The following is a 65,517-nucleotide window of genomic DNA, read 5'->3' on the forward strand; positions in this document are numbered from 1 at the left end:
TTATTAATTGAATTATTTTATGTATTTATATATTATTTTAAATGTGACCTTCTGCATTAGGAGTACTTTTACCATTATTAGTTTAAGTATATTTTAATTGTAATAATTCTGTACTTTTTTTTTAGTAAGATTGCGACTACAGAGTATTTTTTACTTTAGCGCTACTTTTACGATTAGAAAAGATCAACCTAAGATTCACACGAAACAAATCAGACTTAAAATACTTGATAATAATAAATGACAAAAGGTGAATATTTTTTTTGGTAATTTTTATTCAAACAATATTTTGATTTCATACGGTGAGGATAATAATGTTACAACCAGTTGTTTGTTTGTAAAACACCTTGGTGTATCTTACAGGTTGGTAATAAACAGATAGAAAGAAAAACATAGAAAACTGAAACATTTGTGAAGAGAAAAGAGACTCTGGGTTCAGGTGAGGATGTCGTGAGCTTGTTGCTCCACCAGCATCGCCATGTTCTTCACGTCTCCGCACCAGAAGTCCAGACGCTCCTTCATTCCTTTAATCTGAGACAGGACACAGCAGGGGAGTGTTAGACACAGCGGGAAGAGGCTTAACTTTTATTATTCTACCTTTTTATTAGGGCTCACACAGAAACACACACTGCTGAAGCCCTGTTGGTTTTTCTCCTCATTGTTCTTCCTTTCTGGAATATTTCTCTACTAAAATTGTTCTAACAGCAAAAACCTTTAGAGTTGTTCCGATTCCGGTACCAGTATCGGAAATATTTATAAAATATTTATATTTTATATTCATACTTATACTTTATTTATCTGACATTCCAGAGTAAAATCACTGAGCTAGTGCAAGGAAATGTTGTTCAATGTGCATTTTTCATGTATAACTGAATGACAATAAAGTCTGTCTAAGTTATTTAGCTTTTTGTTTATTCTAATTTTACAATGATGAGTTACTTAATGTACATGTACAAGTACTGTGTTTCTGAATACATTTAGCACTTTTTGCTTCAGTTGCAGCGTATAGTTATAGCGTAACACAAAGTTTGAATGCTCTCATACTCTGGCCTTTACGGTGAACATTGGCATTTCAAAAGCACAGAGTAAATACATAACCCAATTAACCTAATTTTCAATATGTATTAAGTTCTTCTTCGCTGCTCTTAAAACAGTGGTGCTGTGCTGCAACCTGCAACTGCTGTTTTAGAGGGACGAGGAGGAATTGATTTCGTAACACAGACACAACAGACACACACGTGTGTCAGAGCAGGTTGACGTGAGGTTTGGAGCTAAGCTAAGTAGCACTATCATGTCAGCGGTGTGGCAATATTTCACACTGGAATCTCCCACCAGTAAGACATGTAACGTGTGCAAAGATCAAATCTCATGGGATGGCACGAGTGTTGCTTATTTTAGATTTATTTATTTAAGTTGCTGTTGGAGTACTGTTTTTTTTATACTGTACCTTAATTTAACAATATTGTGGCTGCACTTTAGTTTAAATATATTCCTAGATTTATTTATTTAAGTTGCTGTTGCACTACTGTTTTGTCTACGGTTTTATGTGAAATTAAATGGCTTGAATCTGCTGTATTTATTCATGTTTTACAAAGGGTTTAACCTGAGCCAGGCCTTACCACAATGATAATCATATCACAGTCATGTAGGTGTAGGATAATGTTTTTTTATAACATACTGGTATCGGACCAGTACTCGGTATCAGCCAATACCCACAGCACAAGTATCGGAATCGGTATCGGGAGGGAAAAAATGGTATCGGAACATCTCTAAAACCTTCAGACTAAAAATCACCAAAACAGGCAGGACATAAAATTACTCATTGACCTCAAGGTGGCGCTGTAACAATCAAGCTTACATTTTTGCAATTATCTCAAAAACAACTTGTCTTTGAGTCATGTCAAGTCAATTTTATTTATAATATATAAATTGGTGAAATAACACGGCCAATATCAATAGAAAAACACTGGCTCTGGGAACTTTTTTCACCATCTCAGACCATTTTTAAATCAAATGATGAATTAATTAGTTGAGAAAATAATAATTTCAATCAATAATAACAAATAGCTTGGTAATTGCTGCCTCGTTATAATTTGGTGGCACTATTGGCTGATAAAAATATTAGACCACCCTTATTGTCTTCAATTTCTTGTTCATTTTAATAATAATAATGATTAAAAAAATATATATCTCATAAGGGTTTAATTTAAGAGCTGATATCTAGAGATTTTTCATGGTTTTCTTGATAATAACCAAAATCATTATCAAGAAAATCCATGGGAAATGTCTAGATATCAGCTCTTAAATTAAACCCTTATGATATATTTTTGTTGTGATCATTGTATTTGTCCAAACAAATGTACCTTTAGTTGTAACAGGCATTAAAATGAACAAGAAATTAGAGAAAACAAGGGTGGTCTAATCATTTTTTCCATGACTGTAAATGTCACATGAACCACAGGAGTAAAAAAAACCCCACATCAAACAAACATTGAGTAGTATCAGGATTCAGGTCTGGCTGATAAAAATCAGCTCCAGAACTAATAAAGTCTGTTGTAATGTAAATAAAACAGAATGAGGACCAACCTGCTGCAGGTCCAGGACTCTGGGCTGCACCCAGGTCATCTGCACCTTCTGGTCCACCTCGTCGATGTTCCCTTTGATCAGGCCGACAGACAGAGCCTTCATCACCAGCAGCTCCACCTGCAGGAGACGTTCCGTCAATAAACACATTTCCACTGACAAATAAAATGCGGATCTGCTCTGTGCCGGCATTTAAACTGAGAAACTGTCTGGTGATCCAAGTCTGCTGCGCTAATCAGGTTTTATTGACATTTTATTGACGTGCTGATTAAAAGTCCTCGTCATCCCACTGACCTCATTAACAGGGATTTTGGCGCTTTGAGCGATCTCTGTGAAGGTGAGCTGTCTGTGGTTCGCAGGACGAGTGAAAGTCATCTGGAAGAGAAAGGAGACATTTTTAGTGATTTAATATTCCTGTTTCTTAACCTTCACAATGACATCATCCCTGTCGCAAACTAGGTGTGAGAAAAATATTAAAACAAAAAATATAATACATAAAAAACACACAGTCAGTCACCGAGTTCAACAGAAAAAGGAATTCTAAGCATAAAACAGTCTTGACCTCTGCCAGTAAATGCACAATTTGCAGCATTTCCATTAAATTGAAGAGTTTTTACTCTGGATTTTCACCATTTTTAATACTGTGCAGGGTGACATTTAGTCTCAAAGCTCCCGTTCTGAGTCTCACCTCCATCACACAGAGCAGCTGGATCTTCTGCATCAGTTTAGCTTCATGAGCTGCCAGGTCCGGCTGCAGACAAGAGAGAAAAAAAAAAATCAGTTATCATGTATGAGTAACAGTCCTGTGACGCAATTCCTAATATTACCCATTTGTTATTTGTTAAGATTTGTCCAACTTGGCTCATTTTTCTAAAGTAACAACTCTGATTAAAAGGTCAGAAGGTTGTACAAATCCTCCAGTGCTGAGGTTTAAACTCTGTGTACTTCCGACAAGGAATTCCATTCATATGTATTTTTAATATTAAATATTGATTTGAGGAAATAAGCATGAAATTTAAGGTTGAAATAATAATTAATGTGATCATGAATAGTTCAAGTATTGCCTGGTTATTTCCCCCCGATCTTATTATTTTACTAATTAAGTTTACAAAAACACTTTCTGCTGCTACAATTCTTGTGCAATATAAAGATTCTATTTTTACAGTTTTATATTCATACTTATACTTTATTTATCTGACATTCCAGAGTAAAATCACTGAGCTAATGCAACAAAATGTTGTTCAATGTGCATTTTTCATGTATAACTGAATGACAATAAAGTCTGTCTAAGTTATTTAGCTTTTTGTTTATTCTAACTTTACAATGATTAGTTACTTAATATACATGTACAAGTACTGTGTTTCTGAATACATTTAGCATTATTTGCTTCAGTTGTAACGTATAGAGTTACAGCATAACACAAAGTTTGAGTGCCCTCGTATTCTGGCCTTTATGGTAAACATTGGCATTTCAAAAGCACAGGGTAAATACATAATACATTTTGGAAATTAGGTTAATTGGGTTAAATTCAGAGGAATGATATAAAACGATACCTGTGTACCTATTACTCTGACTCCAGACCTTAAATCAAGCATGTATCAATTTGGAGAATTTTGCAAATTAAAGTCACATCTATTTATTTTCAAACCAATCAGATTTGAGTTGAGATTTTAAACATCTATGTTGGTGTGTTGTATAAATGTTAATCACCTGTTGGCCCCAGGCCGACTTGAAGCCCTGGAATTTCTCCACGTTTCCTCCATTGAAGGCGTAAAGTGTATCAATGAGCCACTGTTTGTCTGTGTTCCTCAGAGTCTCCAGCACAGGATGCATCAGCTGCAGAGACACAACAGCAGGCGTCAACAAGCTGCAGGTAAAAAAACACACTGATAAACAACAACATGATAACCACCCAGTTAAAACCCACCAGCTCTCCAAAGTTGTAAACTCCTTCTCCCAACAGTCCAGCCAGTCCCAGTGTGAACGCCCGCTCCTGCTTCTCTGTCTCTGTGGAGACAAAAACAACATTCAGTCATTCTGTTGCTGACATGCAACACGTTTTGTTTTCACATCAGGCTGAAATCGACTCTGAGGTGTTGTTCTCTGCTCACCTGGCAGGTCTTTGATGTCCACACAGCCGAGGTAGCGCAGAGCGTCCTTGTAGTAGGAGGCGTGGTTCCCGATGATGCGATAATATTTGCTGGAGAGGTCGTAAAACCGTCCGTGCACCGACGTCACGCCGGGCAAGTTATTCAACATTTCCTCGACATCTTCAATGAGTTTCTGAACGTGCAAAGACAAAGAGGGGATCAGAGCTTATATTGTCGATCATTCTTCTACTTTTAAAACAGCAATTTGACATCAGTATCAGTTAAAAACCTGTTGTAACTTGCTTTTACATCCATTTTTTAAGAGCAATAATATGTTGTAGCTGGTCGTTTAAGATAAGATTTGATTTATCCCACATTGGGGAAATTTGGTTGTCACAGCAGCTCAAGATACAGACCCATGGATGAAAAAACAGAATAAAGAATATAAAATAGGACCTTTACATACATTCTATATACATTTCTGCTATTTGGCATTTATTATAAGGGCCTCGGGGGCACCGAGCACTACTGGGGGGTATTCCAGAAAGCAGGTTCAACAACCTCTGAGTCTATCCCTGAACTCTGAGATGACTTACCCTGAGATGGGAAACTCTGGGTATCCGGTTCCAGAACAGCTGATCTGAGTTAGTTCAATCATCTCTGAGTATGTCAGCCTCGGGTTACGCGCGTGCACAACCACTATAAAAAGCCATCATCAATGGAGCCCCGATTCCACGAGTCACCATGACAACGGAAAAAAAACAAAGATCGACCTATTTCACCGCGGTAGAGTTGGAGATACTCATGCAGTCCTACGGCGAGTATGAGCACATATTTCGCCGAAAAAGTAACACGGCTGCAGCAGCGAAGGAGAGAGAGACTGCATGGGAGAAAATTGCTGCCCGAGTCAACGCGTAAGTTTGAATGTAACACTGACGTAACATTTAACCGTAAGATCGTAGCATTGCCTATAGTTATGATCATAAGTAGGAATTAAATCTAATTTTCATTTAGGTGCAATCCAACAGGAGAAAGGAGGACTTGGAGGCAGTTAAAAATGAAACATAAAAACATTATTCAAAAAGGTAAGACATATTTTGCTAGGCTATGATTGCACCTCACTTAGATTTTTATTTTATTTTTTTAAATTGACTTAGGCTATTAAACAAAGTAAATATTAATTCAGTGGCTACTTCAAATAGTAATTTAAACCCCTAACAAAATGTTGTTTTTCAACGTCCTCTCACTTAATACTCCACTTAGTAGATTAACACTTTATACACATCGAAACACATTTATATTTTATATCTATTGAAGTTATTTAAAATGTGACGCTGTAGCCTACACCAACGCTCATTAAAATACTAATTAAAAACAAACTTTCTGCTCAGCCAACAGAAAGAAGGCAGAGGCCCGAAAAACGGGTGGAGGGCCACCTCCACCACCTCTGACAGAGGCTGAAGAGCTGGCCCTCAGCCAAAACAGGGGTCGGCCTGTGGCTGAGGGCATCCCCGGGGGAAGCTCATCTGAGCCGGTCATCCCCCAGGACACAAGTGCCTACATCAGATGCAAGTATACACTTACATACATACTCTTTTTAAAAAACGTAGTGCTATGCATAGAGTTTGTTCCGATGTGAGTGCTCGTCCGCGGTGTGTGAGGTTGGTGATATATGGGCGGAGAAGGTTATTGAGATAAATGATACTGTTTGATGAAAAGCGGTAGCGTTCGAAAAGAAAATCCTCTGGAAATGATAAAACGTCTAACCTGGGTCGGAAGATTCTTTCGCGACGTAAAACATTTCTAATCAAAACGGCCTCGATGTCGATCGGATTTCTAAGAAAGGGGCAATCCATATCTAACCGCTTTCTTCGTGTGGGAGGAGACAGGTAGAAACTCTGGGGTTTTTATAGTAAACCTGCAGCGAGCAGGTTATGTTCACAGAGTACGTCACCGCACTAACGGACCCAGAGTTTAAGTTACCTCTCTTTCTGGAACGGATAACCTCAGAGTTTCCCTCATCTCAGGGTTAACAAGCTCAGAGTTTTCACATAACCCGCTTTCTGGAATACCCCTCTGTTATACTGTGGATTTTTTCTTATTCCTCTTCCGGGCGCAATTTCGTCCCGCTACTAGTCCTACAACTTAAAGAGTTGCAGGACAAATTATATATCAAAACGTGCGGTTTGATCGGGATCGGTGTGCTATTACTTTTCTCTACAGAATACATTCATTCATTGCAAACATTTTAAAAGCAGAGGAATTTATTATCAACTGGATAGGTTTGCTGCTTTTCTTTTAAGTAGCTGTGATCTTCAGCAAGTTATTTCAGTAAGAAAAAGGATTTACACACACACACACACACACACACACACACACACACACACACACAGGTGGATTCTCTCCCATTGTTCTGTTTAACAGTTGTTGATGTTTCACACGTGAATTTAACAAACACCTTGACATGTGAAATGTGCCGTCATGTGAATGACGTGTGAGGCTCATTTTGCATCAGCAGCTTTATAAAAAAATTTTTTTTTAAAAGAGCTGAGAGTTTGGAGGGTTTTTACCTTTGTGGCAGGAAGATCATTGATCTCCAGTTTAAGGGTCCCGATAGAAGTCTTGCAGAGAATGACGGCTTCATCACTGCTTTTCACCTGAACAAGAAAGAGAAGAATCAAATCTGATCAAAAATACAGTTAATAAGATCCCATAATTTACAGTTTATTTGTTATGAACTTACCTTTTCTTTGGTCTTCTCGAGAAAAGTGATGGCATCTTTAGGATCTGAAAACCAAAACATTTTAGTACATTTTGGTAAACTCAGAAAAAAAAAAAGTGTATTCTGCTGAGAAATCCTTCCCGCTGCATCATGCTGTTCTTACCTTTCATCTGTCTGGCAACATACAGTATAATCTCCATGAGGGACAGCGGGTTGATTCTGCAGAGGGAGCAAAAATAATAAATTAGCATCAAAACACACAGGCAGAAAGAGAATACTGAAGTGGCAGGTGTTACATTGTTCAACTGAGTGTTTGAGGAACTTTTATCTCACCTGTGTTCGAAGTCACTGATGAAATTGTCATAGAGCTTTACGGAGAAAAACAGGAACAGTTAGATCACAGAAAACATCAAAACGTTCAATGTTCATCTCTTGGAAACATTCTCTACAGTTGCTGCTAATAGTTTACTGATTCTGACATTATTTATTATTTTTTACATTTAAGGTTCCTCCTCAAGTTCTTGTTTTATTTAAATGGTGTTGATTTACCTGTATGAGGCCATCTCCTGTTTTGAAGCACGGATCTTTAACAAAGTCTGTCAGCCTCAGAGTCAACTGATGCCACAATCTGTCAAATAATTAAAAAAAAAAACAACGTGAACACATTATGAAGATAAACAAATGTCCTGAAAAGAACCAACTTAATACTACTAAATAAGTTTATGTTTATGTAAAAACATTTCATGGTTACAGTTTTGCAAATTCTCCTTTGAGAAATTGCAATAATGTTTTGAATTTTTTACAAATTAAACAATCATCATTTAACAGAGATCTTTAGTTAGTTTATAGCTCCACCTCAACGTGCTTTTACAGTAATATCCAGCTTTTACATTAATGCATGAGCAATAATAAACTCATAATATTATATATAATAGTTTTACAGGTGACATTTAATACCTTTAATGATCTAATAACATTTTCCTGTACAATACTCAAACGTTTTAACTCCTAGTTGGTACTATTACTGTATATTATAAGGGTGTTTGTATTTATCAGTACAGCTTATCTATATTTAACAATCTGAATTTGCCTGAAAATCCAGAAATACTTGGAGCAGTGTTACTAGCCATTACTGACTTTAAAGTTTGTTTCATTCGCAGAAGAAAATCAAATCCAAATAAACATTTTTCTTTAAACACAGCTAATCAATGATGGAAATTTGTATTTTACAGTGAAACCAACTCCTTTAATCTTCTTGATTACCAGTTTAACCTTCTAGGTGATGTCTACTAATAGAGCAGCAGTGAATTAAAGTTATTATAATGTTTCTCTAATGGTGCAGTGACTAAAGACTTAGTCATAGCATCCACGTTAGCAAACAGCGAAGAAAAACTTGTGATAAACTTTATCTTCTACTGGACAGATTTAATTATGTTGTGTTCAAAGCCTAACCTCATTAATTTACATGTACATTAGTGCCCCAAGTGTTTAAAAATTAAGATTAACAGTCAAGTTTCCGCTGTGATCTGAGAGTAGAAACTTGCGGCTAACATTAGCCGAGCCTCAGCTTGCGCTAGCTCCATGCATGACTCAGCGTGCATTTCCAATGAATGGGCGAGCTAACGGCAGCTAGCCTAGCGTTAGCAGAGCTTTGGCTGGTTGATTTTTCTTTACCTTTTGTTGTACAAATCCTCCAAAGTGTGCCACTCCGTCGCCATCTCCGGCGTGGAGCTGTTGCTCTGCTGCTGCTTGAGGAAACCGCTGACATCTTTCATGGTGGCGATCAAACTGTGAAGTTATTTTTCTGTTTTATTCGGACCGGTGAGTGTTGATGAACCTACAGCTAACGTCAAGAAGTAACCCGTTGTAATGTGCGAATGCGCAGCTGCGTGCCGCAAAGGATGAAGGGAAATGTAGGAGTAAGGAGTAGTAAAGCTTTATTGAGCAATTAATTTACAAACAAGGTAGGTTGAATAAAATATCAATATACTATTTTGTTTCAGAAAAAAGGAATTGAAAATATCAATTATTGCACAACGAATTACCGCCCAAAAATATAGTGCAATAATTCAGTGTGCACACACAGGCATAATATATTACATCTTTGATGCTGCTAATTGCCCATTTTAATTATTTATTCATATACTTGCAAATGGTAATAAATATCTCAAAAAACAGTACATTTATTACATCTTAGTGATTTTAGTTGAACAGATTACGTTTAGTTATCGCCTGTTTGATTCGCCTTTTGTTTTCAGTGGCGAGGCTACATCAGACATTACGGTACTCCGGCCGCGTCACACGGAGGTCGAAGGACGAAAACAAACAAACATGTCAGCGAGCAGCTAGTCGTTAGTTTCATATTTTATCTGATTGTAGCTGTATAAACGTGTGTTAACAGCTCCTGTCCGTGTTTATTTGAGTTTGAGTTATTGCGGACAGTTTATTTTGTGTGATGGCTTCTTTAACGAGCTGCTCATTAGCTTCACCTGTCAGACTCTGTTTGTTTCTGAGCTCCGGGACCAGCAGTTCGCTCTCTGCAAACGGTCAGTGGAGCTTCATGATGACAGGAGAAAAGGTGGTTTATGAGGAATTACCGTGATACATGTTTTTTTTTTATTGTTTTTTTAAGGTTTAGGTCAGAGGAGTTTGTGTCTAGGTGCAGCAGCAGCAGCAGCTTTGTGCAGGTACTGTTTGTGTATTTCACTTTCACAGTAAAACCACTTCCACAGGAAAAAGTAACATCACAATAATGTTAGTAAGCTCAGTCCAAAATAAAAATATAGAGATGTCATATATTTAGATTTTTGGGGGCTGTTTCTTACGAAAGAGAACAGTAAGGAGACCCAGTTAAAATGTATAAATAAATGTATACACAAATAAGTAATAAATAATGGATGATTAATGTATGATTAACTAAATAAAAGTTGATAGAGCTGATCAATATAATTATTCAGTTAAACACATTATAATTAAATAGGACATAAATGTATATCATGACTTCATTTCTAAATTGTCCTTTCCTTTATTCTTCCCTATATCTATTTTTACTGTAAAATAGTCAACTTTTCATGTCAGAAAAACAGAAACCCTTTTACAGCTTTTTTTTTTTTTCCAACACAAACCACTGCACACACTAGAGCACATGTGTCAAACTGATCCAGGAAAGGGCCTAGTGGGTGCAAGTTTTCATTCCAACCAAGCAGGAGCACACATGACTCCACCCATCTAATCACCTGGGCTGTCTTCACTCGTTTGATTTGTCTGGATGGAACAAAAACCTGCAGCCACTTGGCCCTTTCCTGGATCAGTTTGACACATGTGGTCTAAAGCACATGTGTCAAACTGATCCAGGAAAGGGCCAAGTGGCTGCAGGTTTTTGTTCCATCCTAGCAAGAGCACACCTGATACGACAAATCAAACGAGTGAAGACAGCCCAGGTGATTAGATGGGTGGAGTCGTGTGCTCCTGCTTGGTTGGAATGAAAACTTGCACCCACTAGGCCCTTTCCTGGATCAGTTTGACACCCCTGCACTAGAGCAACTGGAGCCAAAAGCTGTTTCTCCTACTTTTGAAAGTTTTTACTAAGAGCATGGTAGGAAAAAAATGCTAAAAGAATCTAGTTGTAGTCTTGTAAATAGTGACCCTGCAAGATTCACAGTCTGTCTAAAATCTCAGTGTAAGACTAGGCTGGGACTAAAAACACTTGTCTTTAGATGTGAGCAGGTGTGACACAATAGTTTTCCAAATATTTTTAAAGTCTTCTGATGTTTAGGTAGCATTAAGTGCAAATTCTCTTGTTATTGAGTATTTCCATTATATGCAGTATTATACATACCCTGCTTCACTACATATTAAATATTTTTTGACTGTTTTTATTCCGCTAAATCCTGACAGCTTTAGTTCAGAATCAGAATCAGAAATACTTTATTTATTCCTGGGGGGAAAATTGCTCTTTGTTCCAGTTGCTGCAGTATAACAGAAAGAACTACTTCTGTAAACATACACAGGTAAAAATTAAAAGGCAATCTACACTAAATTTACAACAATATAAATACAAATGCCAGTCTTAAGTAAATAAAGATATGTACAAATAGAAATATAGAATGTAAACGTTATATTTTACACATCGCAATTCCATCCCCTTCCAGTGCAAACAAAATAAGGACCATCAAATGTTTGGCAGTTTTGCTTGAAAGTTGACGTAAAAATTGTAAGAGTAATACGATAACCTCAAAACATTCACATTTGAGAAGATAAGATAAGACTTTATTTATCCTGCAGTGGGGAAATTTAGTGTCACAGCAGCTCAAGAATAAGAAACAGAATAAAGAATATAAAAAATAAGGCATACAAACATTACATACATACATTTCTATTTGGCATTTATTTATTATTAATATATTATTTTTTGTGTTTGTTTGTTTTCCTGAAAGTAAAACTGGAAAAAGATCAATTTGTCTTTAAAAAATGAATCCAATTGAGTTTTTTACTTTAATGCATATTTCTTTTCTTTCAATTAAGAGTTTCTTCAAATTTTAATCAAACATTTTGCATATCAAATTATGCACAAAACAAAAAGCCATCTAAATATCTGTAAAAGACTAAGTTAAGGGAATCTTGATCCTGTGTTAGTGGAGCACTGAACTGGATATAAATTCATTTGAAAATATATATTCTGCATTTCTGGTACAGTGCTGCACACTGTGTGTGTAGTACAGTTATGGGTATTAGTTATACTGTGCAAAAGAATATGAACAATTTTCTGTTTTTCTTGTTCGATGCTGCACACTGTGGGTAAAGCACGGGTGCATGCCTGTCTGGAAACTGAGGATAACAAGTAGTTTTCTACACACAAATGTAGATGCAATTATTTTGTGCATTCACTCATCATGAGGAAATGTTTAGTGGTTGCGCACCAATAAAAGATGATAATGAAAATATTTAAAATGCCTGCAACCTGAAACTCTGTGAGGTGCAATTTATTAGTACATTTCAAGCTTCATTGATATTTTTTTTATGTCTTCGGTTACTCTAGACACTGGATGTAGAGTAAAGGTGGAAGGTGTATAATTGAAACTAGAAGTTTACATACACTACAGTTGCTGGTCATATAATTAGAATATCATGAAAATGTTGATTTATTTCAGTAATTCCATTCAAAAAGTGAAACTTGTATAATGTATACATTCATTCCACACAGACTGATACATTTCAAGTGTTTATTTATTTTAATTTTGATGATTATAACTGACAACTAATGAAAATCCCAAATTCAGTATCTCAGAAAATTAGAATATTGTGAAAAGGTTCAATATTGAGGACACCTGGTGCCACATTCTAATCAGCTAATTAACCCAAAAGGCCTTTAAATGGTCTCTCAGTCTAGTTCTGTAGGCTACACAATCATGGGGAAGACTGCTGACTTGACAGTTGTCCAAAAGACGACCATTGACATCTTGCACAAGGAGGGCAAGACACCATGTGCCTTAAGTGCTGATCTTATTTGCAAATAATAAAAAAAGGAGGAGTCCTCAAGGTCAAAGCAGTCCTTCAAATCCTGATAGCTAAGCATGCCCTTGCCATCATACAGGTCTCCCAGAACATTAATACCTTTCAAAGACCATGGTTTGAAGTCTAGCGGCTTGTTTCCAATCAGTACATTCATGTTGTGCCACAAGGGGGCATCATTGTACTATTTATCTCTGTTGGATTAGAAACCAGGCCTTTAGTAGGGTGGTGCATTGAGTCGATTGACGCTTTCGATTCACACTGTTTTAATTTTAGAGCCAGAAGCCTACTGGGTTTACTCCCGTTACAGTAATAGTTTTGCCTCGTTCTGTGTATGATAAATTCCGCTCGTCTCCGTAGTAGATCATTCAGCTCTTGTTTAACGATCCGCAAGTCGTCACTGACTGCGTTGGAATAGTTCCTCTTAAGAGCCCTCTTCAGACATAAGCATTTCTCTTCTAATTCCTTGATCCTAAGATTCCTAACCTTTTTCATATGTGATGCATACGACGTAGTAAAATCACGTATAAAGCCCTTTGTTGCCATCCACACCAATCTAGTGTCCTCAACAGAGCCCACATTATTTTGAAGGACCGTGGACACTTTAGTTCTAAATTCAGAGACAAATAAAGTGTCATTTAGAAGAGAGGTGTTGAAACGCCATCTCTGAGACTTTTTGGATTTGAAACTGAGGTCGATGCTGGGAACTAAGGGGTTATGGTCAGCCAGTGTGGCTGGGAGAAATTTAATAGGTATTTGTCGTGTAATTTGCTGGTCCAAGTTGTAGGTCAAATAGCTCATAAATCAGTCTTTAAAGGAGTCCAATTGGAAAAAATTACTTCTCGGTCTTTAACAGTTATTCAAAAGCCCAGTTGGAAAACAGCTCAAAAAAACTCTCTAACAGGTCTCAAAAATCTTCAAGCAGGAGTCCAAGATGTTGTGACAACACTTTATTATCGATAAAAAGTGGAGAGAACAAATATAATCCACACAAGGTGCAGTCCATAAGCTCTCTAAACTCGAAATGACACTTACATGAGGTTTTATAGAGAATTTTCACACATATGTCCATCCCATCATAAATATTCATTATGAACTTAACACCAATAAAATTTGTTGATTCTTTAGATTTCTCCTCCTAGGGGCTGCTCCAAACGTCATTTTATTTATGATTTATTCAGTTAATATCCGCCCCCTAGGTGCAGGTGGCGTTACCTCATCTCCTTATCTTTGGAAAAGTACCTCTGATGAAAAATACATTTAACTAGACGACCCAAGTGGCTGCAAAATGAAGAATATGCAGCTGAAGAAAAGACACTTGTTTTGATCACTGTTAATGCTGCTTTCCAAGTGGTTGCAAAAAATGAAGAATATGCAGCTGAAGAAAAGACACTTGTTTTGATCACTGTTAATGCTGCTTTCCAAGTGGTTGCAAAAAATGAAGAATATGCAGCTGAAGAAAAGACACTTGTTTTGATCACTGTTAATGCTGCTTTCCAAGTGGTTGCAAAAAATGAAGAATATGCAGCTGAAGAAAAGACACTTGTTTTGATCACTGTTAATGCTGCTTTTTGCCCAGCTGGGAAACCTTGCTCTTATCAGCTCTCCTGGGCAACCACACTAATACTCATTTCTGGCGAGAGAACACAGATGTCTTTTTTGGCACAAACTTAACATTCTTATCTTGGCCTTATTTTACTTCTCCTGTCTTCCAGCAGCATTTTGATTATACATAACATCATATAGATCACTCAGGTTTACATTATTTAATTACAATTTGTCATACAAATAGCTACGTAGTCCCTCGAGAGAGCCTCACAAGGAGGTACTAGCTAGCTCCCACCACATTATTTACACTACATATTACGTAATCCTTCAAACCACGTGACAACAGAAAATAATCAATCCTTGAGAATGACTTATGATATGCAGAGAAACAAGTGTAATCACGAATGCTTGGATTTTGGGACCGCCAAACATCAAAAAGGTTCAAGCTGTCTATCATTGTATTCAGGGCCGTAGAGGCTGATTGCTGACTATGTGTAAATGAGCTTGTAGATCTGTCTAACTCCAGATTACAGACCGCATTCATGTCACCTCTGATAACTAATTCATATTCTGCAAGATTCAGTAATTCCTTAGTAAGGTCAGGATAGAAATGATCTTCAAAGACTGCTGGGGCATAGACAGATATAAATGCAACCTTCGTACTATAGATTGATGTACACACATATGCTACCCGCCCAGATTTATCATTACTAGTCCTGTCAATTTTCACAGGTAAATTCCTCCTGAACATAATCATCACTCCTTTCGAGCTAGACCCACTGCTGGAGGAGGAGACCACCATATATTGTTTATTTTGCATTCTCTGGGCATCTCCTTGTTTAAGGTGGGATTCCTGAATTAGCACTATATCGGCCTTTGCTCGCCGCATCAATTCTTGACATTTAACCCTCTTGACATTGACATTTAAGCCACGGACATTCAAACTCAGGATAGTTAATTTAACCATTATCAAAGATCACTGTGTTTACTTTCCAGCTGTACATTTCACTGCAAACCAAGTATCCAAACATACAGTCCAGTAAAAGGCCCACCCCCACCCAATTGCTGCCTTGCCCATATCCCAAAACATGTGTTTCTGTGTAACTTGACCACTGCATAACACAGCTCATTGAGACTCCAAAACTCAGGTGTATCCCACTTGTAAACATAACTGACCTGACAGGTATATAAACAGCTGAAACATATAAACTTAAATCCCATTGTTAACTGGCACAGGCTATGTCACATGTAAAAATAACTGAAATTGTCCCTCTGAAACATAAACATTAATGTATGGCAAGGTCAATGTTCTCTCATAGATACAATAACCAGTATAGCCTGAGAAAGGACTAACAACCCTCAGTGTTGAATTAGTATGTGACAGTTAGATGTCCTTAATAAACAAGACAGCTGTCACAGTGATACCTGGGCCATGAAAAAAATAAAAATAATAATTAAAAAAAAAAATAAATCCTCGCCTTACTTTCAGGTGCCAATACTTTCCTCCCGCACCATATCACCCTCCTGCTCCATCACCTCCCTGTGTCGTTGAGCTGCCACCCACGTTGTCGAGACCCCGTGTCGAGACCCTCTGAGAAACTCTTCCGCGTCCTCCGGGGTGGAGAAGCTGCGCTGCTCGCCGTCCAGGGTGATCTTTAGAGTGGCCGGATAAATCATGAAGGATGAGATGCCCTTTTCACGTAGAGACTTCTGTACACCCACAAATTCTTTCCGCCGTTGGCTCGTATGGGCACTGTAGTCAGCATAGAAACGCAGCGACTTGCCGTCGTCTTGTATAGGGGCGTTCTTCGTCACCTCCCGGGCGCCGTTCAGTATGGCGTTGCGGTCTCCGTGCCGAAGCAGCCTCAGTATCATGGTCTGCGGGATGTTCCCCTTCCCGCGTGGGCCGTAAATACGATGTGCTCTCTCTATCTCAATCATTTTATTGCCGAGCGAGGGTATCCACTTAGGAAGCATTTGCTGGAGAAAAGTGATAGCGTTGTCGCCCTCTCTGCCCATACTGATGCCTGTTATCCGAACATTGTTTCTCCGGTGGTGGTCCTCCAATAGGGCGAGCTTCTGTTGAAACTTCTCGATGCCGGTGGTGTTGTCTAACACCTGCCGTTTCATGGTCCGTGTGTTGGCTTGAACCCTTTCAACTTTGGACATCAGGCCTCGAACAGTGTCCATGTTGGTGTCCAAGTCCTTCTGAAGTTTCTTGACGGAATCGTAACACTTCCCACTGCGTTGGTAATAGCGCGGGTGACAACCATTTCCAGTTGGTCGCGCTGTCTGGCTAAAGCTAGCGAGATAGCTTCTTCCATGCTAGTATCGGTAGCCGCCGAGCCGTTAGCTTCTTGTTACTTACTCTTCGCCGGGGGGATTTTGGTCGGCGAGTTAAATAGTTTCTTTTGGCTTGACATCCTATATAGTTCTCACTACGAAGTATAAGACTGCCAAGGTCTTAAGTATCAAATTATCATTAAAAGTGAGGATATCACACGGGAGCTCTTGAGTCTTCCGACCATTGCGCTTGCCGGTCACGTGACCCCCCTTTTAGACATTTTTTTATTACTTTCTTCAAAGTCAGAACTTTACATACACTAACATTATTATTCCTTGAAACAATTTGGGAAAGCCCAGATGATGCGGTTATGTCTTTGGAAGCTTCTGATAGGTTCATTGACAACATTTGAGATAATTCGAGACACACCTGTGGATGTATTTTAAGGCACACCTGAAACACACTGCTTCTTTGTGTGACATCATTGGAAAGTTAAGAGAAATCAGCCAAGATAGCAGGAAGATAATTGTGGACTTGCACAAGTCTGGTTCATCCTTGGGTGCAATTCCCAGATGCTGAAGGTCCCACTTTCATCTGTTCAAACAATCATACGCAGTATAACCACCATGTGGTCTGACGAAACTAAAATGAACTGTTTGGCCATAATGACCATCGTTACGTTTGGAGGAAAAAGGGGTAAGGTGTGAAATAAACTGATAAACGGGTGGCAGCATCATGTTGTGGGCTTGTTTTGCTACAGGAGGGCCTGGTGCACTTCACTAAATAGATGGCATCATGAGGAAAGAACATTAAGTGAAATACTGAAGCAACATCTCAAGACATCAGCCAGGAAGTTAAAGCTTGGGCACAAATGGGTCTTCCAAATGGACAATGACCCGAAACATACTGCCAAACTGGTTACAAAGTGGCTTAAGGATAAAAAAGTCAGTGTTTTGCCATCACAAAGCCCTGATCTCAGTCCTATTGAAAAGTTATGGGCAGAGCTGAAAAGGCAAGCGAGGGGCCTCCAAACCTGTCTCAGTTCCATCAGTTCTGTCAGGAGGAATGGGCCAAAGTTCCTGCCAACTATTGTGAGAAGCTTGTGGAAAGATATCCAAAACGTCTGACCCAAGTCATGCAGTTTAAAGGCAATGGTACCAAATACTAATGAAATGACTTTCAAGAAAGTAATAAAAATATTGTATAACAAAAATCTCTAATTTTTTTTGCATTTAGCAAATATAAATAATTTTGGTAATCCTAATTGACCGAAAACAGGAAAAGTTTAATCTCATTTAATGACAGTGAGAAATAAAAGATCATGTGTCTTTTTATATAGTGTATGTAAACTTCTGGTTTCAACTATATATAGCTTTTAAAATGTATTTTACGCTGCTTTATTTCATTTGTATTTTTTGTCTGGTTTTGTTTTCCTTTTTATTGCCATAGAGTCACTTTCTTCACTTGTTTTTCTTGTTTTCCTTGACTCTTGAGCTGCTGTAACAATCTCTGTCGTGATGCAGAAAAACAAACGCTTAATCACAAACTGCTTCATCGCTGCTCTGTTTCTTCAGACAAACAGTCTCTCCCCGGTGGAACGGGACTCGAGGGTTTTTGTCCCATGGCGGTGGTGCAGGCGAGGAGCAGCAGACCCTGGAGGACGTGGCCAAGAAGCTGAGGGAGCAGCAGTACAGCAGGGTGGTGGTGATGGCTGGAGCTGGGATCAGCACGCCCAGCGGCATCCCAGACTTCAGGTAAACACAAACAGATGGTATTTATTTATTCTAGTGCAGTGGCTCTTAAAGTCCAGGGGTCACATAAATGGATTTATTAGTTTATTTTATTTAATCATTTAAATTTTTATTTTATCTGGATTTATATTTTTTTAATTCAGAAATCTTTATTTAGTTTTTCGTTTTCAACAGAGAAGGGCAATTCCTAACATAGGACCATATATATAAATAAATAAATCAACAAACAAACAAAGTAATTAAAAAAAAAGGAATTAAAAAACAAAATTAGAACTTTTTTATTTATTTTTTAACAGAGAAGATTATTCACAGACATAGTACCATTTAAAAAAACTAGACTTTTATAACACTACATTAAAATTAAAAGTGTTTTTAAGAATTTTCAGAACTCTAAGAAACTCGACTGAAATTAAAAAATGTAATTATTAGGGCCTCGGGGCAATCGCACCGAGCACTGGTCCCATACAGCAATAGCTGTAGGGACCAGTGCTCGGGGCGACTGTTATAGACTACTGTTATTCTGTGGATTTCTTCTTCAACCTCTTCCGGACGCAATTTCGTCCCGCTACTAGTCCTACAACTTGAAGAGTTGCAGGACAAATTATATATCAAAACGCGTGGTTTGATTGGGATTGGTGTGCTATTACTTTTCTTGACAGAATATGAATTTTTCGCGACGTGAGTCGCGAAAAACTGCCCAAAATTTTGCATTGAAATGAATGGGACGGCCCAAATTCCACTCTACAGAAATAATTTATACATAGAAACGTAGGAAAATTTGTCTTCTCCCTCAGAATCCTTTGGTAAAGCTGTCAGTTATAGTTTGGGCGTAGTTTGCACAGATGTGCCACCAACACGCACCAACAGCCTCATTGGCTCCCATATTAAAAACGCAGGAAGATTTCTGAGCTGTCTGAGATTTAACAGTTTTTTTAGATCGCTCTAACAAAGCTATTTTTTATTTTTCTTAAAAAAAAACATATGGAGACGTTCAGGAAGAATTCAGGACACTCAAAGTGAAGTCGGATCAATGATAGGTATTATGGTTTTGCCAAAAATGCTTTCTGTTCGAGGCCAGAAATTCCACTCTGTCCACCTCTATTAGGTGGGCAGGTGTCAGTTAATTCTGTTGATTGCTTTGATCTGATTGCCTTTGATCTTTGATGTGATTACAGTTATAGATACACACACACACACATGCGCGTAAGCACACACACTCCTCAAGATACACATGCTTCCAACACACACACGCACGCACACACATATACAAGTAATGTTATGTGATTTTATTCACACACACACACACACACACACATTTTGAGGTTGAAGGGCATAGGTTGCTGTATAAATAAATACTTGAAAAGGAATGCTTGTTGTAGGTGTGCTCCTTGTATATAATATAGTATCATAACATTACTAGTATTAATTGTTTGAAATCTCTGAATAATCTCATCATAGTGTACACACACCGGCAGTAGCCCCCGTGGCCCTTTCAGAATTTCCCCAGAGGAAATTTTCTAGTTTCAAATATACTCTCTGTCTTGTCAGGGAGAATAGATTGAGCCCCTGTGCTGTCCTATTTCTCTATAAATATCATGTGTATTCATCAGATTCTCCCCTCAGGTCTCCGGGCAGCGGTCTCTATGACAACCTGCAGCAGTACGACCTGCCGTACGCCGAGGCGATCTTCGAGATCAACTTCTTCCACCACAACCCGAAACCCTTCTTCGCCCTGGCCAAAGAGCTTTACCCCGGGAACTACCGGCCCAACCTGACGCACTACTTCGTCCGCCTGCTGCACCAGAAGAATCTGCTGCTGCGGATGTACACGCAAAACATCGATGGGCTGGAGAGACGTAAGGGTTTATATTCTGTCTTCTCACCAGAGGTAAAGAAACAAGTCCTGTTTAAGCTGCTGTTCTTGTTCCCTTGTTTGTAAGTGGCAGGGATTCCTCCTGACATGTTGGTGGAGGCGCACGGGACGTTTGCTATGGCGACCTGCACCGTCTGCAGGAGGACGTACGAGGGAGACGAGCTGAGAGTGAGTTACAAACCAAACATTTGTCCAACTTTTACCAGAATACAATTAAAATACAGTTATGTTGTCTCTTTTTTGCCATTCATTTTTTATTACATTTTTAAAAAATATATATATTTTTTTTTTTTCCAGAACTTGACCAACATAGAAGCTTAAAATAGATAAGTAAAATAAGAGAATTTTACTTTATTTTTCATTTGTAGCAGAAAATATAAATAGAATAAAAAATAAATAAATAGATATACATAAAGTAAGAGAGTAAGTATATGTTTTTAGAAATGTTTTTTCTATTTAAAATGTTTAATTTTTAACAGAACATGACATACAATACGACCTTCAGAATAAATAAATAAATAAATAAATAAATAAATCAATAATAAAATAATAAACAAAAAAGATCAAGCAAATAAATACTTTTTCTTTTTACTTAAAAAAAAAGCAAGAATCAGAACAGGACATTCCATGACATCAGACCATAAAAATAAAAAATATAAAAAAATTGGAACTTTTTTTAAATTTATTTTTTATTTTCAACAGAGCAGGATATTCCCTGATATAGTTCCTTAAATAAATAAATTCACAAATAAATAAATAAAATAGAATGATAATTTTAAAAGATTAACAAAAACTAATAAAACAATAATTAAAATAAGGCTTTCTGTTGTCTAAGACCTTTATCACTTTATCTTAACATTTCACTTTAGACTCTGGTGAGTTTAAATTATATTTTAATAATATAATTTTCATCTTGTTTCAGCCAGATGTGATGAGCGGGACGGTGCCGAAGTGTCCCACCTGTAAAGGCGTGGTGAAGCCTGACATCGTGTTTTTCGGGGAGGAGCTTCCTCGCCACTTCTTTAAATACCTCACAGACTTCCCGCTGGCCGACCTGCTGATCGTCATGGGAACCTCACTGGAGGTGAGTGCCACCAGCCTCAGACACGTCCTGTAACCCTTCAGCATCAGTTTATGATGCTTTAAAAGCTGCTGTTTGCCTCTACGTCCTGCAGGTGGAGCCATTCGCCAGCCTGGCGGGAGCCGTCCGCGGCTCTGTACCTCGGCTGCTCATCAACAGGGACTTGGTGGGTCCGTTCGCCTGGCGCCGCCGGCCACAGGATGTGGTGCAGCTGGGGGACGTGGTGGGTGGTGTGCAGGCCCTGGTGGACGCTCTCGGCTGGACGCAGGAGCTGAACACTCTGATGGAGGCTGAAGCTAAGAAAGTGAGTTTTAGTTACCAACTCCACATGTTTCTACAATTCTACAATGTCATTTAGCAGACACTTTTATCCAAAGCAACGTACATTTAAGAGTTATTACAACACAAGCAAAGATGACTTCTAGAAACAAGGCATGAGTAAGTGCTGTGGGTTAAGCTGAGTCTTATTAGGACCTACAGAGAACTGTTTTATGCCATAAAGAGCATGTTCATACCAGATTCCAAACTGACCCACATGTCACTCACTGAATAAATACCTAAATATTATATATCCATATTGCGGGAATTTAAACTATATTCCCTGCTTCAAATATACTGTTTGCTATTTGTGAAATGTCTGGTTGATTGTCTTTATAAATCTGAGAAACCTTAAACTAGCATTTCTTGACTAATCTATGACAAATGAATGGATCAGATTAACTAGGACATCACAAATGATTACTGAAAAGACCATATATGTATTTGAACAGTAGCTTACCCCACATCTCTTGGTAGTTGAAGGAAATTAGTTTGGGATCATCTTCAGGTTAAGATTTTCTGAATCTGCTCAGCTCTGAACTCTTCTACGTCAGAGTTCCCATGTTTCTCTAATGCATGTATTTAATGAAATAACCAGTATTGTAAATTTGAAGTTTGTAAACAACAACCTGAAAGACTTGAAATCTGAAGGAAACAGCTACAAGAACTTTATTTTGTGTTCAACCCTTCTGTTATTTTGCGGGTCAAATTCACCCATTTCAAAGTTAAAAAAAAAAAAAAAAACTTGTTAAAAATATTTTTTCATAAAAAAAAAAAAAAATGTAAAATATATATATTTTTAAATCAATGTCATGTAAAACCATTGTATTTTATATGTAGGACTTTCCAATGTACATTTTTACACAAAAGTTTTAGCATTTATTTATTATCAAAAACGAGTGAATTATCCTCATTGATCTGTGAGAGGTAAAGAACACCATTGCACTAAATATTGATTGAAATTGGTTAGAATTGGTTAGTGATGAAGTTATCAATTAAATATAAACAATGTTCATTGGGATTTTTTAGTTTCTGACACTTTTGGTTAAATAAAAATGCCCCGTGTCAAATTGACCCACTAACACTATTGCTGTTCCTGAGAAACAAACATAACAGGAGGGTTAATTTGGTGGCACTTGTGGACAAAAGAGTGCATTTCCATGAGCTCCAGACTCCCTTTGGAAAACCTCTAATTTTACTGCAGCAGGGACAGTCTGCCCTGTCTATTCCTGGTTCTGGTACTTCAGTGTCTCTCTTCCCTCCAGCAGCTCCAGCCAAATTAGCGTGGGCCTGGTGTATTGTCTGCATTAACTTCCAACAATACAACATATTTCCTGACATTGTACCTTCAAATAGAAGAGACTACCAGGCCCTGCTGCAGTAAAATTAGAGGTTTTCTAAAGGGAGTCTGGTGCTCATGGAAACAACCAACTTTTGTCCAAACGTGCCGCCAATTTAAAAAAAAAAAAAGTTTCCCCCTTAGACTAAAATGTCTTTCAGGTTGTTCTGGTTTTACAACTTAAACTTGACAATACTATTTAATGCAGTGAAAAATATAAAATGGTGTAGCTACATGTAAAGCAGCTCAGGTCGTTCAGTAATTTACAGTAGCCATGTTTCCACTGAGTACTTTTTGGAAAGCGGCCCACTAGTTAGTTCCCGTTGGCCTCTGTTTCCATACAGCTACTTTTGTAGCGGCTAACCAATGGAGTCAGAATGTGACAACAGACAGACGCGGCAAGCAGTGTTGCCAACGTAGACTTTGTCTCTATATTTAGCGACTATTCAGACCCCTCTAGAGACTCTTTTTCAAAAAAGCGACTTGCGACAAAGCTAGTCGCTTTTTCTGGTGTTATTGGAGACTTTTGGAGACTCGTTCCTACTCTTCTTAGTGAGTAGCGCCGTCCCAAAGCACTCACAAACAGCCCAGTCCTCCCGCAGCAGTCTCTCCCAGCTGCAGTCAGAGCAGGAGATGTTAACCTCTCAGCGTCCAGTCTGCAAATGAATCACGCATGCGCAAAGTCGACGCCTCAACCATATCCAATCACCATCGACTAGTTCATAGTGGCTCAAAAGTAGCTACCCGAGGCAGATTTTTTCTGAGCTAGTGAGTCCTTTTTAAAGTTTTTTCCACACTGATCCATTCACTAATGTTGTTGTGTTTACTTTTATCTGCAGGCTGCAATAAAGACAGAAGAGTGAAGGTTTCACTGTCACATCAGGCTGGAGGTTTGACTTTATTCACTCACTGTCACGAATCAGTGCAGGACTAAATCCAGACTTTTCTCACTGGGGTTCATGTGGTGATGGAATGGATGGATGGACATGAAATAATTTAAATCTGCTGAAAATTGATGCTTTAGTGGAATTACAGTAAAAAAAAATATATATATATATTAATATTAATTGAAAGGAAAATGCAGGAAAATATGATTTATTTTAAGCGTTTAAAGTTTCCAGGACTCTGAAGAAAACTCTGAACTGAAAGCAGCCGATCATTGTCTTGTTATCAGCTTTCACTTAATGAAAATAAGCTCAAGTTTCCTGCTGAATGTCTGCAGGATAAAACTTGTCATGACACATTGCAGATAAAACCTTTGAAAACAGGTCAAAAATATATAATTTTGTGTTTTTAAACCGCTGCTCTGTGTGTGTGTGTGTGTGTCAAAATAAACGACCGTGTGTGTTAATGGTGATAAAGGAACTACAGTGTGTTTCCCTGAAGAATAAATATCCAACTTTGATTCACACGCAGTACTTGTTTGATGATACTTTCACTTTAATTTTGTTGTTTTTTTCACTGGATTTGTTCAGACTGATCAAGTCGTACCTTCTCATGAAAATCAAATGTATTTCTAACCAGCAGAGGGAGCCAAAGGACCTTGACTGTGACGGACTCACCTGAAGTGGTTTAATAATCATATTCGGAGCTACAGCTGCAGTTATTAGTCAGTTAATTGATCAATGGAAACTAATCAGTGACTTTTTTGATAATAGGATAAAGTAGAAAATCACATACAGTGCTTAACAAATGTATCAGACCAGTGGTTTATGTCCTCGATTAACAGCATTAGTCATTACCAAAATAATGTTTTTATGTTACAGCAGTATATCGAAGCTCTTTAACCCAAATGATATTTTTAATGCTCAAATATAATTTTTATTGTTATCAATGAGTCAACAACTTTACTGTTGACTCATTGATATAAAAAAAAAAACTGTAAAAAATAGTAAAGCACATTATTATATCTTGGTTATGATGTCAAATTATTGTTATTTACTTTATTCCTGAACAGAAAAATGAACAGAAGCTATTTTTGTCAGACATGACATTAAACTGAATATCTCTTGTTAACAGTGTCGGAAAAACACTTATTTTTAACGTCTTTAAACAGCTTTATTCTGCTCCGTTCCATTCTGAGAAGAGGAGACCTTTGTGGAAAAACCTTCTTGAACACTGAATGAATCATAACTTGGATAAACTGACTGCAATGTCAGACAACAACTCCCATGATCCCACGGCACATTACGACATCACCCGCACTCTTTTGTTATTGTTTTAATTGAGAAATCCCTTGTGGCACAAGATTATATATTGTGCATTTAAGAAAAGCCTCTCTCCTCAACAGGACTTATGTCTCTGTTAGTTAGTGAAACAAAACATATGATAACAGAGGAGATGATAGCTGAATCCCAATGTCAAGGATCCTTCCTTGGAAGGCTCCTTCCTTGGAAGGAGCCTTACTAGTGCATAACTAGTCCAACAAACTGATGTTAATGAACGCGTCTGTAAAATTAGCACACTAAGCTAGCAACAATGTTGCTAGGAGCTTAACATACTACAGGGCTGCACACGTAACAGCTAGTGTCACTGAATCCCAAATCGGCCAGCTATTGGCTAGTCAGTCTATTAAAATTTAACATTAACTACTAATATAAATTGTCTTGTTATGTTTCCAGTTAATGAAGTGGTGTGTCTTATCTTTCAAACCATACAGAGTTTTAAGCCTTAGCTTTGTGTTTACCAGAGTCGGCAAAAGGACGCTAACACCGGTGCTTGACGGGCATAGCAACAGTAACCCAGGGAGGCGGAGCTTTTGCTAGCAGTCAATTAACCCTCAGGGCCTGTTCAAATTTTATGCACACTTGCACTGCTTTAGCGCATAAAATGCACTCTTTAAAAGCCAAAAATATATACATTATTATATTCTACTTTCATTGTACTGATTTTTTTTGCCTACATCTGACCTAATAATTGATATCAAACACTAATTTATTTTTAAATATTTTAACCCTTTAAATGCCATGTTTTTGTCATAATACCAAAGTTAAAAAAAGAAGAATTATTGCAGCTTGGAGTTTGTCAATAATTAGCACTGATTTTGTTGCATTATTATTATTTTTAGCAGTGTCAAATACTCACACTATTGTTTGTAAACAGTGTATACAAATAAAATGGAAATAACAAGATCAAATAAAAAAAAAAACAATCTTGCCAAAATTAATGCCAAATGCTAGCCTGGCTAACACCAGACTATTCTCAAATGAGGTCTAGTCTAGAGTCTAGAGCAATGGATTTCTCAGTAGAGGAGGTGTGGTTTACGATCCTCGATCCTACGAGCCGTTTATTGGACGCTTAGAATGTCTATCAAAAGCGTCTGTAGGTAGCTCTTAGCCAATCAGATCAGTTATACCAGATGACGTAGTAGAGCAACAGAAATAGATGTTTGTTGTGTGTGTGTCTGTGAGAGAGTGTTGTTTGCTGCTTTGCTCCTCCAGTTCTCGCTTTCTGCAAGATTATTCATTTTCACGCTTTATTCCCCCTCATGTCATTCAGCCACACACATCCACTGATTTTATGGGCAATAAACAAGCTGCTGTGGGCCTCTCGGCGGCTCCGCTGTCCGCGGTAGCGGGGCTATTAGCCGCTAGCGGCTATTAGCTATAAGCCGCTAGCAGCGCTAATAGCCGCTAGCGACGCTAATAGCCCCGCTACCATAACGCCGGTGATCTCAGCGGAGCCGCCGAGAGACCTTTCGCCTTTCAACTTTCGCTCTAAACTATTTAAAACACCATCTACAGCTAAAGAGAGTTTCGCGTCTGCAGCAGCCATGTTGGATCCGGAAAGCTTCCAAGTGCCGAGTAGTACGCATCATCGTCTCACCGTCCCTCCCCGCTCTGTGATTGGATCCCTAAAACAGGGCTAAGAAACTGCCGTGGTTTCCAGACCGCCTGGAGGTTCGAAATTAAATTTGAGCGCGCAAGGCAGTCTGGGTATACCCAGGCTAGCCAAATGCATGAACACAGCCAAAACTATTAACAAATGAAGAATGAAAAGCGCATAAAATGCGTTCAACCAGCCCTGAGGGTTAAGCTGAGAATGCATGCTTTTTTTCTTTCTGGTGTAAAATGATTAAAGATTAATTGGAGAAGTAGAATCCAGACAGTACATCCTCTGAAGACTCAGAAATGACAGATTTGTTGGCAGGTTTCTCATGTTTCATGTAAATTTTACAATGAGATCCATGTATCGGCTGTTTCTGTCAGTGTGCCTCTTCCAGGATGTTTTACACCAATCCACCGAGTGTGAGTTTCTCTTTTCCACTCAAGGTGCCTCGTGTTGTCTGGGGTTTTGTAGTCGTGCAGATAATTTTGGATTTGATCAAATTCAGCATGCACTTCAGTTCCTTTTTCACCCCGACTCTCACACCTCACTCCAATTTTCACCTCCCCTTGCCTCCCACTCCTCCTGCTGCTGCTGACGTCTCAGAAAAGGTCTTATTTTATCACTCCGTCATATCATCTATTCTGCACAGAAACTTTTCTCTTTCATGTTCGTCTCTTTATGCTTCTTAAAGGTTAAATCAAATCCTTCCCTCTGCTTTAATGTCATATATTTTTGACATAGGTTACAAAGTTTCGGTTAGAAAAAGTGACTAAAACTAAGCTTAAAATGTGGATATTTGTGTCAGAATCTCTTTATTCTAAAAGTGTAATCTAAAATAAAGTGTGTGCACTAACAAGATCCTGTTAAAAACATTAAATTATGTTCATCAGACGACAATTGATTGCTGAGACGAACATTCCTGTGACAAATATTCACTGAAAATCTGCTTACACAGAGCCAAGAGGAGAGGACAGGAGAGGCTGTTTACACAGAGCAGAGAGGAGAGGAGAGGACAGGAGAGGCTGTTTACACAGAGCAGGGAGGAGAGGACAGGAGAGGCTGTTTACACAGAGCAGAGAGGAGAGGACAGGAGAGGCTTGAAACATGACAATACTGAGAACTGTGAGACATGTGAGCACTAAGAAAAGTGTTTATATATGAGTTATGTTTTACACAAATTTTGCATTGTTCTTTTTTCTGGATATCTGTCAATTTTTCAGTGTCTTTTCAGCCATTAAATGTTCATCCAGTTTGATCTGGGTTGACCATGACATCCTTTGATCTCTGGATCCAATAATTGTTTAATTAAACCGTTCGATGCGTCAGCTTCTATCAAAGAGATGCCGTGAAAATCTTGTACAGAAGTTAATATTCTCCAAGAGATGAATCCTCCTGACTTTGGTGGTCTTTTAATTTTTTTCTTTAGTGTCAGCATGAGGTTGTGTTTTTTGGTGGATTGTCTCGACAACTATTGGATGGATTAATTTGAAAGTTTCTGCTTTGACTCATGAGATTTCAGCGTTTTACAGCTCTACAACAGTAGAAATACAGAAAGTGGGAGGAAAGAGCAGTTTTTTACCACAAATACGCCATTTGAGTGGAAATAATAAGACCCTGTTGTCCAATTTGTGTCTCAGTTGGGTTCCTATTCACATATGTTGGTCCTTTTGCAGCTCTATCTCAAAGTCTTTCTGGTACTTTTTAGTTTTCTCTCACAGAGACAGACACCCTGCACTACATGACTTCTTAAGTGCATGGGTGGATTCCTGAATAGGATGACTGGGCTCAGTCTAGGGGGTCAGGGGCCTCCGAGGGGGCATGTTGGGCGTTTTTGTGCTGTAGTATTTACTATTGCTATGCAGAGGAGTGTCTGTGTGGATCTGCTGCAGCAGGAATGTTTAAACATGAGTTAGACAGCCGAGCTTCATCTCCAGACGACACATAACAAATCACAACACAAAACCAAGAAAGAGACACAAAATGACAACAAAATGGGACACAAAATGATTACAAAAAGTTATTCAAAATGATAACAAAAAGTGAGTCAAAATTACTACAAAAAGGAAGTCAAAATGACTACAAATAGGAAGTCAAAATTACTACAAAAAGGAAGTCAAAATAACTACAAATAGGATGTCAAAATGACTACAAAAACGGAGGCAAAATTGCTACAAAAAGGAAGTCAAAATGACTACAAAGAAATATGAAAAATGACTACGAAAAGGGACACAAAAATATTACAAAAAGGGACACACAATTACTACAAAAAGGGGCACAAAATCAATCCAAAAAGGGACACAAAATGACGACACAGGACGATACAAAAGGGACACAGAGGGACACAAAATGATTTCAAACAGGCATGTAAAAGGACTGCAGAAAGAGACATAAAAGTGCTCCAAAAGGGACACACAATGATACAAAAAGAGACACAAAATGAATAGAAATGGACACAAAATGACTCCAAAGAAAGATGCAAAATTACTACAAAAAGGGACACAAAATGACAGAAAGGGGACACACAAATACTACAAAAAGGGACACAAACTGACTCCAAGGATGCAAAATTAACACAAAAAGGAACTCAAAATAACTACAAATAGGATGTCAAAATGACTACAAAAACGGAGGCAAAATTACTACAAAAAGGAAGTCAAAATGACTACAAAGAAATATGAAAAATGACTACGAAAAGGGACACAAAAATATTACGAAAAGGGACACACAATTACTACAAAAAGGGGCACAAAATCAATCCAAAAAGGGACACAAAATGACGACACAGGACGATGCAAAAGGGACACAGAGGGACACAAAATGATTTCAAACAGGCATGTAAAAGGACTGCAGAAAGAGACATAAAAGTGCTCCAAAAGGGACACACAATGATACAAAAAGAGACACAAAATGAATAGAAATGGACACAAAATGACTCCAAAGAAAGATGCAAAATTACTACAAAAAGGGACACAAAATGACAGAAACGGGACACACAAATACTACAAAAAGGGACACAAACTGACTCCAAGGATGCAAAATTAACACAAAAAGGAACTCAAAATGACTACAAAAAGGAGTCAAAATTACTACAAATATAAAATAAAATTACTGCAGAAAGAGACATAACAGTGCTCCAAAACAGAGACAGAATGACTACAAAGGGGAACTAAAAAACACTCCAGATAGAGGCACAAAATGAGTGCAAAAAGGACACGGACTACAAAATGAGACACAAAATTACCACAATATGCTTCTCATAATGACTACAAAAAGACACTACGACCAAAAAAATAATCTAAAATATTAAGAAGGGGGCCAAAAGTAACTCCAAAGAAAGATGCAAAATGACTACAAAAAGGGACACAAAATGAGTTAAATAGGTACGAAATTACTACAAAAAGGCATGTAGAATGAATGCAGATAGAGACACAAAATGACTACAAAAAGAGATGTAAAATCACTCTAGACAGACACACAAAATGAGTGCAAAACTAACATTGAATGAATATAGAAAGAGACACAACATGACTACAGAAAGTAGAAAAATCTGTACAAAAAGAGACACAGAATGAGCAGAAGTGGACCTGGTCTGTATGTCTCGCTCCTGTGTGTATCAGTGGTGTCTTCACACCGGTCCTCAGGGACTCTTTTTGAAAAAGGGATTTAGAAATTGGCAACAAACGGACTCAATAAAAGGTTCTTTAACACATGAAGTTACCACACATTAAACACTGAGCTGAGCTGATCAGATTCCAGCTGAAGGCCACAGGAACATTAAGAAAGATGACACAACTTTTATTAGAAAGGTTTCCACATAAAACGTGGATATGGCGACAATAGGCACAGTCAGTAACACACTCACACACACACACACACACACACACACACACACACACTTTCAGTTTCAGAACATAGAAACAGGTTTTATACAGAGCTCGTCACGAGGATATAATGAGTCTAATGTGACGTCATCAAGACACAATCTGGAAATGCTTCAATTAAATTACATTTTCTATCATATAAACTTAAAAGTTTCATTCAACATCATACAAACAGTTTATAAAGTTTTATCACTCAGTAAAAAATAAAATTACTTCTTCTGCAGCTTTTATAGCTGACTCAAATATTAGAGTATTTCATGTAAAGTAATTAATAGTTTTGGAGGACTATTGAGTCGATTATTCTGAGCTGAAGTTACTGTCACGTAGTGATTTATTTCTGCCACAGTGACAAAAAAATATTAAAACACTTTGTCTTTGCATCTAAACGAGCTCCTTACCATTTTATAACAGGATCTTTGTTAATGTTTAAGCACATAAATTACTATTTTTTTACTTCAAATTATTCAGTTTTTAGTTTCTTTATTTTTGGTATATCGAGAACACTTTGCTGTTATTACTCAAACGTCCAAGGAAAACTTTTTTTTAAATAACCACATTCTGAATGAAATGTGTTTTTTTCCTCCCTTGTTTTAACAATAAGTTAAGTTATTTTGTTAAAATGAGAGAAAGTGTGCATTGTAATACTAACCTTTTATTAAGGTTGCCTTAAGAGGTCAACGCACTGTAGCTTAAGAATGTAGAAAACATTTTTTTGCAAAGAAATTAAACGCTAAAGCGTTCATCAATTTGGCTGATATGCAATATAAAGAAACACTGCAAATACAGAAGCTTAAAGGGATAATTCGGACTACAGTAGATGGATGTTAGCATGTCCCTGGTTTGTAGAGGCAGACAGGAGTACTGACACAGAAGATAAACAACGTGCTGCTGCGGACGGGAGCAGCAGATGAACACAAAAAGCAATATCAGTTTAAATTTATGCTATATTTATACAGCAGTATTTTTAATGCTTTAATTTGCCTGTAGACAGCTCTGTTTAAGTTAAAAAGGGGGTTATCTATGTTCTTGTCAAAACCACCAGACCCCATTGACAAAAACAGTAATTTTACCGCACAGAACGCAGAGTTGCTGGTTTAACTGCTGCTTCAATCTGTTAGTTTGATGGTGTTATTTTGTGACTTTGTTTAATCTGAATTAACTTTAAAACATCAAACAAATAAACAAACAAACTGATGGAGGCAGCAGTAGACCAACAACTTGTGCATTGTGTGAGGTTGTGCAAGCAAAATTACTGTTTTTGTTAATGGAGTCTGTTTCCCATTGGAAAGGGCTGTCCGGCAGCAAAGTAAAGCTGTGAAAATATTCTCAACATAGTGTACACTTGAATTTATATTGATTATTTGAAGTGTCTAAAACACATTTATCTGTAGTCCTTTCTGCTTCTACATACTGTGACTGTGGAGAAGTACCTCAAATAATTATACTAAATAAAAGAATCCTTAACATCCCTTTAAACTTCTGTATTTGGTTGTTTATTCATGATACATATAAGTTGTCAAATTAGTAAAAGTGTTTCCCAATTTGCTCCTGTTTTATACTTTTATGCAGAAATAAGATCTAGGAGAATAAGATTAAGGTTCACTTTGTCATCCAGGACAGCGTGCAGACATCTGGCTGAGATCTGCACTTCACTAAATGCACTTCTCTATCATTTATATATATTTTGTCAGGGTGGCAGCAATAACATACTGTAGTAAAAGAGTAAGTGAGAATATAAACTCTTTTTTTCTCCAGAGAAGCAGAGGAGAGATGTTCAGCCTCTCCTGCTGCCTCATGGTGTTTATTATATTATTTATTATACGTTTAAACACGTCGTCAGCGCTGAAGTAAATCACATCACTCGGGTATAAAAGCAAAGAAAGCTACAGATCGTGACTCTCAGTCTTCGTGTTGATGAGTTCGCTCAAGGTTTGACGTGTGAAAAAATGGTTTTAATATGAAACAGGAAAAGAAACTTATCGACTTTAAAGTGTTGTTTTTTCTTATTACCTTCTCAGTATGTTGATACTTCTATCATGACATCCTGTGAATGTTTTTAAGGCATATTGCTACTCAATATAATATTAATGTTTTTATCCGTACACGTTTTAAAATGACTTGAAACTGGTTTCCACCGTTCTAATCTGTGTGTATTCAATACACAGAGCAGTCAGTGATCCGTGTCAGCAGAAAATCCTGCTGCTGCTGTTAAGTAAAACTCCTCTCTGTCCTTTTATCCACTCAGACTTCTTGACGTCACGCTTCAGATTCCCAGAAGATGTTTTGTAAATGAAGAGTTTTGTTTGCACTTTTCCTGCACGCAGACGGCTCGCCTGCTGCTCCGACAGCTGTCAGTCGTATCGGGTGAAAGTTTTGAACCTTGTGTTGCTTTAAACAAACAGCTTTGGCTCTTATTTGCTTTCTTGCTGAGCGTTAAAGATCAACCACTCATACAGCCAGGACTCAGTTAGCTTAGCTTAGCATAAAGAATGGAAATGGAGGGAAACTGCTAGTGGAGTCTTTGCTTGATGCAGAAGTTTTTGTTTTTTTTATCTCCATACAGTACTGTGCAAAAGTTTTAGGCAGGTGTGAAATACTTTGAAATATAGAAATGTTCATAGTAAATTTTGATTATATATATATATATATATATAATACATTTTGATATATATATATATATATATATATATATATATATAGTGTGCATCATCATAAGTTTAATTTAAGAGCTGATATCTAGCCATTTTCCATGGTTTTCTTGATAATGATTTTGGTTATTGTCAAGAAAACCATGGAAAATCAGCTCTGAAATTAAACTCTTCTGAGCTATTTTTGTTGTTATCATTATATTTGTCCAAACAACTGTATGTACAAGTTGTACCAGGCATTAAACTGAACAAGAAATTGAAGAAAAAGGGTGATCTAATTTTTTCCCATGACAGTAGATAACAGCAGTTCTCAGTCTGACATAGCTGAAGGATTCATGTATTCATTTTGGACCTATTTTGACACCTTGATTTGACATTTCTCTCTGCAATGATCGGTCACATCTGTCACATCTCTTTGAAAACATTCACATTGTTGCTCATTGGAGCGAGCAGCAATCTGCCTCTGATCTGAAGATTTTCATGGCAATCTCCAAACTGTCTGCAAGCTGAACTCCAGGACTTAAATCGTGTAGTGTGAACTCAGCATTAGAGATGCTGGTACACAGAGTTAGTCTTCTTCAAACAGAACCAGGCGAGCGATTTCGCTGTTTTACTGTCTTTATGCTAAGCAAAGCTAACCAGCTGCTGGCTGAAAGTTTTATATTCTGTGATCTTGGTCTTCTCCTCTAACTCTCAACAGAAAGAGGACAAGAGATTTCTCCTCATCTCGAATGAGAAACAGAAGATCAGAGTCTACTCTTACAGGATGAAGCTGCTGTTTGACATTCAGGTCTGGTTGAAGTTTATTCAGTCCGTCTGCATTTTCACCCTGAGCTGATCTTTCCAGGCCAGACCAGGCTCTGCACAAATCCCACAAGTTTACTGGAACGGGCGGACCATAACTTTATCCAAGGCTGAGATATAAAGAAGTGCTGTACAGACGAAATCTCCTTTCAGACAGACGGCAGAGTGTGTTTAGCTGTTTTTCCGCAGCTTTCCTTCCAGACATCATCATTTAGTTTGGGCAGTAATCCCCCAGGATCAAGAAAGAGCATCACAGAATGATAAAAACGGACCCAGAAATGTGATATATATCAACAGAAACAGTGTGTTTCCTGTCAGATACTAACAAACATCCACATCCGGCTCAGACACGAGTTTACAGGCCGACGACCTCCACGCTTGAGAAGAAAATCTGCCGTCAGCAGAAGCTGCGGAAACACTTCTTGAAGAACTTCTTGAACTCTGTGTTGAAGATGGTGTAGATGACGGGGTTGAGGGCACTGTTGACGTAGCCCAGCCAGGTCACGGTGCTCATCAGGCCGGGCGGGATGTCGCAGGACACACAGAGGGCTCGCATCGTGTGCACCACGAAGAACGGCGTCCAGCAGAACAAGAAGCAACCTGCAGGAGAGAAAAGAGGCAGGCGTCAAGTTTAATCTGTTTTTAACAGGCGGCAACCTCTGGGTCTGAGCAGTGAGGCAAACCAGGAAGTGCCTTAAGGTGCATTCTACCAAAAATGCCAAAAGGGGGTGATGACGGCAGATTAACTTAGAATATTTTTTCAGGACAACACTATGGTCTCAATCACTAATAAAAAATCTTCTTCATTACAATTTGATGTTAATAGTTCTGATAATGGCCCCATTTAGAAGAAAATAGAAGATAAAGAATCGTGTGATTTGGGGCGTGGCTACCTTTTGATTGACAGGTCACTAACAAGGCGAGCCGTCATCAGAAGACAAGCAGAACAATGAGTATCCACGGCAACTTGTCAATAAAGTTATATATAACGTTCAGTTTTCTGAGCTAAGTAACATTTTGTTTTTGTTTTTTGGTAGCCAAAGTGAACATCCTAGTTATTGCTCCAGTTAATGCTAACATGAGTCAGTCAGGTTGAGGTGTAGAGAGGCTGTAGTCAGTGATCAGATCCCTCTCGCTCCTCCACAGTCCAGATATGGTCTGCTCCCGCACAAGATGGCACAAGATGGCGACGAGTGTAACTCTGAACTCGATGCCTCAAATGGGCCACAAACCACGGGTGACGTCACGGTGACTACGTCCATTATTTATACAGTCTATGGTTTCTAACTCAAAGGGACAGACTCAAGTCTACACGCAGCTCTCTGACACCATATTTCAAAATATGTCTCAAAAATGTGACAATGCAGATCTGGGGGTTGTTATTCTCTCTCCAATTATGCCTGTTTTTGTCCCATCATTCTTGTTCCTGCTGGCAGGATCAGGACGACAACACAAACGAACACCATGTGCCATCAGAGGGCTCGGAGCAATTAAAATGCTGGCAACGGTAATTTCACTGTTGAGGAAAAAAAATCCTTTAAACCAGGTTTGATGCCTGATTAAGGTGTTGAGAAAAACACTCAAACTGAGCTCTGATAGGTTAATGATTTATGTATTTATTCTGCATTTTAGTTGCTCCTGTTTTATTGATTTGGGGTGAAATATAAAAACTTTGATTTTCAATGTTTGCAGAAGCTAAAATGTAGTTTCAAAAACTTACATTACATGTTAAAAGTCAGGTTGTTTGGCAATGGAAAATAATATACAATTTTTTCTGTCAGTATTGAGGCCATGGTTATTTGACAGAATTACTCATTGCCTTTTTATATTTATTGGAACGTTAAAAAAAATACTTGTCTTTTCTGGTCCATGGTTCTCCTTTAACTTTAAATCTAATAAAACAAAAAAAAAAAAGGTAAGACAAAAATTAAACAAATATCAAATGAATATATATAAAAATAGTAATAAATATACATTAATTTAATACTAAGTTACATCATCCATGGTGTAATTTTGGTGCACTTCTACAAACTATGAAAAGCCACTTAACATGAATATTTAATATTTTAAATAATAAATAAAATGAAATTAGAGCAAATAAATCAGACAATATATGTTGTACTACACCTCCACTTGCTGGAAAAAAACAACGTAAATATTTAATATATGAAAATTAATTGGACCAAAATAAATAAGATCAAATATGCTGTTGTGCGCTGCCATGATCTACTGAAAAAACATGAACATTCTGAAAAAAATTCATCTGTATTATAATACATTTTCAATTAAAAATAAATAACATCTGTTTATCTATGTAATGAACTACTTAACATACATATTTAATATATAAAATAATAAATAAAAATAAATTAGACAAAACGTGTACTACACTTTCACCTACTGAGAAAAAAAACAATATTTAATATATAAAAAATGAATTAAATTAATCAAAGTTACTTAGATCAAATATATCAAATAATAAATAAAACATATTAGAGCAAAATAAATTAAATAACTCTCCTTCAAACTACAGAAAAAAACATACAATTCAATATATAAATAATAATAAATTAAATTAAAAACATAACAAAAAAATATATATATTTTTTTTAAATGATAAAGAAATTTGAGCAAAATAAATTAGTTAAAATTTTTATACTGCACTTACTGCACTTCCATCTAATGTGTGTGTGTATATATATATATATATATATATCATTTCAATGTATCAATGTCAATGTATCAAATTAATTAATAAAAAAATAGTTCAAATATGTTGTGGTGCACTGCCACAACCTACTGGGAAAAAAACACAAATATTATATAGTAAGTAAAGTGGACCAAAATACATAAGATCAAATAAATTGTTGTGCACTGCCACAACCTCCTGAAACTCCTCAACATGCAGTCAACATTTTGGCAGTAAAGAAAATGGAGCTCTGGATTTATAACAGAAGAGAAAATGAGACAGAATGAGAACATCATGTGAAACATAATACAGCAATAATCGTTTCATCTCGATTATCTTGTTTTCTTAATTGTTGGAAGCCAGTTGGAAATAAAGTTAAATTAACCGTGCCGTCTTCTCTTTGAGCTATTGGAATGACTTAATAAATTCACCACATCCAGCTGAACATGAGAATATCACTTTTATGGACGACCTCGTGCCGTAACTGCAGGCGGAAAATAAAACTCCATATTTTAATGACCCGCCTCGTCTCCAGAACCAGTCCCTCTGTCCTCCTCTCTGATCTCTCATTAATTCCTGCTTCTCTGTGTCAAACGAAGACGACGTGTTTCATTGTGACTCTAAATGATTCACGACCAGACAGAGTTCATTAGAGACTGAGTGGGAAAGTAACGACCTGCTGTCTCATCATTTAAACTGAAGAGTCTCTGCTGTGGGGCTTGATACATTTTGGATTTCGTGACTTTCTTTCTTTCTTTCTTTGTGCTCCTTCACAAGAAAATCCTGCATGTTTAGTGGCAGAATAACAAACAAACTGAGCACACAGGGACAGAGAGCAGAAGGTTATTTTACTTTTACTGTCTGATTCAGTGTGAAAACACGATTTAAAGCCCCAAACATTTAATAAGAGAATGATTAATAACCCTGTCACACTCAAACTGAGGCCAGTTGTCTCATAAATTAGTTGAAATATATTTCTATAGATTCTATTTAGAGCTAATATAACACCTACTGAAAAAAAACAATTAAAATATTCAATATATGAAAATTAGTTAAACCAACATTAACTATTTAAAATATTTAATATATAAAATAATTAATAAAAATAAATTAGAGAAAAATAAGAGATGAAATATCTTGAACTGCACTTCCTACACTGACTAAAAAATTGGAAATATTTGATTTATAAAAATAAATTAAAGCAAAAATTTAAAAAAGATCAAATATGTTGTTGTGCACTCCCACAACCTGCTGGAAAAACATAAATATTCAATATATAAAATAATAAATAAAAAAGTTATTGGAGCAAAATAAATAAGTTGAAATATATTGTACTGCACTCCCACCAAATAATGAAAAAGAAAACATATATAAATGATAAGAAAAAGTATATAAATTACATATAGCATAGCATATAAATTACATAACATACGTTTTTATTGCACTGCCACCATGGTTATTTTACTTTTCCCGTCTGATTTGGTGTAAAAACATGATTTAAAGCCCCCACTGTTAATAAGCTCAGCTCAGACTATGAATAACGCCGTCACTGACTCAAATTTAGCCCATTTGTCTCTGTTGTCATCTCACGTCGGTGATAAAACGGATCCGAGCGATTTATTAGCTTTGTGTTGAGAGGTTGATGGATGAGATTTATGTCTCTGTTCGCAGCAGATTGGATGGCTTTGCATAATATTCCAACAGCTGTACAACATCATGCATCATTTCCTATTCATAAGATGCATCCAGGCCAGAGCTGATAAAACTGTGTTCAGTGTACAGATACATGTCTGCTGTCTGCATGCAGCTCTGGCCTGTTAGTTAGTTTTCTATGGCTGCACCCTCTCAGTCAATTACTCAACAAGTCCTCCAAACCGTACAACCTCACTTGTCGTTTGTTCCCTCAGAGACCTGCAGGAGGGTTTCCAAAAATAGCGCCCCCACAGGCTGTTATAAAAGACAGTTTAACCCTTGTGTTGTCTTAAATGACCCACCTTCACTAAGCCCCTGAAATAAAGCAGCTTAATTGAATTTGGTAACCCAAATCTATTTTGCATGAAGAAAAAAGCTGTCAGTAGGCCTGTCACGATAACACATTTTTTAGGACGATATATTTTCCCAGAAACTATCACGATAAACAACAGTATCGTATTGACGTTGTTTTAGTTTTATAACGATATTAGAGCATAATGAGTACATCCTTTTCCACAACAATGAATTTTTTTCTCAAGAATATCGTAGATAAATAAAACATAAATAAATAAACTACAACCAAAACAAATAAAATAGACTTTCAGACAAAACCTTGCAAGAGATAATCATTGTGTATTATATTATTTTATTATTAAAATAACATAAAACAGCTAGAATGGCTGCTTGGGAAATATAGTTTTTTTTCCAGCAATTTTTAATGCCTTTCAAACATTTGCAGCATTACTTTAAACACAACGCAAAAAAGCACAAAAAGTCACACATTTAAACAATATATTGAGTCCAGAAAAAAACTATCGTATCCATTTTTATATATTGAACAATAAGTCGAGATAGTAATTATTGTGACTCGTCATTCATCACAAACCTTGTGTATATTGAGGTTTTCCTTCTTTACAGTGCAGAAAAACTGGATTTAATCAGTGGAATCCTCTCATTTTTATTACAACACACCTGTCATAATTGGTTGTTAAAGCCAATAACTGTTTAAGCAAAGAACTTTTTTCTTGCTAAAGGTACTGCATAGGTACTGCAAGATTTGTATCCTGTTGTTGTACAGCTTTCATGAAAATATGAACAAAGACAATTTTTTACTTTTTCTAATGTTGGGGTCATTCTAGGAAAAGTCATCATTTATGGCTCTTCCTATGCTGTTAAACATAGTGGCGGGTCATTTTTGACACCTTCATCACACATGGGTCATTCAAGGACCATCTGAAAGATGAAAATCCAGCAATAATTTCTGCTTTTCACAGTTTCTGGTTCTGGCCTTGATGCTCCTGCAGGATTTATGACTTCACAACTGGAGTCCAATGTGCAACTAAAGCTTTAGACACACTACACAACTTCACAGACTCCAAGAAAAAAAAGGACAGAAAACAGTTTCTGCAGAACATTATGATGTCATCGTGAAGTTTGATTTTTGACATCTTTGGATATAAAATATCGCCACGTCATTATTATTATTTAACACGTTTTTGAACTATTCGTGATTATCTTGTGAGGTCACAGTGACCTCGAACCAAGGTTATTAACGAAAACTAACGAAATAACAAACAACATTTTCGTTAATAAAAATAAAAACGAGCTTTAAAAAAAACGATAATTAACTGAAACTGTATTGTGTGGTTAAAAAACGAACTAAAATTATAGTGAAAATGTCCTTCATTTTCATCTTTGTCAACGTTTTTCATACATAATCCAGTGTTTCTATTTCTCCACCGCTGAGTGTGTGTATCCCTGCTTTGTGGGCTTCTGGGAGAAGTGTGAGTGAAATTATCGTAATGACACCATATTGGCCTTAAAGAGCAACTTCTCAGCTTTCAGAAAACATTGGAATTGGAGCGCAACACTCTGTAAACTTTGGATGTTGTGCTTTCACTGTGTGCAAGTGAAAGTCTTCGATTCAATCATATTACAAATCACATTTTTTTGCGGCGGCGCTGAAAATCCAGCAGCAGCAGCGCACCACTGCAGAATACATGTAGGGGACTGCATAATCCCTTTTGGTTGCTATGAAATTTATTTATTTAGCTCCAACTAAACAGCTGCTGGTTAGTGAGCATGCAGGAATACATGGTAAATATGTTTACTGAGACTGGGATGTCTACACTTTAAAACAAAATTAAAAACACCCGAAACTGTAAGAGTTAAGAACCTTATTGGGGCTAAGATGGACAACCAAAATCATTATCAATAAAATCATGGAGAATGTCTAGATATCAGCTCTTAAATTAAACTCTTATCAGCTATTTTTGCTATCATTATATTTGTCCACACAAATGTACCTTTAGTTGTACCAGGCATTAAAATGAACAAGAAATTAAGGGAAAACATTTTTTTTCCAATTTTTTGTATTTGTTATTGTCGTTACTGTTGTCAATATTTTATGTTTGACATGATCTTTGATGTGATGTGATGCAGCAGTAGATCAAATTTCCTTTGGGGTAATAAGTTAGTTGTGCTCTTGTTGTTTACTCTGCAGACAGCTGATGGTGTGTTGGGGCTGTAGAGAATCGGCTCTGCAGGCGAAGCTTTGCACTGCATGCTGAAACTTTACTGTTGACATAAATTAGTGTGGATGGTTTAGTGGCTGTACGCCACTAAACCAACAAAAAATCTGCTGAGCTGCAGTTTGCAGCAGCAGTAAATTGTATAAATGCTGCATACATGTATTAATTAGAATAAAAATTGTTTATCTGAACAGTGCCTGAATGTGAAAGCCTGCGTGTGTCCAGCAGCGACGCTGTGACTGAAACATCATGTGCTGCATAATAATTGGATTGAGGGCTTTAAGCTATAATGGCGCTGCCTGTCGAGAGACGGCGAGTCAGAGGTGACGATTTTATCCTGGTGAACCTGCGTGAACGTCAGCAGCCTCACACCTACACAAACTGAACAATTAGGGCCGTGTAAACAAAGTGCAAAAGCTGCTTGACTGTTCTGATCAACCTCCAGAGTAAACTTCACGGAGCAGAGATTTGTTGCTTTTTGTGGTTGAAAAATGTGAGATTTATTTAGAATTTATCTCCTGATCCTGTTTGATTAAACGTCTCTGCACACAGCTGCTGCAGAGACAAATTTAAGCACGTTATTAATTACCATTTTGAACTTTTCAGCGACTAAAACCTCTCACAAGCAATTTTCCTTCCATTTCCTGCTTCAGTGAGTAAAACAGATAACTTGAAATACACAAGAGGCCACAATGAAAAATGCATTTTCACCTGAAAAACTTTAATAACATCTGGTACGAGCTAACAAACGCTGTGAAAAGGCAGTCTGTCAGCCAGAACTTCTGAATGATGCAATTTTAATTATAACAGATAGTTAGATTAGATTAGATTAGATTATTAGATTTTGAGTCACTTGAGTCAGTCTGGATACAGCTGCAGCTGTTGGTCATGTGTTGGAAAAATGTGGAAAATGTATTTCAAGATAAATGAATTAACTACTAGTGACAACATACAGCAGCAAACTACTCTGCCTGGCCAAAAACACAGTCACCACCTGGATTTATCTGAGCATAAATATTATCTTACCCCATCTGATGCAGGGAGCTTCTCGAGTCAGAAGACATATATCCGATATCCAGATGGATAGAAAGAAAACAACTTGCTGAAATTACTAAAACTGGGTTAACTTGTGTTGTCTTAAGGGTCAAAAATGACCCCGCCACGATGTTTCCCCACAAACAAAAACGAAACATTATTGATCTTTATTTATGTCGAAATTTGATGACTTTTCCTACATTTTTCTATCCTATTTATTGTTGCCATTTATACACCTTGAAAGTCAGGGAAATGCTTAGTATTATGTTGCTAATCTGTAAAATTACAATGCCAAAGTAGTTCATTTTTTCCATTATTTTTTCCTGAACTGTGAGGAGGGGAAATCCATATATTCACAAAGTTTTTGATGAAAGACGGGCTGTTTCTTCATGAGAAAATAGCTAATTTGAGATCAAAATAAAACCAGAAAATTTCTAAAGAAATTTTGAGTTTGCTTGACTCTGGCCCATGACTCTCACCCATACATTATTGACTGTCTGTCTGTGTCCCTCTGTCTGTGAGAGAGAAGGATAAAATGGCAGACATTCAAACTGTATTATTGACAGTCATTGTTACTATACTGAGGGTTCAATAAAGTTAATCACAGTCAGGCTTGTGTGTGCGTGTGCGTGGGAGGCGGACGGCATCGACCACAAATCAGAGCAGAGCAATCAACCGCAGCTTCTTCCTGTGACATTTGACGCCAATGAGAGAGAGAGAAAAAATGCTGAAAGTTCCCCTAGATCAGAAATCTTTTTTGGCCAAACCGTAGCTACTATCAGTGAACCGACTTCACTTTGAGCATCCTGAGTTCTTCCTTAACGTCTACATATGTTTTTTGTGAAGAAAAATGAAGAAAGATCAGAAGGAACTGGTACCTCTGCTTTCCTCCAGTAATTTTTCCGCCTTTTTAAAATGGCGGTCTATGAGGCTGTGGGTGGTGTTTGTGGATCACCTGTGCGTCCTACGCCCAAACTATACCTCTGACAGCTTCAGCAAACAAATGTGAGTGAGAAGACAAATTTTTCTATGTTTCTATATATACATTATTTCTGTAGAGCGGCATCTGCTGCCTTGAGCACAGTTTCCAAATGGATTTTTTGACAAATGTTTCTCTCCCTCTGCACTCTGGCTATGATGTCATGCTATGTTTTTGTTGTTGCTCTTATAAGCACACTCAATAGTTCTGCTTTATTTTAGGAGTTAAGTTAGTAATGTCGGGTCATTTTTTACCCTTTAGAAGTGAGTACATAGAATAGTAAGACTACACAAGGGTTAACAACCTTCCAACGCATTATTAAAATCTGGAAGGGTTGTGGTGAACCATCATTGAAGAAAAAGTCTTTAATGATCACTTAAAAACTCAACAGTAGAACTCAGGGCTGTGTTTAATTGTAAAGTTAGAGTATTTCCAGACACACAATGTCAAGAGAACTCGAGGGACTGGGACTAAAAAGCTCTGTAGCCTTAAGAAAACCACTTATCATGCCCAGTGCCGACCGTACAGGCCTGTGGGGGCTGTGTTGTGATCTGGTTCAGCAATGATATGAGATCAGTTGAATATACTGAATGACCAGGTTTGTTTATCCCTGATGGCACAGGCATATTCCAAGTTGACAATGCCATGAAAGATGTGTCAAAGAAGTCCCTTTTTTCGACCAAGGCAGTTTGAGGGCCAGTGCCTAATCTCGAACCAATTCTTCTCTTTTCGACAGCCAAAGAACCGGCTCCAGAGCGGCACCAACTCTCTGCTGATTTCAAACCACAAACCGTCAGGGGCTGGGGGCGGAGTTATCAGACCGACAAGACCAATGAACAAGTTGTGACAGAGCTTCACTATGGACCCGAGATAAAAGCACCGGTCAGTGGAGGAAACAAACTGTCAAATAAATGTGTTGTACTAGTGTTGTACGTGCTTGGATGACAATGTCGGCTCACAAAGTCAGGAGCAATACTTGTATAGAGATGATGTAGTCCGACTTTGTTGTTATTATACTTGGTGCCAGCGTTTCTGAGAAAGCAGAGACATAAACAGTGACGTAATGACTCTCAAGCCTGTGGAAAAGCAAACAGGTTCTAACAAGGTTCACTAGTTGTACCAACTGCAAACCAGCACCAGAACTAGAACTAAAACTGGGTTTGCATTGGTCGAAAAGGGGCAAGTGGTTCAGGGAGCCCAGATCTGACCCCCTTTGAGAGTGTTTGGGATGTGCTGGAGACTCTCCCATCATCAGTACAAGATCTTGGCGAAAACTTAATGCAACTCTGGACAGAAATAAATGTTGTGACGTTGGATAAACTTATTGAAACGATGCCATGACAAATACGTGCTGCAATCAAAGCTAAACTAAATATTAGTATGTGACTCTACTTTTGGCCAGGCAGTGGTTATTATCAGAGAATAATGTTTATCGGAAAACACGCACGATTTGGTACACACAGAATTTGGGCCTCACTGTGTTTAGCGTATCCCTGGACCTTCTGTACAGTTACCATAAAACCGCCTACACTCTGAACACTCTGGAGGATCATAAATGAGAGATAAACTAAAAAACATAAGGAGCCCAAAGGATGCATGAGAAGCAGGATGTTGGGTAGTAAAAGGAGACAAGATGGTTAAAATGGTGGATGATATATAGTTTGAGGATCCTGTACGGACCTCCGTGTTGTAATGACCTCTCCCCTCTGGTCTGTGTAAACAGATTTTCAGTGAATATTTATCACGTGACCATTGGTCTCAGCAGAATCAATCATGGCTTCACAGTGTCTCTGAGGAGCAGAATTTAATGTTTTTGGTTAGTGCTCTGGTTAGTGCAAACGCTTTATTTTAAATGACACATGTAGAATAAAGAGATTCTAACACAAATATCAACATTTTCAGCTTTGTTTGGTCACTTTTTCTAACAGAAACTTTTGTAACCGATAATCCGTTAAAGGACCGTCAGAAAGTTCAAATTCCAACCATAGTGCCTGTTTTTACAGTTTCTTTTCACAATAAACAAGGTATTTTTGGCGCTTTCTTTTTTAAAAGAAAATATATATTTCAAAGCATTGACTGTCTTCAGATCGAGCTGTAGCTGCTGTTTGAGTCTGATTGGAGTAGAAGATGAACACTCACCTACGACGACAGGAAGCACCTTCATGGCTTTCCTCTCCCGGCTGTTGATCTTGGCTCTCTTCTTCCTGTTGAGCTGCTGGCTGAACGTTATCGTGGGCACCGAATTCTCTCTGTACTGCCGCGGGTAAGGGATCTCCTGCTGCATGTAGTCGCCCGAGTCGTCCAGCCGAGACTGGGCCAGGTCCCTCTCGATGATCCTGGGCAGAGGCATGGGCAGCGGCCCGGGGATGGTGCCTGCCAGTGGAGGGAGAGCGGTGGCCACGGCGGCATGCTGCAGCTTCCTGCAGGCCTCGATGCTGCTGCGCAGTTTGAGTTTGCGGGCCACCTCCCAGTGCCGCAGCCCACGGAACACCCCGAAGTAGAGCAACACCATGATGGGGCAGGGGATGAAGAAGGAGCAGACCGAAGAGTATACCACGTAGTTGTTGTCCTCCAGTTTGCACTCGCTGGGGTCGCGGTCCGGCACGTTGTTGATGCCGAAGATGACGGGCGAGGCCACGGCAAGGGCGAGCAGCCAGGTGGCCGACAGCAGGATGAGCTGACGGTGGTCCACGTGTTTACGGTTATAGTTTAACGGAATGGACACAGCAATAAACCTGCAAAACAACGATTAAAAATATGGTTTTAACTCATAACTTGAAATAAATCTTCCTTTCTTATACTTTTAATAACCTCATACAAGATTCTCCAAATTCAGATTTCTGTTCACAGATCGGTTTCCAGGCGCTTTTCCTCACTGTCCTTGTATTTCACTGCACTCTATGTATATCTATATAAATGTATAAGTCCAGCAGCTCTATGGAATCAGCACAGTCATGGCTAGAAGTGGGAACAAAATGGAATTTATATATAAACTCTTTTCCAAATGCCCACAAGTGTCATGACTGTTAAAAAAAATTAATTACCAAAAAAGACAAAACTTCAAAAAAGACCCAAAATTACCAAAAAAAGATGTAAAATGATAATAAAAAAAAACACAAAGTTACCAGAAAAGACGAAAAATGACCAAAAACACCGCAAAATTACCAACAAAAAGACACATTAACAAACAATATGTAAAATGACCAAAACAGTTTTCTCCACATATTGAAGTATTGTCATGTTTCCAGCCTCTCCTGTCCTCTCCTCTCTGCTCTGTGTAAACAGCCTCTCCTGTCCTCTCCTCTCTGCTCTGTGTAAACAGATTTTCAGTGAATATTTGTCACGTGACCGTTGGTCTCGTCAGAATCAATCATGTCTTCACAGTGTCTCTGAGGAGCAGAATTTAATGTTTTTAACAGGATCTGGTTAGAGCAAATGCTTTATTTTAAATGACACATGTAGAAGAAAGAGATTCTGACACAAATATCAACATTTTCAGCTTCATTTTGGTTACCTTTTTCTAAGGCAAACTTTTGTAACCTAAGATCTGTTCAAGGCGACTTTCCCAAGAAAACTTCAATGCCTAGACAAACTTTTAGACACATTATCTATCCCAGCGGAACATTTCCAGTGTAGTGTAGTCTGGTTTTCTCCGGAAACATCGCTGAGCTTCCTGTCTCAGAGGAGTGTAATGTGCATGAGAATCAGCAACTAGCAGATGAATCAGAATGTTAAATGCGTCTTTAAGCTTCTTTATGTTGTTTGTTTTGCTTGTTAACATACAGTGGCTGACAGTGTTAGTGGTGTGAAATGTACAATCTGCTACAATGACACTCTTTAACTGACAAGTTGCTCTGCGCTGGAGGATTTAAGTTTCTTTTACAGCAGTTAAGTGCCAGACTGATCTATGAAAGGGCTGCAGTCTGCAGGTTTCTGTTCCAACAGAGCTGTAAAACACAGAAGATACAACAAATCACCTGAGTGAAGACAGTCCAGGTGACTGAATGAGTCAGAACCTACAGACTGATGACCTGTTTAATAATCTGTTTGTTTGTCTGTTTGGTTCTCAGATTGTAGTGAAGTGCAGACATCTTCCCCTCTGCAGAGAGAACGCGTCTCTAGGGACAAACTTCTCACTGATAAAAGTCAGTAATCAGTAGTAGTCTGTCATAAACATAAGAAAGTGCATACATTTGTTGTATTTTTGCATGATTTTTTGGTACTTTTGTGTCTCTTCTTAATCATTTTGTATAATTCTGCATTAGTTTGCATAATTTTGTGGACTTTTGCGTATCTTTGTGGTCATTTTGTGTCTCTGTAGTCTTTCTGTATGTCTTTTTCACAAATGTGTGGTAGTTGTGCATGTCTTTTAATTAGTCTTTATGTATAATGTTGCATGTGTCTGCAGACTACATGTTTTGTAGTTTTGCACGTCTGTGTGTCTCTGTTGACTTTTTGCAGGTCATTTTGTGCCTCTTTGTAGTTGTTTTGAATACGTTGTAGTCACATTGCATACTTTTGTTGTTGTTTTGCATCATATTATGGTAGTTATGTGCCTCTTTGTAGGGGTTTTGCATACTTTTGTAGTCGTTTTATGTACCACTGTAGTCGTTGAGCATACTTTTGTGGTACTTTTGGGTCTTTTTGTAAATGTTTTGCATAATTCTACAGAGGTTGCATAATTTTTTACACTTTTTGCATATCTTTGTGGTCATTTTGTGTCTCTGTAGTCCTTCTGTATGTCTTTTGCACAAATCTGCGGAAGTTGTCTTTTAAGAAAACTTTGTGTAGCGTTGCCTTTGCAGACACTTTATGTGTGTCTTTCTGTGTAAACTTTTTGCAAACATTTATGGTCATTTTGTCCCTCTTTGTAGTTGTTTGTGGTCCTTTTGCATAACTCTGTTGTTGTTTTGCATCATGTTACTGTAGTTATTTGCCTCTTTGTAGTGATGTTGCATACCTTTGTAGTTGTTTTATGTACTACTGTAGTCGTTAAGCATACTTTTCTTGTTGTTTTGCATCATTTTATGGTAGTTACTTGCCTCTTTGTAGTCATTTTGCACACTTCTGTTGTCGTTTTGTATTATTCTGTTGTTGTTTTGTGCCTCTTTGTAGTCGTTTTGCATACTTTTGTTGTCATTTTGCATAATTTGTTGTTGTTTTAACCTCTGTGTAGTCGTTTTGCATACCTTTCTAGTCATTATGCATCTCTGTAGGCCTGATCGGTTTTCTGTTTCTTTCAGTTACATTCTGCAGGTGAAGCAATCTCTCAGGAGCTGTTGGTTAAAAAACTACAGCTGAACAGTGTTTGTATCTGAAAGTGAAGAGAGACTTTACTGTAGTCTTTACTCTAACTAAACACATGATTTAAACTGTGGCACTAGCCAGAGTTTGTCACGTCACGTTGTTACGTTATTTTATCCAAACACACGATTGTACAAGGTCAGTACAGAGCAAGTACAGAGGAGCTGAGCTGGTGGACCTGTGTTGGTCTGAATGAAACAAGGATGTTTCAGTTACTGTTTTGTAAGCGAGTGTGTCAAGGTTTCAAACTAGATTAATTCTGAATGGTTTTTGACATCGATGACTCATTTGGAGCAGCATTTTAATTTTCCAGGTTTTTACGTTTTGGTTCCGCAGAACTCCGGCTGTTTAGACAAGGTGAAAGGCTCTCCTCTATCACTTCACACCTCGATCATTTTGATGAATTTTAATTTTGACTGAAGGACTTAAATGCACTCATCACGCCTCCATCACCCCTCTGATGATCTGAACTCATCTCTAATGAACTCAGTGTTGTGAACAATTGTGTGCACTCGAGCAGGATATCAGAGAGTGGTCTGCAGGAGGTGAATCACTGTCTGTTCTGGATAAAACTTCTACTTTAACTTTCAGATAAATATGGACCCTCTCCCTCACACAGCAAACTGAAGCGTTGCCTCATGTTGAAGCAGCAGGATGATTGATTTCTTCATCTTTATCTCGACCACACAAACACACACACACAAACACATACATACATGTGCATGCTTTGGGCACACAGGGTGAATATGGCTGTGGTGCACAGCATCTCTTTGTAGACTTTTTGCAAACATTTATGTGCATTTCGTAGCTTGTTTGTAGTTGTTTTGAATACCTTTGTGGTCCTTTTGTATAATTTTGTTGTCGTTTTGCATAAGTCTGTCTTTGTGTCTCTGTAGTTCTTTGGAATAACTTTTTTCTCATTTTGTGACTTTTAGCTGTTTTGCATGTCTTGGCATAGTTCTCTGGCATACTTTTACATATCTTTGCAGTCATTGTGTGTACCTGTATAGTTGTTTTGCATAATTTTGTTGTTTTATGGGCTACACTGTGGTGTAGTCCTTAGCACTCTCGCCTCACAGCAAGAGGGTCATTGGTTCGCCTCCAGCCTGCAGTTCTTCTGTGTGGAGTTTTCATGTTCTCCCCGTGTCAGCGTGGGTTCTCACCAGGTACTCCAGCTTCCTCCCACAGTCCAAAAACATGCACTTAGGTTTAATTGGTGACTCTAAATTGCCTGTAGGAGTGAATGAGAGCGTGATTGTCTGTATCTAGCCCTGTGATAGTCTGGTGACCTGTCCAGGGTGTACCCCGTCTCTCGCTGTCAGCTGGGATCGGCTCCCAGGATCCCCGCGACCCGAGTGTGGATAAGTGGTTAAGGAGAATATAAATGGTTGTATATGTACATAAAAAAAAAAAATGCTCTTCTTCTTTTCTCTTCTTCTCTTCTTTTCTTCTTTAACATATAGCACTCCTGTAGCGATGACAGTTGGCTCTTAAAGTTATGTACTTACTTGATTCCTGTGATCTTTGTCTAGTACCATCAGGTTGAATGCACTTATTGTAAGTCGCTTTGGACAAAAGCGTCAGCTAAATGACATGTAATGTAATATAATGTAATGTTGTTATTTTGCATATCTTTGTAGTAACACACGCATACCTGTCCATGCTGATGGCACAGAGGTTGACTATGGATGTGGTGCGCAGCATCTTTTTGTAGACTTTCTGCAAACATTTATGGTGATTTTATGCCTCCTTGTAGTTGTTTTGAATACCTTTGTAGTAATTTTGCATGCTTTTGTTTTCGTTTTGCAGCAGTTTTGGTCATTTTGTGCCTCTTTGTAGTCCTCTTGCCTGTCTTTGTAGTTCTTTTTCATTCTTTTATCCTTGTTTTGCCTATCTTTGGCATAAGTACCTGTCCACACTGATGGCACAGAGGTTGAATATAGATGTGGTGCACAGCATCTCTTTGTCATCTTGCAAACATTTATTGTCATTTTATGTCTCTTTTTAGTTGTTTTGAATACATTTGTAGTAGTTTTGCATGCTTTTGTTGTTGTTTTGCATCATTTTGTAGTCGTTTTGTCTGTCTTTATGTCTCTTTGTAGTCTTTTGGAATACCTTTGTGTTAATTTCTTGGCTCTTTTTAGTCATTTTGCATGTATTATTAGTTCTTTTGCATACTTTTGTCCTCATTTTGCATAATTTGGTTGTTGTTTTGCATATCTTTGCGGCCACACACAAGTACCTGTCCACGCTGATGGCACACAGGTTGAATATGGATGCGGTGCACAGCATCACGTCCATGGTCATCAGGCCGTCACACATCAGCATGTTCAAGGACCAAACTCCACCCTGAAACTACACAAACACACAAACACAGAGTGATTAGCTGGCCCAAATCTGAGAGTAAATATGTTTAATCCTCTTGCACCACTGCAGCTCAGCGCTGAGACAAACATTCCTGCAGTGAAACTCTTTCCCCTCTCATGACTTCTCTTCAGGTGAACACAGAGAGGTTTTAACTTTCAGACTGACTCTTTTAATCCAGCCAGTGCATGCGGACAACCACCGGCATGACACCCAGTAGATTAACTGGCTGCAGCCGCTGGCGCAGGTAACAAGATCACAACACAGCTAATTAAGGAGGACTAAAGGGGGGAAGCCTCAGCAGGGCAGCTCTGAGCCACACAGATATTTAGACAGACAGGAGAGCACGCAGGTGGCTTCTAATACTTTAATAAGAGCTAGATTACCTTTTTATTACCAGAAAATATTATGATTCATGGCTCATACCTCTAATTATAATCAGCATGACTCCCCAGTGTCTCCCTGTCTCTAATTAATCCTGGTTGAAGACGTGAGAGGCGGCACGGCTCAGGACTGGATGGTGTTTCCTCTGTTTGGTGCCATGATGAACTGGCTCTGCTGGGTTTACTGGGTCACCTCTCCTGATCAGATTAGTTCAAGCTTTGAGCATTTTTTTATATAATTTTAATCAGGATTGTTAAAATATTTTTTTTTATTTGGGGATTGTGAGAATTATCAGACTTCTCTCCATGTAAACGTGAGTTTTATACACAAACAGTGGAACATGTCTGCAGGTGTGAAGGATTATAAATCAATGAGGCCCTCAGGCACAGGGTGTAGGAAGCCTCCACCCCTCATACGTCAGAGCACAACACAGGACTGCAAATGATGCATCAGTTTTGTTTGTCGTCATTTAGCACGTCTGCAATCATTTTGTCTCAGTAGTCATTTGATGCATCTTGTAGTTTTGTTGTCTGTAGTTGCTTTGTGTGTGTTTGTGTCTCTCTGTAGTCGTTTTGCATGTTGGTTTGTTTCTCTTTTTGGTCCTTTTACATATCTTTGTGTCTCTTTAGTCGTTTTGCATGTATTTGTGGTCATTTTGTGTCTGTTTATGTTAATTTTGCACATCTTTGTGTCTTTGTAGTCGTTTTGCATGTTCATGTAGCCGTACCCTTATGATAATTTGATGTCTTTTTAATCATTTTGCATGTCAGCGTGTGTCTCTTTGCAGCCATTTTGCATATCTTTGTGTCTTTGTAGTCGTTTTGCATGCCCTTGTGGCCATCTGTGTCTCTTTGTATTAGTTTTCTTACATTTGTGGTCATTTTGCATAACTTTTTTTAAATGTTTTTTTTGTCTCGTCCTTTGCATACTTGTGCATATTGTTTTGCACAATATTATGGTCATTTTGCATATCTCTGGTAGTTTTGAGTCTCTTAGTAGTCCTGCATATCTTTTGCACAATTTTTAGTCGTTGTGCACGCCTGAGAAGTAATTTGGATGCCTTTGTGTAATGTTACAGTCACTTTACATAATTTGTAGTTTTGCACATCTGTGTGTCTCTCTGTAGGTCTGATCGGTTTGTGTTTCTGTCCGTTACATTCTGCAGGTGAAGTCAAACTCTCAGGCACTGGTTGTTCTCAAGTTGTTCTGGTCAAAAATATCTAATAAACATTACTTAATTAAGTAAATAATTAAAGTGTATAAAGGTTAATCTGAAGTCCATTTACAGGTTCAACTATTTCTCATAAATTGTTGCAGCAATTTTTTGGTTGATACCATTTGTTACACACATTTGCTGCTGAATTATGCAATTATATTCACACTTAGAATGGATAAAAATGGTCAAAAAACCCTCCACAACATTACATCAATATATCAAGACCTTTGGAACAACAGAGAATAATCCATGCTGTGATTTGGGTTCAAAAACTTTGTTCATTTTGGAGATTTCTGTATTTTCAGCGATTGGATGACGAGCACTTCTGTTCTTCAAACTGCTGAGAAACCCCAGTATTGTCAATATACCTAGAACAGCTGCACATCCTCTGAATGCTCTAGGTCTCTAGTTTGTGGTTGTAAAGTTTCATGAGGCTGTGATTATCCTAGAGGTCACAGCAGCTCATTTTATACACTGAGCTCAAGTTTCACTGACTAACATCATCACACATAAAGAAAATAGGGTTCACTGAATCCACAAAAGTCTCAGCTTTCCAGTCAGACCTGATTTATGCAGCTCACACACTGTTTAGGGACCCCAGGATGCACAGATATTCACATACAGTAGGTGAAAATAACGTTGTGGTATTAAACTGCTGCTGTTGGTTAAAAAAACTGCAGCTGAACAGTGTTTGGTTCTGAAGAGTAAAGATTTTATCATCAGCAGATCCAAACATATAACAGAGATAATAAAACAACACAGATCCTGGTTTTATGACCCCTATAACACAGATAATTAGATCCTGATTTCATGACCCCTGTGACCTCTGTGTCCTCGGGTTTGTACCTCGTGCAATACTCCACCTGTGCTCCTGCAGCTCGGTGCTTACCTCTGCGTACACGAAGAGCGGCAGCACCAGCACCGCCAGCAGCAGGTCTGAGAACGCCAGGCTGACTATGAAGTAGTTGGTGGTGGTCTTCAGAGCCTTCTCCAGGTACACGCTCAGACACACCAGCACGTTCCCACCGATCACCGTCACAATCAGCAGGACCCCGAATATGAGCGCGGGGAAGTTGTAGTCGGTAGCCTCAGCCGGCGGCAGCGTGTCGTTGTTAGAATCCGTGGAGATGTCCGACATGGTCCCCGCTGTTCCGCCGCGCGCCGCAGACTGACGGGCTCCTGGTCCGGCGGAGAACGACTCTCCCCGGAGGAGTTCTCATCTATGAGCCGGATCCAGCAGGCAGGAGGGAAACAGGAGCGTTTCAGGCGAAGACTGAGAGACTTTCCCCGTCAGGACGCGTTCAGCCTGAAGTGCGCTCCGCTCCACAAACACAAAGCAGCGCAGCGCACAGAAACCAGGTCCTTGTTTACCCTCAGCATCCAGTTTCACTTTTCTGTCACTGTACAGCCCTGATACCTCCAGACTGCTGTGAACCAGATCCTCCTCGGTCCTCTCCTGCAGGAAGAACTTCTCACAGTGGACGAATCAGAAGGCAACAGCTTAAATCCATCAGCGCAAATCTGCTTACTGAAGCTCTGCTGCTGTTCTGTGAACAGGCAGCATGAGAGTGATTCATCTGTTTGACCCGGAGAACAGGAGTAATGTCATGTTACCCTGCACAGTCAACACGGAGCTGTTCATGTTCGGTTTATATACAGTCTTCAGCAAATCACAGACAAATAAACATGTTGAATATGCACTGTAAAAAGAAATAAGGTCGTTTTATATGGGGTATTATTGTTATTATTGACATAAAAAGCTAAATTACGTTTATTAAAAAATATTAAACATTAAATGTAAGTAGAAATCCTATTAGATTAATATAATGGGACATCATGGATTAGATTAGATTATTATAGTTATATAATTTTCTTGTGTTAAATGACAGTGAATTCTATTTGAATAAAATAATAAATAAATATATATAAAAATACACATAATTTTGCTGAATGTAAAATTAAGGCAACTTTCTGTTTTCTTACAGTAAAACTTTTATTTTTATTTTTAAAAAGGTCTGGCAGCAAAAGTTGCCAAACAGTTACTGCCATATTAAAATAAAAATATTCTACATATATTTATTGTATTTTATTCTGTCCAAGAATTGCATATTGTTATTCTCTTATCTTAAATTAAAAAAATATATTAAGATGGGTCTCCACCAAAACTTGTCTTGAAATATTGATTTTTGGGTCAGAATCTCACTATTCTAAATGTGTCATTAAAATAAAGTGTTTGCACTAACCAGATCCTGTTAAAAACATTAAATTCTGCTCCTCAGAGACACTGTGAAGACATGATTGATTCTACTGAGACCAACGGTCACGTGAAAAATATTCAATGAGAATCTGTTTACACAGACCAGAGGGGAGAGGACAGGAGGGGCTGTTTACACAGAGCAGAGAGGATATGTACAATATGTACAATACATCTGTTTTTAAAACATTCATAACACTGTAACACAGATTTTATATATTGCAGTGAAATACAAGGAAACAGAGAGGAGAATGTAGAAAAGAGCAAAAAAAAAAACTCCCTAAAACGTCTCATTGTGGTTTTTGTTTAGCCTGAAATCTTTCTCCAGCCTCTGACTCTGCAGGTGAACAAACCTGAATATTTCTTCATGTGTGAATTTAAATTTAGAAGCTTTGATCCTCTGCATGTTCACCCACAGAGAGCTGCAACAAAGGAAAACCCTGGGAGCAGAAAGGAGGAGAAATATGTTTTTAACGTCAGCAGTCACTGGAAAAACATATTTAATCACCACGCTTTCTGCTTGTTTATTCCTCATGAAGCCAAAAACTTCAAGCAGCAAATATTTTTACACTTGTTAGAAACTAATCTTAGCTCTGGAGTGTTTGCGAGGGCAGAGAGGCGTTTTTTAATTCCACGTTTGGTTTTTCACTCCACTCAACAGCTGACAAGTTTTTCTAGCGACTGTGATGCGTCTGATGTCGGTGTAAAGGTGTTTCTGCCACGGCTGCTCCTGTGGCATGAATATCATTAGAATAAAGTCAGCAGCAATTAGTTCCTTCACACGTCGTTGTCGAGCCTCGGGGAGGAAAGGAGAATAGCACACGTGTTTAAAAAAAAACTCAACGCAGATGTTTAAGCCGCCCTGAATCCTTTTGGGCCGAATATACATAAAGATCAGTGTGGAGGAATAAAGGAAACCATGTGGCCTTGTCTTCTTTCCCTCCACATGATTAAATTAGAGCAGCTTTATGAACACAAAACTGCATTAATACATTAAATGTGATATTTAAAGATTTCCTGGCAGAAAGTTGGCTGTTATCGGAAAAAATCTGCATGTGATCGCAGCTCTGCGTCAGAGATGAGAAGAGACTTCTGGTCAGTGGTGAGATAAGATGACGAGGAGCGACATTTTTACTGGGAGGGAAAAAATTTTATTTAAAGATAAAGATTAAAAAACACGAGGTTTCAGTCTTGTGACTTTATCATGTGGCAGTGAGATCACAATCAGGATGCAGAGATCTAAACCAAGCAGCAAGTCTGAACAGTGAAGAGCATTAAAGCTGCATTCTTTCTAACAGCCAGCAGGGGGAGACTCCACCGGCTGCAAGACATCTGACTGTATAGAAATCTATGAGCTTATTGCTGACTTTCTGGCCTCAGTAAACACTCTCATAATGAGTTTATGACCCCAATCGTTAGTTTATAGTCTTCTTTAATACAACATGATGTTCATTTTACACAGAGCAGAGAGGAGAGGACAGGAGAGGCTGTTTACACAGAGCAGAGAGGAGAGGACAGGAGTAATGAAGACAGTGGTGGATTAATTACTGATCATTTGGTTTGTAAAAATAGTGAGCAATTGTGTCGCAATTAGCTGGAACCTAAAGTGATGCCTCCACTGTGTTTTTTTCGTCAAAACCTCAACATTATTACTAATTTACATCAACATCTAACAAAGGGAAAAACCGAAAATCTTCATAATTGTGAAGCTTGAAACACAAAATGACCAAAATGTGTATCAAAATAATTTTCTGTCAATGAACTGATTGATTAATAAACTCACAGTTTCAGCCCTTCTTGCATAAACTGTTGGGAAGTTTGATTTATTACAATTCAGTCATATTTTATTAACTCTTGTGTGTTTTGTGAATAAAAACCTTAATGAGTAAAGTATTTAAAGCTGTCAGATTAATGTACTTGAGTAAAAAGTAAAGTCTTTCCCTCTGAGATGTGGAGGAGTTAAGTGGAAGTTTAGTGAGTGACTTAAATTAAGTTTTGTACTCCATTAAACGTTTCCTGTGTTGATCTGCTACACTGCTCTGACGGCCTGATGTTGTATTAACCTCTTCCTCTTCCTGCTGCGTCACCACTGTGACGGCAGCTCACCTGTCGTCTGACCTGAGGCCGACCCTGTGACATCACACGCTGAGGATTATGGGCCGCAGGTCTGTCATGTCGGTGTGACGCCGTCAGGCTTCAGTGTGAATGACAAATGGAGCTGATGAGATTTAACACACACTGCGCTACTGACCTCTGACCTCACAGCAGCTCACAGGCTGAACTCACACGGGACAGTTTGTGACTTAAAGCTCTTCATACTGTGACTCTGTTACCTGCAATTTAGTCCAATAGGTGGATCAGTAATGACCCGCTCACTTTACATTATCCATAGGCCTGTCATGAAAGTGAATATAACGACATATCGTTTGATGGACTCAATATATTGATTTTTTGTGCTTTTTTTGTGTTGTGTTTAAAGTAATGCTGCAAATGTAAAAAGGTACGGCTACTCGGACATGCAAAATGACGCAAATATGTGCAAAATGAACATAAATAGACACAAAATGACCACAAATACATGCAAAATGACTAAAGAGACAAAGATATGTAAAAGGAACAAAAAGAGACACAAACCAACATGCAAAACGACTACAGAGAGACACAAACAGCCACAAACACACACAAAGCAACTACAGACAACAAAACTACAAGATGCATCACATGACTACTGAGACAAAAATTATGCAAATTATGCAAAACGACTACAAGGAGACAAACTGAAATGTACCTTTTTTAATTTTTATGGCAGATGCATAAACTGGTCTGCAACAGACCATACCATGTGTTGTTAATTGTCTATTTCCATGTCTTAGTATCTTTTTTAACCTTTCTTCTGCTCTGTTTTTCTGACTGTACTAGTGACAGTTCAGTCATTAACCATGAAGCGAGAGAAATAAATTATTGCAGTTTTAAGGTGGAATATTCAGCCCAAAAATATTCACAGTAAAGATTTGTAAGTCTTCCTTTATAAAACTGGGTCATCTTATTGTAAAATCATGACACAGTCACTCTAAAAATCTGATATTTTATTGAGAAATATGATATCAAAACAGACCTGCTGTACAACAGAACATTCTTCTCAAACAGGCTGAGTCATAAAATAGATGTCATCAATAAATTATGTTTCTTCTTTTAAACCTTATTAATGAAACCGTGAGGGTCCAACTTCAAAGGATCAGCAGCTCCCAACATGCACTGCAGGAAAAATGTTTCTGTCACCGAGCTGAAAAGTTTTCAGCTGAAACTTAAAATGTCACAAAGAGTTTAAATGTTCAGAGGCGACAGGAACGGCAAGGACAGGGACACCTCTGTCCCTGTCCTTGCCAGAGACAACAGAGACATGTCAATGCTTTTCTGATGCTCATATTTCACTTTAGTCACCTTTAACCTGTACTGTGTCTTTATCTGTCTCTACTGTCTTTATCTGCTTCTATTGTGTCTTTATTTCCCCCTTCTATGTCTTGAGCTGTGTTTCCATTAGGGTAAAAAGTGGCCGCTGGGAAAGCTTCAGGCCACTCCCTCTCAAATGTCCGCTCACTCTGCGTATCTCCATTACAAAAAAAAGGCCCCAGAGGGATTTACAAGACTCCGGAGGTGATGTATGGTTTTTGATCGTCACGTAGTCACTTTGCGACTGTTTCGACTGTGACGTCACATAAGCAACGGATTAAACACGGGAGACGCGTCAAACATAAACAATAAGGAAGGAGACGCCGAGATGGAAGGAGCAGAGCTGCTGTAACAGCTGCACAACAACTGCGGCCAGCGCCGCTAACTGTGCACAGCATCCGCCACTTATTGTAAACGAACCGGCATGCTAACTGTACACGTGGTGTCTGCCGCTGATCGTAAATTAACCAGCATCGCTAACTGTGCAAAGAGTGTCCAGTGGTTATTGTAAACAAACACAGATTGCTAACTGAACACATGCTGCTACAGCACATCCTGTATATACTGTACTGCTGCATAGCTAACTGTTAGCCTATTAGCACTGTGCTACTTGTGCACCTCGTTCCGCGACGCCAGACTGCACTATGAAAGGGGATCGACATCATGCAGATCACTGTGAACGCCCTAAGGTGAAAAGCCGGCACAGATCTTTCCAGCAATATAGCGGGACATTTGCAGGACCATACTATGAAAGGGGCTTATCTGTCTTGTTGCTTGTGACTACTCGCTCTTCGCTGGCTTTTATTGTGGGTGAATTGAATGTGGGTGTTGTTGTGGCGTCCAGTACTACGTACGTCACATTCCACTTAGCGATCTATCCAATTAGCAACCAGGCTTTTTTCGGGGGAGAAAAATGGCCCTGCTCTTCGACAGAGCCAAAAAGCTGCCAGTCAAACGACCGCTTAGGACGGCTCACATTCAAATTAGGGGGGTTTCAGCGAGGGAGACCTGCCTCATTCCGCATATTAGACTATAGGGGAAACGCACCTTTTATTGGTCTCTTTTGCGTCTTTAACTCCCTCTACTGTCTTTATTTTCCTATTCTGTGTCTTAATATATCTCTTCTGTCTTCATATGTCTCTACTGTGTATTTATTTTTCTCTGAAATTATTTTTGACCTCATTTTAATTGTGTTTTTAAAAAAAAAAAATCTTTATCCATCTCTTTTCTCTTCATTTATCTGTTCATTAATCTTCGTTAGGTGGTCAGGTTTCATCACCACCTTCCTCACATACACACACACACACACACACACACACACACACACACACACACACATACAAACACACACATACAAACACACACCTCAGTAATTAGCCTCGTCCCATCAATCAGCTCCGTCTCAGGGCGCTCCTGTCTTCTTATGAATTTTTCAAACTGAAGAAGTCTCCTTCAGATTTCATGGTGAAACCCATTCACTTCAATGACTGCTCTCTGTATATCTATATATATCTTTCATTTATTTGTGTGTGTGTGTGTGTGTGTGTGTGTGTGTGTGTGTGTGTGTGTGCAGGGTAATTACAGGCTGGTTCAGGGACAGACTGACCTGTGAAAACTCTGGTCAAGTGGCAGAAAACGCACTTTAAGAGCATCCAGTGGAGCTGAAGGTGAAATAAATTGCTCGCTGGGTGTCTCAGCAGTTTAAATCTGATTCAGTCACAGTTTCACAGCAATGTCACTCACTGTGCAGCAGAAAAATGTCACTGCTCAGATAAGGTCTATCTCAAAAAGAACCTGGACCATTCAGAGTATAAGATTTCTTTTAAGATTTCTATAAAGGATGATTTTCCTCATCCTGTTCTGACTCTTTGAGATGTTCTCAGACGTTTTGATGAGTTTCTCAATTAAGAAAAGGACACAAGACACAAGGGACAGCTATGTTCAAAAAACACTCGACTGGTTAAAGTCGGTTAAAGACGGACTGAAATCTGTCTCAGGATCCACTGAAAAAGAGATGAAGCAGGCTGCAGGTGACATTTATGAGACTGAAATGAGGTTTAGAGAGTTCGCTGAATCCGATTATTCCAACAAAACACACCAGAAGTTTAGCCCCTTAGCGTTCCTGCAAATTAACCTTAAACCCTGAAAAAAACATTGAAAATGTAAATTGAAAGCTGTTCTTGAATAGTTTGGTGTAAATCTGTGGTTTAGATCACATTTGAAACTCTGGAGTTTATTCCCAAAAAGTCAGAATAACTGTAAGTGCTACTGTTATTCTGTGATTGAAGCTGAAACAAAGTGAAAAATTAGTTTTTTATCGTCCACCTGAATATTTTTGGTAAATACAGGTCTGCAGATCATTACAGCTGGGACTTATGAGCTGGAAAACACAACGGGGTCAAAGTATAAAAAATTACCTATTCCCAGTTCAAATTTGATGACAACCACAACAGCCGAATATGGCTGTTGTGGTTGTATGTTAAAATGTGGTTTTAATCAATGAGCAAGAATCTTAGCTTTACAATGATATGTAGCATGAATATCATCTCAAACACAGTGGTTTTGTACATAAGTGCAACAGTGTAGTAACACCCCTAGTTTTCCACATATGGGTCGAGGAACGCTAACAGGTTCGCATAGGGAGCAGAATTGCTAGAAAAGGCTGTTTTACTGAGTTTAGGCTACAAAAAGACTTCTCTAAGGTAAGTTACAGCAGGTGGTGAAATGTAACTAAGTACATTTACTTAAGTATTATTACTTAAGTACAATTTTACGGCACACATGTTGAAGAGGAGGAGGAGGAGGAGGAGGAGGAGGAGCATTGGCATTGGCCGCTGTATTGAATCTGTTGAAGAACTGGTTGAGTTCATCAGCTCTTTCTACATCACCCGCCACTGGCTGTCTTTTCTTGTTGTTGTAACCAGAGATGGTGTTGATTCCTCTCCACATTTCATGGGTGTTGCTGTTCTGTAGATTTCTCTCCAGTTTCATCTTGTATTCCACCTTTGCCATCTTTAATCTCTTCTTCAACTTATATTGTACTTGTTTGAGCCGTGCTTTGTCACCATCTCTAAAAGCTGCCTTCTTCTCATTGATGATTGCCTTTAAATCACTTGTAATCCAAGGTTTGTTATTGTGGAAACAGCATACAGTCCTTGTAGGTATAACTGTGTCTCTACACAAGTTGATGTGTTGCAGTCAACCTGTCTGTCAATGTCCATACTGTTCTCCTCTGTTTCCAACAACACATTCCAGTCTGTACATTCAAAGCAGTCCTTTAGAGCCTCAGTTGCCTCTGGTTTCCATTTCCTGACTGAGTTTAGTTGCAGGCTGCCTCGACACACAGGGTTTGTAACAAGTCACCAGAAGAACTAAGTTGTGGTCTGATTGGGGGCAAGGCAGTAGCTCTGTAACCTTGTTTGACATGAGCATACAGCATCCCATCTCTGGTGGGACAATTCACGAACTGTGTAAATCCAGTCTGGTGGGAGGAGAGAGAAAAATGATTGAAGTCTCCTGATATTATCAAGGATGCTTCTAGATGTTTAGTCTGTATCCTAGCAACGAGGTCATGTAGAACTTCAGCAGCTGCCTTGGGTGGAATGTACACAAGTATTGTTATGATATGACTGAACCATCTCTGGTTCACAAATAAAGCCAAGCCCCCACCTTTCTTCTTGCCACTAGCTTTAGCATCTCTGTCTTTTGCAACCACGAAAAAAAACCCTTCAACTCAGCTGGAATAGGGTGATGGTGTCCTCCAGACTTGCTCCGTTTTAATGAAAAAGCTCCTCTCTTGAATAAATTCTTCTTTCCACAGAACTATCCATCAAAATATTATAAAAATACGTACAAATTTAGCAAATTTGTGCAAAATCAGAGAGCTACCAAACAATGCGCATTCCGGAACCACTTCTACTCCACTACATTTAAGAGGTAAACCTTGTACTGGTATTATGTAGTTTCTCAACCTGAAAAGTAACTAAAGCTGTCAGTAGTGGCAAATGTAGTTAAAACCACAGTACATCCATATATTCCTATTAGTTAAAATGTTTATCAAGAAGTTCAATTCAAACAGTAAATAACTGTAAACTGGTTAAGTTTCATGAAATCTGAGACAACACATTCTTGACAACTAAAATATAGATTTTTTTGGAAAATAGATTAGCAGTTAAACATGTTTTTAAAGTTGTATTTTTTGTGTTTATTCTCGGTGGAATATAATTACTTAAGCGCAGTACTGCAGTAGATTTTTTATGTTTACTTGAGTATTTCCATTTTTGTAATTTTATGCTTTTTAGTCTACTACATTTAGCTGACAGCTTTAGTTACTTTACAGGTCGAGATTTAACATAAAAACATGATCAATTCAAAGTGATTTTTACAAAATAACATAACAGTTTATTAGGTTTTTTAAAATGTTTCAACAGTAAAATACTGCTTACATAAATGTGTAAGCAGTAATCTAGTAATATATTTAGAAATGTTTGAATGCAGGACTTTTACTTGTAGTGGAGTAATTTCACAGTGTGGTATTGGGACTTTTGCTGCAGTAAAGGGTCTGAATACTTCTTCCACTGGTTTTGAGTGTAAGATAAATGTTTGCATTGAACTCTTTATGAGACTTTCCTCTCCTCAGGTTTTTGTTTTACATTAACAGACACTGATCTGTTCTCACACTCCTGCTGTGAACAAGATGACTTCAAATATACGTATGTGATGATCCGTGAGTGTGAATCAGAGGAGACTTTACAATCCTACAAACATGCAAAAGAAAAACCTAAAAAAAAACCCATATCACACACTAACAGCCGAGCTTCACGTCATGCTTAAAGTGAAACATCCTGATTTCTGCATTCAGCTTCAGATTCCTGCGGCTTCTTCTCCACAATTATTACACTTAATATGTTTCTGACACCATTGAAAGTTACTGTTTTCTTGAATAATCTGTAAAATATTTGAATCTGCTTGAACCAGAGATGACATCTTCAAACAGTCAAAACCTAAATATATTATAACAAATAATTATAACATGTAACACAGAAAAGCATTAAACTGTCATTTGAGAAACTGGAACAACCCTTTTTTTCCGCTTGAAAATCCACCTAAAAGATGTTAATAATGGCACAAACACGATTCCCAAAGGCCAAGGTGACCAACGAAACTCTAAATATATTATTTTAATGATCTTAAACATCTGGAGCAGTAAAGTGCAACTCCACATTAAAGCAGCAGTAATATTATAGGTCAATTATAGTCTGTTGATACATATTAGAGCATAGGTATGTTGATTTTTGTCAAAAATGGGTCAGTTATAGTCTGTTGATACATGTGGTAGTATAGTTTGTCCAAAAATAACGAAAAAACATCATATTATGGGATGTCCAAAAACTGAATAAAAAGGCATACTATACTTATATTGATTTTTGACAAAAATGGTCATATTTTAAAATGCCTTAAAAATGATTTTAATAGGTCAAATATAGTCTGTTAACACATGTGGTATTATAGTTTGTCCAAAAATAGCGAAAAAACACTGTATTATGGGATGTCCAAAAATGACTTGCTCATAGTACATAGGTCATAGTATAGCATGTCGTCAAAAGTATATGTCATAGCACATGAAAAATCTTGAAAAATCAGTACTGCTGCGTGAAAAACATAATTTAAAATTCTGAAAAAACTCATAGTATGCCATGAAAAATCAAAAGTCAGACAGATGAATGTTGTGCAGTAAAAAGACAATATTTCCCTCAGAGATTAAGTCCATTAGAATTTTAAACTAAGTTTTAAATGCCTTAAAATACTTAAAATGGCCAAATTACACTCTGTTGATACATGTGGTAGTATAGTTTGTCCAAAAATAGCGAAAAAACAGCATAATATGGCCAAACATACACATTAAAGCAGCAGTAATATTAATCCAGTAAATGTTTGTTTATGGTTCTGAATGCAGGACTTTTACTCATAGTGGAGTTTTTATCTGTTGATGATCTGAATACTTCTCCAACTGCTGGTTTTCAGTATGAAATAACTCTTCAGTGGAGGCTGATCCCACCTCCTTAACTTATTAATTGATAACTCAATAAATCAACAGGTCTTGATTAATTCTTCTGTATTTCATTTTAAAATCATAAAACCTAACCTCTCGCTCTGCCTCTCTGTCTCTCTCTCTGCCTCTCTCTGTCTCTCTCTCTCTCTCTCTCTCTCTCTGTCTCTCTCTCTCTCTCTCTCTCTCTCTGTCTCTCTCTCTCTCTCTCTCTCTCTCTCTCTCTCTCTCTCTCTCTCTCTCTCTCTCTCTCTCTCTCTCTCTCTCTATGTGGAACAAGAACTGTATAAAGTAGGTCTCTAATGAGATTAGCTTCACTCTAAACCCACAAACCCAAGTTACTGTTACATCACTAGCTGATGATTGTATAAAAACGGGTCAGCTCAAGTCCAAAGTTTTATAAACACAAACAACAAAGAGGCTGGAATAAGGAAAGTTTATGACCATACACCATGTGAGACTGATACACTTCACAAAAACAACTTTTCTTTCTCATCCTTCACGATGTAAAAATATGAGAATAAACAGGAAAATACTGCTAATGAATGAGGTTTAAAGGTGCTGGTGTGTAGATTTAGTTCTTTTGAAACAGTTTACTCTTTAAGTTCCAATAAAACTCCACTTTCCGCTCAGTGTTTGTCACAAACCGTTCAGTGTATCGTCCTGTCAGTCACCATAGAAACAGAACAAACCCTCACAACTTCTGTTTACATGTTAAAGTGATCCTGGAAACATTTTATAATTCACTTTGGTTCTTTTTTTTTTATTATTTTCAATGGGAAATAAGGCTGTATATGTTTTCATTTAATCATTAGTTAGGGACCGAGCACTGAAGGTGCGAGGACCCTATTGTAATTGGTCCGTTTCTTATTATTATTATTCATACCAAAAGTAAATCGCTAATTTGGAGCCTTTATCATATTCAAAAACTCACCATTTTGGGAATATACATCAATCTCCCGTGAAATTTACGTATTCTGGTATTCGCGGGAATGGACCTTGCAAAATGACTCACTAGCGCCCCCTTGAAATTTTCAAAAGAGCCTCACAATATAGGATTTTTTCACCTAGAGACACGACATTTGGTACATACATGTATCATGGGAAGACGCACCAAAAAGTCTCAAGAACCCATACCCGAAAACGAACAGGAAGTCGGCCATCTTGGATTGAATATCGCACTTTTCATTGTTTTTGGCCAATTCCATGCCGCATACTTTAACAAACTCCTCCTACAGATTTCACCCAATTCTCTTCAAACTTGGTCAGTAGCATCACAAGGCCTTTGGGATCAAAAGCTATTGAAAGCTTT

At 38.1% G+C, this 65,517-nt stretch overlaps 3 protein-coding genes across 3 annotated transcripts; 1 reads left to right on the plus strand and 2 right to left on the minus strand.

The window, feature by feature from the left end:
* Positions 1–252: 252 nt before the first annotated feature.
* On the minus strand, positions 253–9,277 carry psmd13 (proteasome 26S subunit, non-ATPase 13). Its single transcript, XM_059354044.1, has 13 exons — positions 9,067–9,277; positions 7,942–8,020; positions 7,726–7,760; positions 7,556–7,611; positions 7,414–7,457; positions 7,241–7,327; positions 4,692–4,863; positions 4,508–4,587; positions 4,291–4,416; positions 3,269–3,331; positions 2,875–2,955; positions 2,584–2,700; positions 253–528 (listed from the first exon to the last, which is right to left on the minus strand). Exons 1-13 carry the CDS (start codon positions 9,165–9,167, stop codon positions 433–435), a joined length of 1,137 nt encoding a protein of 378 aa, XP_059210027.1. The 5' UTR covers positions 9,168–9,277; the 3' UTR covers positions 253–432.
* Positions 9,278–9,667: 390 nt separating this feature from the next.
* Positions 9,668–24,500, plus strand: sirt3 (sirtuin 3). Its single transcript, XM_059354057.1, has 8 exons — positions 9,668–9,938; positions 10,025–10,079; positions 18,310–18,489; positions 20,110–20,342; positions 20,427–20,527; positions 21,282–21,443; positions 21,535–21,744; positions 23,937–24,500. The coding sequence occupies exons 1-8, from the start codon at positions 9,848–9,850 to the stop codon at positions 23,958–23,960; spliced, it is 1,056 nt and encodes a 351-aa protein (XP_059210040.1). The 5' UTR covers positions 9,668–9,847; the 3' UTR covers positions 23,961–24,500.
* Positions 24,501–34,143: 9,643 nt separating this feature from the next.
* drd4b (dopamine receptor D4b) lies at positions 34,144–53,590 on the minus strand. The gene is made up of 4 exons (XM_059355641.1): positions 53,342–53,590; positions 50,731–50,843; positions 45,324–45,919; positions 34,144–34,858 (listed from the first exon to the last, which is right to left on the minus strand). Exons 1-4 carry the CDS (start codon positions 53,588–53,590, stop codon positions 34,656–34,658), a joined length of 1,161 nt encoding a protein of 386 aa, XP_059211624.1. The 3' UTR covers positions 34,144–34,655.
* Positions 53,591–65,517: the final 11,927 nt, after the last annotated feature.

The sequence above is a fragment of the Centropristis striata genome, chromosome 2 (assembly GCF_030273125.1).
Source record: "Centropristis striata isolate RG_2023a ecotype Rhode Island chromosome 2, C.striata_1.0, whole genome shotgun sequence".
NCBI classification, from domain to species: domain Eukaryota; kingdom Metazoa; phylum Chordata; class Actinopteri; order Perciformes; family Serranidae; genus Centropristis; species Centropristis striata.

Excerpts from the sequence above, each read along its gene's own strand:
- drd4b (XM_059355641.1), bottom strand. The coding sequence starts at position 53,590 with ATGTCGGACATCTCCACGGATTCTAACAACGACACGCTGCCGCCGGCT. Across the intron at positions 50,844-53,341 it reads CGCTCTTCGTGTACGCAGAG|TTTCAGGGTGGAGTTTGGTC; the intron begins GTAAGCACCGAG and ends GTGTTTGTGTAG. Across the intron at positions 45,920-50,730 it reads TGTGCCATCAGCGTGGACAG|GTTTATTGCTGTGTCCATTC; the intron begins GTACTTGTGTGT and ends GTTGTTTTGCAG.
- psmd13 (XM_059354044.1), bottom strand. The coding sequence starts at position 9,167 with ATGAAAGATGTCAGCGGTTTCCTCAAGCAGCAGCAGAGCAACAGCTCC. Across the intron at positions 7,761-7,941 it reads CAGGAGATGGCCTCATACAG|CTCTATGACAATTTCATCAG; the intron begins GTAAATCAACAC and ends TTCTCCGTAAAG. Across the intron at positions 7,612-7,725 it reads ATCAGTGACTTCGAACACAG|AATCAACCCGCTGTCCCTCA; the intron begins GTGAGATAAAAG and ends CTCCCTCTGCAG.
- sirt3 (XM_059354057.1), top strand. The coding sequence starts at position 9,848 with ATGGCTTCTTTAACGAGCTGCTCATTAGCTTCACCTGTCAGACTCTGT. Across the intron at positions 9,939-10,024 it reads CAGTTCGCTCTCTGCAAACG|GTTTAGGTCAGAGGAGTTTG; the intron begins GTCAGTGGAGCT and ends TGTTTTTTTAAG. Across the intron at positions 21,444-21,534 it reads TCATGGGAACCTCACTGGAG|GTGGAGCCATTCGCCAGCCT; the intron begins GTGAGTGCCACC and ends TACGTCCTGCAG.